A 60,295-nucleotide genomic window follows, 5' to 3' on the forward strand; every position below is an offset into this window, starting at 1 on the left:
AACTTTATAAGTGGTTGAACCCTGCTTTTGTAGTGATTATTTTACACCATCAGGGTACCAAATAACTGTCTGTTGAATTGAGTATAAAACGTAATAAGCAATGGTTCTATACTATAGTGTACAATTTCGGTAAAAGAATTGCATGGGAAAAGAAAACGAATGTATTAGAAATTGCCTATGTGGACACCCACTGAGCGGCTGCCGACAGTAAATGCATTGCTTTTTTTAATTGGACTTATGCTCTCGCCAATTCACCATCCATGGTGAGTGTATACGTAGGCAATATATGGTTCACATCGCACTCTAACTATTTATTACCGTCACGTCCGCTAGATTTGTTCAAATTTTATACCGGAGGGACTTTGATCAAACATTTTTGTATAAGTAGAAGACTTTGACTGAAAAAAAAAAAATGGAAGTATGGGGACTTAATAAGAAAAGTATAGTAAGTATAAGGATGGAAAGTGAAAAGTGAATTGAGTGAGAGCCTTTATAAAGTAAATTTGCAAGCCACCTTGTATTTAGCTTTTTGACGAGACATTCAGATTGGGCTAATGGGCCAAGGTCCAATAAGCTAAGTCTATTGGATTCCCGGCCTTCTGTTTTAGCTTTTCCAAGAAAAATTTCGATTGGGCCGATGGGCCAATTCCATAGTTGGCCCGTGACTTGTTTGTTTAAGTTTTGGTGAATCTGAGTTCAACTGAACGTATTGACTGAGTTTAATTTTAGGTTCTCTCTTAGACTTTTCCCTAGGTGAAGGTGTCGGCGAAGGAAGCTGCTGGCCCTAATAATCTCTCTTCTCTTCATAACTTTCTGGCAGAAATCAATCTCTTGCTTATGGTCAATCCACATGACTCACGATCTTTCCGGACGATAGTGATGGGGAAAGTGGAATTGTCCAATTCGTACGTCTTTTGGACCCACACACAACAAACGTGGATCAATAAGTTTTGACAGTTGCCTTTGTTGATTTCATTGGCTCTAAACCCTAAAGTCCAAACTCCAAGGTGGTAATATTTCTTTCTTCCTTTATATGGTTTGCCATGAGGATCACGGGCACGTATTTTCGACCCTTGACGTTTAGTTTCTTCTGAAGACAAAAGAATGATTAAAGACAATAAAAATGCTCTCCCACGACAAGTATGTAGGACCATTAAGGGCACGGATGATAATTATTCTGTTTCCGAGAGCTATTTCTGCCTAGAATTAGAAAAATTTATTTATATTTCCTGGACGAGTTTCCGAGTAGAGACACATGTTTGACGACACAAAATTTTTGGTCATTGAGCAGAAATTTATTTGATAACAATATAAATTTCTACGATTGCCGGCCGTCGGGCCTTAGTTGATGATTGGCGGATGGTGACTAGCGGATGGAGGACGGCGAACCGCCATCGGCAATAGGGATGCGCACAAGAGAGATGGAGTGAGTGATGATAAGAGTTCTTATTTCTGTCCTTGTTCTAGAAATAGAAAAATAGAAAATTTCTGTTTCTCATTTATGCTCCAAACATATTTTTAGCCAAAAATTTATCCCGGAACTAGAAAAATGAAACTCTTTTACCAGCGAATTTCTATTCAAAACCTAGTCTAGAGAAAGAGAAATTAAATGGCTATCATTTGCGCCCTAATTTGCCAAATGATTTGGACCATTAGAAACAAAAGATCTTCGTGCATTTTTCATGTTTGTAAAACGACATAGCGTTTCCTTTAGACATGATACTTTATTGCCTTCAAATTTTTTTATTAAGGCAGAACACCTATAGGTTTCCTTAAAAGCAACTAGTGTTTGGCACGAGTTAAACACTTGTTATAAAGCAACTTTAAAAAGTAGCAAACAACAACATGAACTGCTGGTCTAGAGTCTCCGGCAAAACGAACACCATCCCTGAACCACCGTGAGTAGAGGTCGCAGGATCCCTAGCGAGGCGGTGCTGGAGTGGCGTGATGGCCGGTGAGGCCTGCTTTAGGCCATGCGACTTCGACAAGCATGCCTGGTTCACGGGACTAAGGTAGGTGGCTCATGAAGGTCACACGAGCCTTGCTTGGGCTGTGTCGAGGTCATATAATCGCGGATGAGATGCGGGCAAGGCGGCTCCAAGTTGGGGGACCATGAGATAGACCCACCAAAGCGCGGTGGCTGCGTTAAGTTCTGAACATTTCAAGGCAAAATTTTAGATAGAAGGTTCTTGGATTTGGGTTGTCAAACACTAAATTTTTGGGTCAATGTCCATTTGAGCAATGCCTTCAAAAATGAGCCTTTTATCCCTTGAATTACTTGGAAGAAACCGAATCGAAACAAATTTGTGATCCACTAATAGATCTATAGATGTATTCACCCTTCGCTACATAAATTTTTCTATTGATTAGAGTTCATTGAAATGTATTTAGAGGCTATCTTTTTCAAAATAATCAAAGATTAGAAGTGAGCACGGTTCTAGGGAAGAATCTGAAACCCGAAACCGGACAGGTGCGGAACCTATCTATTTCTAGGTTCCAAGGTATGGAGGGTTGATTCCATGTTCTAAAAATTAGAGAACCTCTTCCGATGGGTAGGCTTCGGATTTTAGGTAGGTGGAATGTGAAACCCGAACCTGTAATGTAACCCGCAACAATTCTTATGTTTTTCAAGGTATATCTCTTCATGCAATCTTGCGATATTCCATAGCTTCCGATAAAGAGTGTGTAATCTAAAACCATTAGTTTAAGCTTCCATTTTTGGTGATATTTATGACCAAGACTTTTATTTCGTTAATGTTTCATGTTTATTCGTGTATCTAATTATGAATTGTGGTTAGTACATTGTAGTAGTAATTGGTAGTCATTAAAGATGATAATTCATTGCAATTGTTCAATTAAGAATATAAATGAAATTTGTATAGACCTTGAAACCGACTTTGGAACTTGTGCCATGGTAGGTTTCACGTTCCAAGATATGCATAGTAGATTTCGGGAGTCAAAAAATGAAGAACATGTTTCGACAAGTAGGTTTCGGGTTTCAAGTGAAACTTGTACGGAACCCGAAACCGCTCACCTCTATCAAAAACTAGTAATCTCTTAATATTGATAGTTCAATTCAAAAATAGAGTTGTAAATCACTTTATAATGCACTGTCTAACAATTTAGCTTTCATATATTAGGAATAAAAATAAATAATAAAATCATATTTGTCCAACAAACTGTAAAATAACATTCTATTTCAGGTCGGCAATTGGAAAATAGTTGTTCTTTCTTTTTGTCGGTAGAGCTAAAATATTCGCGATGGATAGAAAAGCCACGTTATTGTCACAATCCTCGTGTCCACTTCTCTATTGCTCTCCGTTATACACTTTTGGGTCTATTAAGTCTGCTTGTTTTTTCCCTCGATGTTCGGAATTTTTCGAGTACCGACGTGCTCATGTTTAGAACGAGACGAAAAACAATAGAAGCCGGAGATTTGAAATTGTAAAGGTGTTAACTTTATGTAGTGATCACAGTGAAGAAATTGAATGGAGATAATTGATTTGCTATTGAATTCTGAAAAGACCATCATTACAAAAAAAAAAAAAAAATTCATGTCCTTTGGGGATCAGCACAAATCTAATGAAGGCTTAGTTGACTCATTTCATTGAGAGAGATTAAATGTTATTTGTTGAGATAGACACCTGAGTTGTTGTGAAAAGTTCTATATTGTAAAGTCGGTATGACGTGGAGTACTTAATATATCGTAATTGTCCCATCACCCATTAGCTTAACTTTAAGTGAATGTTGGTTATTGTTTCTACTCCGCGTTCCCAACATTATCAACTTCATACCCCCGACTCAAATTGTTAACTTAAAAATCGGGCATAAGGACACTAGAAGTGTCAAAAGTTATATACGACGCTCATTTTAGTGCCAATTTTTCTTATCACTTAAGTACCTATTTTTTTTAAAAATGATCTTTCGGTGCCAACTCCAATCTGTTTGGCCAAAAATCCGATGTGCCCTTCTTCTTTTTTTCCTAATAACTAAAGCCGGCGTGGCTTGCTGGAGGGTCCAATAAGCATTTAAAGCACAAACAACTTCGTTGAATGTCTTTCTCCTAAAAAAAAAACCTAAAACACCCAAATGGAAGAGAAATGTTATCGGCTAAGTTCGTATATAAGAAATTGCAATTGAACGACGAACAATTAACCTGAAGCCAATGCGGATGAGTATGCAGAAAGTTGATCCGAGCCCAACGTATTGTCGTTGTGTCCTTAAGACAAAATTCGCCCCCTCAATTAGTACCCGAGGAAATTAGACGATTGTCTCCCGGGATAGAACGGATCTCGTTCCTCTGAAGTGGTACGTGTTCGGAGGATTCCACCGAACGCAATTTTGCAGAAATAATCGCAGCAAATGAATGTATTGAAAGAGAGCGAAGAAAAATGATGATGAAGTATGTTTTCGAAAAAGCGACGAGTTATATATATAGTCACAAACAATTGAAGAGTCACGAGTGAATCAAATAGATGAAGAGTCACGAAAATCACGAAACCGCACGGTTTCGCCTATGAAGGATTACGAACCGAAACACCTCCTTTCGAACAAACATATTCATTCAAAGAAAAAGTTCCCAAACAAACACATCCGTTCGGACGAAGGAAGTGTTTAGAAATTTCAATTTCAATAGTGTTTGTTCGAATTGTGTCCATTCGGTTTAAAGGGAGTAGAGCAAAATAAAAAATAAAGGAATGCGCAGACCCGGGCCGAGCCCGGCCCGAACCGAGCCGAGCGGGCAGGGCGGCGGCGCGCGCGCGTGTGGGCCGACCTAGCTTTGTGTAGGTCCTCTCCCTTCCACAAAAGTGGGGTGCCCCTTGGGGCCCAAACCCATTTGTGAGGTTCCAATATTTAAACCTATCTTCCATCTACTCTTTTTCCCATGTGGGACTATTCATCCTTCATTCTCATTCACTTATTATGGGATTTCTTGCAACCAAATCCCAACAATCCCCCACATGAATGAGATATTCAAATATCATGACTCTTTGTTTATGCATGAGATGCAATGAGCGATTATTTCATGAGAGAACGTTGCATCGGGATAAGTAGTCCGAGACTTTGAACTTTCCTTAGTGAAATCTATCGGACTTACTTGGTCAATCAGTAGACTTGATGTCTTTGAACTGTTGACATTTGGTGTAAACCTAGACAATAGAAATCACACAACTGTCCCTCAAACAAAATTGGTTCTCCTTGTTGTGTTCGTTTTGGCCATGAACACCGCCTAGTCTCATGAGTGTTTTAGAGAATTCGGCCTTTTCAATTCTCACAGAAGCGGCCCTCACTTCACACTCACATAGGTGATTTCTGAATGTACGATATATTGCACTCTCAATTCAGAATCATTAAAAGCTTTCGCTTAGCCTTCATATATTAGTACTGTCTTTATTCGGAAATGAGTAAAAATTTACGGTACTTTACACTCTCATCATAACTTGGTTGTCCCTTTGAACCTAGATCTTGGGATCTCCAATCAACAAGGTAAGGTTTCGGCTATGACGATTTATTTATCGGCCTTAACCCCATTCCGCTTGATGTTTTCACAACCATCTCTCTAGTTATACCTTTCGTTAATGGATCCGCAATATTATCTTTTGACTTCACATAGTCAATTGTGATAATTCCATTAGAAAGAAGTTATCTTACAGTATCATGTCTTCGACGTATATGTCGAGACTTACCGTTATACATGATATTCCTTGCCCTTCCTATTGCCGCTTGACTATCACAATGTATACACACGGCTGGCAATGGTTTGGGCCAATTAGGAATATTTTCTAGAAAATTCCGAAGCCACTCTACTTCTTCACCAACTTTATCCAAAGCAATAAATTCTGCTTCCATAGTAGATCTTGCTATACAAGTTTGTTTGGATGATTTCCAAGACACTGCTCCCCCACCAAGTGTGAATACATATCCACTTGTTGATTTTGTGTCTTTTGTGCCGGTTATCCAATTTGCATCACAGTATCCTTCAAGTACCGCTGGATACTTTGTGTAGTGCAAAGCATAGTTTTGAGTATGCTTCAAATAGCCCAATACACGTTTCATAGCTTTCCAATGATTTTCATTTGGACTAATTGTAAATCGACTTAGCTTGCTCACAAGACAAGCTATGTCCGGCCTAGTACTGTTCATGACATACATTAAACTGCCTAGTATACTAGCATACTAGCATACTCATTTTGAGTCTTGCTTTCACCAGTATTCTTTGAAAGAGGTAAATTAACATCTATCGGGGTCTTTCTTGGTACAATGTCTAGATTCTTGCACTTTTCAAGAATGTTTTCTATATAGTGAGGCTGTGAGAGTGCTAATCCTTCGGATGTTTTATGGATTTTAATTCCCAAAATAACATCTGCGGCTCCCATGTCTTTCATATCAAATTTACTTGTGAGCATGCGTTTGGTTGCCTTAACAACTTCACTGTTGCTGCCCATTATAAACATGTCGTCTACATAGAGACATAAAATGACAAAACTATTATGAGTGCTCTTGACATATACACATTTATCGCACTCATTAATTTTAAAACCATTTGACAACATTACTTGGTCAAATTTAACATGCCATTGTTTTGGTGCTTGTTTCAACCCATAGAGTGACTTGATAAGCCGACATACTTTCTTCTCTTGTCCTTGAACAACGAATTCTTCTGGTTGTTCTAGATATATTTCTTCTTCTAGATCCCCATTTAGAAAGGCTGTTTTGACATCCATTTGATGGATTTCAAGCCTGTACACAACTGCTATAGCAATTAACATCCGTATAAATGTAATTTTCGTGACAGGTGAATAAGTGTCAAAATAATCAAGGCCTTCTCGTTGCTTGTAGCCTTTTACCACAAGCCTAGCCTTGTACTTATCAATAGTACCATATGCTTTCATTTTCCTCTTGAAAATCCACTTGCTTTGTAATGGTTTATTACCAGGAGGAAGGTCAACCAATTCTCAAGTATGATTTGATAATATGGATTCGACTTCACTATTGATAGCTTCTTTCCAGAATGGGACTTCTAGCGATGTCACGACTTCTTTAAATGTCCGAAGCTCATTTTCTAAGAGATACGTTAAAAAATCAGGTCCAAAAGATGTGGAAGTCCTTTGTCTTTTACTACGTCTAGGTTCATCCTCTATTGGATCATTTCTAGATATAGTATCTCGAGACCTCTTATTATTATCAATTGGTTCATATACTATGTTATACGGAAATATATTTTCAAAGAACGAAGCGTCCCTTGATTCAATGATCGTAGTAACATGTATATCCGGGATCTCTGACTTATGAACAAGAAAACGATATGCATTGCTATTCTAAGCATATCCGATAAAAACACAGTCAATAATCTTTGGTCCTATCTTAACCTTTTTAGGCTTAGGAACCGCAACTTTAGCCAAACACCCCCACACTTTGAGATAATTCAAGTTAGGCATTCTACCTTTCCACTTCTCATAGGGAGTTTGTTGTGTCCTTTTGTGAGGTACTCTATTTAAAATAAAATTTGCTGTCAAAACAGCTTCCCCCCACAAATTCTGCGGTAAACCAGAACTATTCAACAATGCATTCATTGTTTCTTTTAAAGATCGATTTTTCCTTTCCGCCACACCGTTCGATTGCGGTGTATAAGGAGCGGTGAATTGGTGAATGATGCCAAACTCAGAGCATATTTCCTCAAAAGGAAATTCATATTCACCTCCTCTATCACTTCTTATCATTTTAATTTTCTTATTTAAGCTGAGTTTCAACTTCGGATTTATAAGTTCTAAAAGCATTAATCGCCTCATCTTTGCTACTAAGCAAATAAGCATAGCAATACCTTGAACAATCATCTATAAATGTGATAAAATACTTATTACCACCCCTTGACGGTATTGATTTCATATCACATATATCCGTGTGTATTAACTCTAAAGGTTCCGTGATTCTATTATCTACAGAATAAAAAGGAGGTTTAGAAAATTTAGATTCAACACATACTTGGCACTTTTCACTTGGACAGTCAAACTTCGGCAATAGTCTCATACTCATTAATTTCTTTATTGATTTATAATTAACATGTCATAGTCTAGCATGCCGGATATTAGAAGACTCAAGCACATAAGTAGAATCAACTTTATTCATATCATCCTTGGATACAACGGTCATTACATTCAGCTTGAACAAACCATCACTCGGATAACCCTTTCCTACATACATCTCATTTTTAGAGAGTACAAACTTATCAGATACAAAAACCAACTTGAAGCCATTCTTGCTAAGGAGAGATCCGGACACTAAATTTTTACGAACATCTAGCACATGCAAAACATTATTTAGTGTCACAATTTTTCCAAATGTCATTTTCAGAGCAATCTTTCCAACACCTTCAACCTTAGAGGTTGATGAATTACCCATATAGAGTTTTTCATCTCCCCCAACAGTGGTGTAGGACGAGAACATCGATCTGTTTGCACGGATATGACGAGTTGCTCCAGTATCAATCCACCACTCCTTGGGGTTTCCCACCATGTTGCATTCAGATATCATGGCGGTAAGATTGATATCATCAACGCCATTGGAAATCTGTTCCATCACATTCGCCTGAGTTTTCTGTCTTTTCTTGGCTCTGCAGTCTTTGGCTCGATGTCCAGACTTTCCACAGTTGAAGCACTTGCCAACGAACTTCTTCAGGCCTTGGGTGAATCCCTCTCCGGACTTGTTAGGCGGTTTTCTCTTCTTGTTGGTTTTTAATCCTTCTTCAACAACATTGGCCCTTGAAATCTCCAGATTCTTGCCAACTTTCTTCTCGGAGAGTCTATTGTCTTCCTCAATCCTCAATCGAATAATCAAGTCTTCAAGTGACAATTCCTTTCTCTTGTGTTTGAGATAATTTTTGAAATCTCTCCAAGACGGTGGCAGCTTTTCAATGAAAGCGGCCACTTGAAATGACTCACTTAGAGTCATTCCTTCAGCATGAATATCATGCATTATCACTTGAAGTTCCCGAACTTGACTTAGGAAGGTTTTATGATCTACCATCTTGAAGTCCAGAAATTTACCGACGATGAATTTCTTCAATCCAACATCTTCTGTTTTGTACTTCTTGTCAAGACTTTCCCATAATTTCTTAGCCGTTTTCAGCGGACTATAAACATTGTAGAGGGAATTGTTGAGACCATTAAGGATGTAGTTACGACACGGAAAGTCAGAATGCTTCAACGCATCTACTGCAGCAAACCTTTCCTTGTCTACCTCTCCTTCATCCAACTTAGGAGCATCCTCATTGAGGAACCTTGCCAAGTTCAATGTTGTGAGATAGAACAACATCTTTTGTTGTCATCTCTTAAAATCGGAACCATTGAACTTTTCCGGCTTTTCTCCATGATTCGGAATAGGAGTCACCGAAGTCGAAGTTGAAGCCATTTCTATCACAAAATCTATAAAACAGAATGTATATACTATGAAATAACTATATGAACGAAGTCACAGAATTTTGACTATGGAATATACAAAATTTCCGAGCGGTGTAATAAATATTTGATAGAAAACTCAAAGAACAATGCAGAAGAATACGCACAAAGTCCAGATCATTATACGAACAAGAACCGAACGGAATTGAAAACGGAATACATTTCAAAAGAAGAATAAACAATTTTGTCTTAAGATTGTTATCGGCTAAGTTCGTATATAAGAAATTGCAATTGAACGACGAACAATTAACCTGAAGCCAATGCAGATGAGTATGTAGAAAGTTGATCCGAGCCCAACGTATTGTTGTTGTGTCCTTAAGACAAAATTCGCCCCCTCAATTAGTACCCGAGGAAATTAGACGATTGTCTCCCGGGATAGAACGGATCTCGTTCCTCTGAAGTGGTACGTGTTCGGAGGATTCCACCGAACGCAATTTTGCAGAAATAATCGCAGCAAATGAATGTATTGAAAGAGAGCGAAGAAAAATGATGATGAAGTATGTTTTCGAAAAAACCGACAGTTATATATATAGTCACAAACAATTGAAGAGTCACGAGTGAATCAAATAGATGAAGAGTCATGAAAGTCACGAAACCGTACGGTTTTGCCTATGAAGGATTACGAACCGAAAATATTCGTTCAAAGAAAAAGTTCCCGAACAAACACATCTGTTCGGACGAAGGAAGTGTAGCAAAATAAAAAATAAAAATAAAAAAATAAAGGAACGCGCGGGCCCGAACCGAGCCGAGCGGGCGGGCGGCGGCGCACGCGTGTGGGTTGACCTAGCTTTGCGTAGGTCCTCTCCCTTCCACAAAAGTGGGGTGCCTCTTGGGGCCCAAACCCATTTGTGAGGTTCTAATATTTAAACCCATCTTCCATCTACTCTTTTTCCCATGTGGGACTATTCATCCTTCATTCTCATTCACTTAATATGGGATTTCTTGCAACCAAATCCCAACAAGAAACCCCAATTTCAAACCCTAATCGGCATTGAACCCAAATTCACACGTTATTTTGTTTTGCCCCCGGAATTAACAACTCAAAGTTGCAAATGGAGGACGGGAGCTTTAATGACTGCTCAAATTTGTTTCAATGAAGCACGGAAGAAGGTGAGTATTATTGTTATTGTTGTTTCCCCTACAAGCCCTAATTTTCTAGTACGAGCTCTGATTTCCCATCCAATTGAGCGGTAGAGAGAGAGAGAGAGAGAGAGAGAGAGAGAGAGAGAGAGAGAGCAACTCGAGCGAGCAACGGCAAGGAAGCAATGGCGAGCGGACGGCGAGTGAGCAAGCGATGCTGACCAAGCAACGATGAGGAAGTGATAGGGAGAGTGTGCAACGAGACCAATAGCCAACCTATTTACTTCATTTCGAACGATGTTGCTTTTGCCATGGATGGTGTGTGACGTCGTTTAAGCCCTACCTAGCCACGTTGGATTGAGTGACGTTTTTTTTTTGTTCTTCCACGTGTACTGGGTTTTAAATTTCAATGCCATGTCACTTAAAATTTTTATTACGAATGCCGTGTATTTTGTTTGTCGGAATTTTTCACTGGAGGCATTTAAGTTATCATTTTTTTTTCCTCAATTTGGCACTTAAATGAGCTGAAGGAAATGATCGACACTAAAGTGTGTGCCATGCACAATTTTTAGCACTTCTAGTGTCCTTCTACCTAAATGTCAAAACGACCTAAAGGTTTTTCTTTTCGGAACAACTATTTGAGTTCTTTAGCAGGATTAGTAAACATTTTTCGATGGTCCTATCAAGGCTGAAATTGGATAATTGTCCAACAAATCCTATATCTTTTATATAGCGGATAGAGTCGTTGACCGGAAATCACCGACATAGCCATTGACCATCTTGTAGCACCACCAATACCGACATGAATGATTTTTTTTTAATTTTTTTAAAATTTTTAAGTTTTTTATGTTTTTCGATGTTTTGTCTTTTATTAATTTGTACCATTATTCATCTTCTCGGAAGGACCTATGATGGACACTGGGACCTTGAGGACGGTCGGCGCATCGGCAATGGGTGAGAATTGCTCATCGGCCATGGGTTCCCGGAGCCGTGCCTCGGCCACGGGTGGGTTCTCGAAATGTTCATTTTAAGAAATAGATCATGCTACATGTAATATTAGCATTTATTTTTCACCATGTCAAATGCGGTAGGACTCGCAAAAAAGAGAGAAGAAAAAGAAATGTTACAATGGATGCTTTAGTTGCAAAAACGTTACAGTGGACATTTCAGTTAAAAGAGGCTGAAACGCAAGCAGAAAAAAAAAAAAAGCCAAAAGAGAAGACAAAAGATAGAGGCAAGAAGGGAAAAAAGAAAAGCGAGAAGCACTCGCCCGTAAAGGAAGAAAAGTGAAAAAGAGAGAGATAGAGAAAGAAAATCCTAAAATTGTTCACGATTTGAAACTGAATCAACACTACTTCGCAACGCTCGATAAGTAATCGACATCTCTCTTCATTTTTTCAAAGGAATTTTCGAATTAGGCATCAATTCGGATCTGTATCGATTCTGAGTCGATGCGTTCAATTAAGGGATTGTTGGGATGCCTATATATAGGAACAAAAGATTAAGGTTCTGTGAAGCTGTGGGAGTTGATGGAAATTGATTTGGGATTACGTTTTTGATCAGAGTGAATTTTTGAAATTCAGCGGGTGCCGTTGGACAATGTCGAATTTAGGATATTGGTGATGATCCTCGGCTGTCTTTTGGATATGCTTTGTGAGGGCACTTTGTAGCGTGTCAAAGGGGCTTTAAATTGTTTGTAAGTTAACTTGAAATGGAGTTCGGTGGAGGAAGTTAAAACGCAAACAGATTCAGCGCGCGATCTGTGCATATGGGCGAGTTTTTTCGTTGTTCTATGTCGTTTTAATGATGAATCAACGTATTTTAGTAGAGTCATTCGTTAGAATATTGTTTTACTTAGCTTTAAATATTGTATTTCAATTTAATTGATAGGAATTCAAGTACGTCAGTTCGAATAACCACCATAGGTTGGTTTTGGTTTTTTCCAAGTGAGAGGTGATATCTCTTCTATGAATTTGTAAACTCATGTCTTAAAATGATAAATATTTGATCAATATTATTAATTATTAGAAGCATGTTTGTTGCATAAAATCTGGATTGAACATTTACTACAATTTGATATTTGTAAATGGTTTGAAAAATATTTTAGGAAAGGTATTGCGCAAATTTATATGTATGTATATGTTGATTTGTGAAACTGATTTACGGAATGGATTTTGAAATGGCTTGAGAAATGTGTTATAATGTATGACCTACTTTCTAGATTTGGAATTGTGGATTATTGAAAGATAATGTTTAATGCTCCATATGACTGTGAATCCGAGTAGGGGTTTCTGGATATGCATACTAGTGTTAGGATATCTTTTTAGGCTGAGCCACCTTCTGATAATAAGTGGAGACCTTGCCAAGGAGGGAGCTTGGTCGCCTTGTCACCAGATGTTGTCTTGTGACCATGGTTTGATATTTGAGTAATAAATTGATTGATAAACTGGATCGTCGATGTGTGATTTGACGAGATTGATTAGTGAACTCGACCATTGATGTTTGTTGTGGTATTATTAATTTAACGAACATTTTTTTATATCAATACAGTTGTGTTAAAACAATATAACTCTTTTTTATCTTGTACGTGTATTATAAATTGAAATTGAAATAAGTGAGTTTTGATATTGTTTTGTAGGAGCGCATAGTAAATCTTTTATCTTTTTAGAAGATTTATGCACAACTCACTAGACTGTGGTTTCTTATTCCTTTCATCTTTTATGTTTTTTAGGTTTCTCGATTGGTGGCTGATAGTACGAGGGCGCTATCGCAGGGACTTTTGGGGAAAGGTTTAAGGGAGTTGTATATTGTTGTTGAAAGTTGTTGGGTTGGTTGAGTTCTAAGTTGATGGCATGTAAAAAACTCTAATAATACACACACACACACACACACACACACACATATATATATATATATATAGAGAGAGAGAGAGAGAGAGAGAGAGAGAAATATGTTTTGATAATAATCTGTAGTTGTGTTTGAGGCTGCATTCTTCGATAGAAAGGACCATTGTGTCGATTCTATTTTTATTGGATATGGGGTGTGACACTACAAGTTCAGAATTTTGTCCTGAAAACCTATGATTCTCGAGTTGCTGGTGTGGCCAAATATCTAGGATGTCATGGGGAATCTGTGAAAGACTTCCTACGACATGACCTTCGGCACCCTTTGCATCCATAGTACTCGAACGGAGGAGTCCATGACTACTCAAAACAAAGCCCAGAAGAAGAATTCATGCAAATGATTGTTTTGGTGTACAACCAACGTCCAAATCCCCCACCTTTCAACATCACCTATAATTCAATATGAACCGGACTTCAATACATTGGGTATGTCTCGAGTTCGAATCTAAACGGAGATTTTCGTGTCTCTTGAATATATTATATATTTGAGCACCTTGAGTTTCCTAGCTGATGTTAGACTAGCTCTAATGGAAAGATGAGCTCGTTAGTCATTGGAGAGGATTTTCAGAGAGTTATTGGTAAGTCTCGTAAATAGCTCCATAGGAAGTTTGTGGGAGTCAATATGGGAGCTTGTTGCCATGTTGGTTAGGGATTCGAAAAACACGAGAGAATTTTAGTATGCCTACGATCTCCATTTGCCACTCAATGTATAGTGGAATTTTCTACTGCTCTTCTCGAGGTTGTAGGTCATGTCGATCGAACAAGCCACATTCATCTGATGTTCATTGTGTACAATAGATTAGTTACGCCATAGGATGTCATTGCATATGTATTTAAGTGCGTAAGACGTGAGAACTCAAAGCATACAATGTCATTGCTTTTTTCACCAAACAATTTCCTAAAGCCAACAAGAACAATGTTGAATTTCGGGAGCACCTACAGTTATTCACCTTCCGCCATCGACACAACGGAGATTAACTAAGCAAGTTCCTCCCAGTTACACATAACGCAAATTGGGCACCTAATTCTTTTCTCTCGAAAAAGACAAAGAACTCATTAAAATGGCATTATTGATTGGGATTTACTCTCCATCATCTTGGGGATTTGAGAGATTCAACTTGGGACTTGCCACGGGGACCCTTGGTCCTTATGTAGAGCCGGTACTCGTCGAAGGTCATGGCCGGGTAGAGGGCAGGGCGGTCCTCAGTCACCAATTCCGGGGCGGGTGCGATCGGGATGTCGCTCTTGGGGTTGTAGAAGAAGGCCAGTGAAACCCTCTCTTTTGCGGAATTCACTATAACTCTATGTTCCACGCTCCTGTAGATTGCATTGCTCAAGACCTAATGATTAAACACAATAAGTCAAATTAATTAATGACAAAGTTATGAATAAGGGAAGACAGAAAGTATAGACATGCTCGATAGTAGTTCTAGACCCATTTAAGATCTTTGACTTCCTTTATTTTTTCTTATCATCATCAAGTGATATCTTGAGAGAGAGACCTGCATCTGATCACCAATGTTGACAATGAAGGCGTCAGGGACCGGGTCGACGGTGACCCAACTCTCGCCCCTACGGACTTGGAGGCCAGGGACATTCTCATCCGGGAGGAGGAGGGTCAAGCCGCCTGGGTCCGAATGCGAAGAGAGGCCCAGTGTGAGGTCGGGTTGCGGGCATTTCGGGTAGAAATTGACCCTCAGGCATGCCCCGATCTCCTCCCCTCCGAAACATCTCTGTAAAAAGTCCTCCGGCAATCCCAAATTGAGGGACAACATCTTCATCAATCTTCCGCTCAACTCCACCACTTGCTTGCTGTATTCTGCAATTTGTTCCCTGCAAACCAAAATTTTTTCCCAATTACTCAAGGATCTACGTGATCTCACACTTTTTGAGATGCCAAATCTCAATCATATTTACAGTCGAACTATTGCTCTTGAATGGACTTATGATTCTTACTCTCATTAATTCGTAATCTACCAAAAGGTACATAAACTTGTACATATGTTGCTTCTTAGTTGATCCGGTCGGCTTTGTTCCTATCGCTCTATTAAATGTGTTAACTTATGGATTGTTGTTGGCTGAGTGGACAGTTTATGGATAACCCTTTACATAGCCGAGACTGATGACTATACTTTATCTTCAAAGTAGAGCAGAGCCCTAAACAGATATATATATATAAATAATGTTCTGACTGTCCTCTCTCCCCCATGTCTCTCCTTGTTGGCTCCTAAAAAGCACATTTCCTTTCGCAACCAAAAACAAAGTGAAAGTTTAATTTGGACTCAAATAAAAAAAAAAAAAGTGGAATTACAGATAAACTTGTATGGCACAAAAAAAAAGGGAGAAAAATGAAGTTGTGGGTAGCTCTTGAAAGTCTAGAGAGAGAGAGAGAGAGAGAGAGGACATTCAATGATACAAGAAGAGAAGGAGACAGGATATGGCCTCAATAATTGTGGGCAAAATTCGATGTGTTTCTGAGCCAATTCGAATCAGAATCTTTGCCAATTTGGGACCAGTTCTTTCCTTATTTAGACCAGCGAGATCCTTCAAGATAAGATCGTTCTCCTCTTTTTTGGCCCTCTTTGGTGTATTTTTTTTTTTCAAGGCCTTCCATTGAGAAAAGTCATTGATGATAAATAATATCTTCGGATGAAGACAAACCGCGCCAATTGCAACGCAAAGTTCGATGCGAAAATTGTCAAAGATGAGTAATGTTTCTGAGTGAATGAACCACACCAATCAAATTGCAAATATGAAGAGAACCGTGTGTATTTTAAAAAAGCCGACATGTATTTGACTCTTCCTATTACATCCTCATTAGCTTATATTAAGATACAAAAATGAGATATACCCTTTACCTCAATTTTTGTCTTCGACACTCCTATTAAGAAAATTGAGCAACTCGGATTTTAAAAAAGAAGGAAAGAAAGAAAGATAAAGGACAATAGGTCAATTTCAATAGTGACTAACGATATATCGTTAGTCAATTTTCCCCCTCCCTTTTTTCTTTCTTTGTCTAAACATTGCAAAATGAATCCTTTGACTGGCCATCCTGCCGCAGTAACGTATGCGACTCTTCAACTAAAGACTTAACTCATCTTCCCTTCCCCCTCTTTTTTTTTGGGTTATCTTTTTTCTATTTAGTCTAACTTGTGAAGATGATTGTGTACATGCATTAAATTTTTCGCAATCTCTATGGAAAAACAAAAAAAAAATCTCTTATCTCTACATAACCCCGATTAAAAATATCTGAAATCTTCACCAATCTCGAGCGAATTATTTGGTCATTTATTTGTTTTTGTCTTAATTCGATCTCAAACAACACGTGCACAATGAAAGTCCCACCATACATAACCCCGACCCCACCCCCTACTGCCACGACTACGCCACGACAAGTCCGTCCACTACGGGGGAACCCACTTGGCTCTTTCTCTCCAATAAAAGGAACTATACAAGTCAATCCATCACGTTTTTAATGCCCATCCGAAACAAAACCAAGACCCCCGGATAAGAAATCAATAAATTAAATCCGACAACTTCGATTATTGTTAGGGGACGGTGAGTGTCACTACTGTTGCTACTATTACCTGCACGATGAAGGAAGCGCCGGCCACTTCTCGTGGCTCCTCAGGCACTGGGGCATGTAATGGAGGAAGTAGTAGTCGCTCCAGTCGAGGACCGCCCCTTTCTCGATGCCGAGCCGGCTCCCGTACCCCTCATAGGTGCATGGGGAGTTGGCGTACTGCTGCTTCGACTCCAGCGGCAGGTGGAAGAACTCCCGCCAGCTCTCCCGCATCGCCCTCATCAGCTTCGGGTCAACCCCGTGGTTCACCACCTGGAAGAACCCCCAGTCGCGGCACGCCTCGTTGATCTGCCTCAAGGTTGGGTTGCCAGGGCCGCCCAGGACGTTGGCCCCAATGAAGAGGCCCTCAAGGTCGATGATGGGGATGTTGGCATCCTTGACCGAGGGTGAGCAGACGATCGAGGCCCGGTCGGATGGTGGCTTCACGTAGCGGTCGGGGATTGCCTTAATGCCGCTCTCAGATAGGGATTGGACCCGAACCACTGGCTCAGGCCAGCTTTGTAGGCTCATCCCTTCGTGATTCTTGTGGGAAAGATTGAAGGATGGTATGGGGCTATCTCAATGGAGGGTACTATAGAAGTGGGTTCGTCTTTAAGCAATTGAGTGCAATTGAGTGCAAGAGGTTGAAGTAGACTTGAGACGGAAATGTAACAATTGTGGTGATTTTTCTAGAGAGAGAGAGAGAGAGAGAGAGCAGTGAAGTAGGATTACATGGATATTGCAAGTGGAAGATGTGGGAGTGAGAGAGCTTGATAACGAATATATAAAGAAACGAGACAGAGAGGAGAATGAGTGTTTCGGCGCCGTGATGAAATTGAGTTGCTCTACTTTATCTACCAACATGAACAATATAACAACAAAAAAGAACTTGAGGTATTTTTCATTATCTGCCGTATCTTTTCTCAATTCCTTATGGGTGACCGCTCCAAAAATGACGACCATTCAATACCCACAAAAGAAAGTGAAAAAGAGTGGAGTTTTTGGAACATGAGGCACTGTTATTGTACGTTTGGAAGATGTGCTATTGAAGTAGAAATCCATTTGATAAATTAACTTTTGGAGCAGAAATTCGTTAGGTTACGGAACTTTATTTTTCTATTTCTGAAGCAATTATTTTTTGCTCTTGAAGTAATTTTGAAGCCATTTGAAGAAGATAAAAAAAAGTTTACTTCTCTTTAGAAGTAGAAAAATCAACTTCTGCTCGAAAGCAAATGCAAAAAAATTAACTTATGACTAAAAGTTGATTTTTAGAGCAGAAGTGTTACCTCATGCGATGGTATTCAAAGTGAAGTGGGCGAAAATGAAAAAAAAAATTAATTAAAGCTTTTGACTACACAAAGAAACGAAAGCCAAGTGGTTCAGATCTCATCCCACGTGTCCCTTGAGGGACATAAAATAAGTTTTGTGGAATAATTTCTCAGTCGAATATTACACCTTTGATGATGTATGTCTCATCCTTTTTCTAGGTGTTAGATTAGGTGCGGACCATGGCTTTCCAGAGTTTCTCTATGTGATTCACATGTTCATTTGATGATTGGTCAAGTGATGATGCAACATTGGAGATGTTACCCAATGAGCTTTAACGCGCATTATCAGTCACCAAGCTAGGGAGAAGAACTAAATATACGTGATGCCTGCTGGAATTAGAAACCCCAACATATCACGTGGAGTTTGGAATATACATATGGTTCTCTAGGGTTTAACAGGAGGAAATTTATTTAGGTTGCGTTTATCTCGCCAAAAATGAATGATTCGGAAAACGTTTTCCTGAAAATGATTGTCTGTTTCGCTTAAAATAATTAGTGAATGAAAGATGTTTTCATTACCGACAATAATTTATGTTTAAATATTTTTGTAGATGATAAAAATATTTTCCGTTCGTTTATTTTTGTGAGTGATACAAGTCATCAATTTTAGAAAAATTAATTTTCAAATCATTCATTTTTAGTGAAACAAATGGAGCATAAATCAAGTTAAAAGCTTTCGTGTTCGATTAAGCTAGGAATCATCTGGTCAGAAGGGTTCTGATGTTTCATTGCAACGCATACAAAACATGGAGTCAAAAAGGCTAGCTGGACCCATGTGATGGTAAATAAAGCATGCATTTTAAATGTGATGTGGGAAATTTTCATTCTCTTTCTCATCTTTTTATCATTACATATAAGTTTGTTTAGGTCAGTTTTAGGTAATTATGGATTAGAGTTCGACCCATTGGCATCCGTACAATTATGATATTTTTTTTGGTGCCATTATCAAGGTTTGCCTCAACCGACTAGTTCTTGTGTCGTGTTGGAGAACCGACTGGTGGGGCTCCCTTGTTCTTCTGCTGTCGTGAAAACAGAAATTACAATTCCAGGGGGGAAAAAAATGGAGAACTTTTAAAGTGAACTTTTACAATTCCAAGGGTAGTAAATCAGAGTCACGAATCGAATAATTAGGATGGTGTAGATAATTTAGCCTATAACTAAATGAGTTACCCATTTGAGCTAATCTGATTCGGACGTGTGAAGATGTTAGTAGAATAGAATCACGTATCAAATAATTAGCATGGTATGGATTACTTGGCCTATAACTAAATAAGTTATACTTTTGAACTAATCTGATTTGGGCTTCCCTTGAAATTTTGTTGGCGCATTGAAACAAGCAATATTAGAGTCGATGACTGATCGATGGCTTCTAACTATTAGGGGTGAGTATGATTCCAGGGTACAATTGAGAGTGAAAATCGGACCGATGGGAACTAGTCCAGTTCAAGATTCTAAAATATGCATGGTAGATTCTAGGTTCCAAAAATTAGGGACTTGATTCCGATGCTAGGTTCTAGGTGGATGAAACCTAGAATATGAAATCTGGAATAAATCTTTGTGTTTTTCTTGTTCTGTGTCTTCACGCAATCCTGCGGTATTCCATAGTGTTCGATTATGAGTGCGTAATCTAGGACCACTGGTCCGAGCTTCCATTTTCGACGATATCCTTAATTAGATTTTTACTTTGTTAATTATTCATATTTTTTGTGCCTAAATATGTATTGTGGTCGATAAATTGTAGAAATAAATGATAGTCATTAGAAGTAATAGTCCACTGCAATCATTCAAGTAAGAATATAAGTGAAACATGGGTAGACCCTAGAGCCGGCTACGAAACCCGTGGCATGGTAGGTTTCAAGTTTTAGGGTATGCGAGGTAGGTTTCAAATTCCAAAAATTATCGATCCGGTTTCGACGGGTAGGTTCCAAGTGGAGCTTGGACTAATGGAAGGAACTTGTATATTAGTCTTGTAAATTTTTGTGGGATTACTATTAACTGTTTTTTTAATATTCAAATATGCTAACATTTCTCTTTAGAAAAAATTACCAAAAAAATATTAAAATTATTGCAATTGTGTCAATTCGGTGCTAAACTTTTTTTTTTTTGTAAATACCTTTTGCATTTGTGTTAATTCGGTCTATTTGGCCAGCAGATGGTGATGTGGTGTCATCGAAGGCGACGTGAATAAATTTATGTAATATTTTAATATTTTTCTTTTTATTTTATTTTATTTTATTTTTTTCTTTCTTTGTATTCTTTATTTTCCCTTGTGGCCGGTGAGCTGTGACTTGCTAGGGTTGCCAAAGCTCTTTGGCCGTAAGTGAAGGCGGCCTCGCTTCTTGCAAAAGAAGCCATGGCTGCTTTTGCTCGTGGTCATGTCTCACGATGGTATCTAAAGCCTTACCGATTGTGGGCCAAGGCGGCCACGGCCTCACTAGCTAGGAGCGAGGCCACCTTTGCTCGTGACTAAGATGGCCTTGCTTAGTGGCCTGCAAGCCTCGGCTACGGCTCGCCGGCAAGCTTCGGCTACGGCTCGCCGTCCGTAGGGGGAAAAAAACAGAGAAAGAAAAGGAAAATAAATAAATAACAAAGAATATGATTAGCTATTGTCCTTGTCAACATTTGCTGGGCAAATGGACTGAATTGGGACAAATGCAAAAGGTTTATTGTTGAATTGGCAAAAAACAAGGTTTAGAACTAAATTGGCACAATTGCAATAGATTTATGAGTTTTTTTTCGAACTTTTTCTTTCTCTTTACACAGGCGAGACTTTGGCTTGAGAGTAACATGGGGAAATATTGGGGTGAGACGACTTTCTACTGTGAGACTATGTTAATTTTTGTGGAATTAAAACCAACTATTTTAAGCTATTCAATGAAGGCTCCAACTAGTTCGAATATTTGATGTTTTGTATTCTCGATAGCGACTCCTAGTACATCGGTTGATCGGATGCTTGTGTATTCCGGTTGAGTTTGCTATACACGGGACTTTGTATAGAGGGAGAGTTAGCTTAATGAAAAGATTAGACATGAGGGGACAGATTTATTAAGGTAAGCGCTTGAGGATGTTAGTGAAAGGGCCGGGTTTTTCTCCATCAAAAGCCGGAGGGAATTTCTTCTAACCATGTCTTGATTGGTGTAGAAACATGCATATCGTACCAATTTTCTAATTTTAGTTTATATTGCACGTGAGTTATGTCCATAACTTATAACCGACGAATCGAAGACACAATTGGAGGAAAATAGTCTAAATAGTGTCTCACATTGTGTTTTTTTTTTTTTTTGGTCGAAGAGAGTCTCACGTTGGCTAGGCGATATACGGTACACAACAACCAGCATACATATCTTCCTTTCTGGCTCTATGTAGTATATTTAGTTGGCTCATAATCTGAGTTTATGAGCCAAATGGGAGTCTAATTAAGTTGTTAATGGGCTTCGAGAGGTAGGATCTATCTTGGACTTTTGGCCTTGTGATGCGCATTCCAGCAAGAACATTTTTTTTGTAGTGGAATTTGTCTCTTCTCTATCTACGAAGTTGGAAATACATGGATTGAGCTTGGGAAGCTATGAATCCGACAACGCAAAGCATATGGCTACATGCTTATGATGTGAACCTAACCCTAAAAAATTCATACCTATGACCCCTTTTCATGTGTTTTTACTTTGATATTTCTCTCTACTCTGGATAGATTTTACTTCTTTGTTATTGCATCGACCGTATTACGCCGGGGGGATATCTCCAACTTGGACTAAATTATTTCCAAGTCTCTTCGACATTATCTAAAACGAGAAAGCAAAAGATCGGATCATTCCAATCCAACCTATCTTTTCATCAGATTATTTTATTTTTTTGGGTCAAACACACTAACTCTGGATTGGGTTTGCACTTGCGTAGATTCATCATTTGGACGTGTCTTGCGATGACAGATGGCAGTGGGAACCTTATCCTCTTGCTAGGATTTGGGATCATCGTCATCTTACATGGCTGCTCACCATTGCATTGGGGGCCAACACTTAACGTTTCCAAACTTCGAGCTGGGATTGTTCAGACAGTAGCAAACCCCCTAAAAACGTAGCAAGTTCGTTTTTGCTTGAGACAAGACCATGTGGGGGTCAAAAGTGGAGCAAGTTATTTTCAAGCCTAGGGTTATCGTTTCATAGTCGAGACCATTTGGATAAATGGCTTGCCGGGGACAATATTTCTGTTTAAACTAATAGATTTATGCTATAAAAGAGTCGATGGACATAACATAGAGACATGATATCTATTGGGATGTGATTCATACTCTCCATCAATAAGAAAGAATGGATCTCACTCTTCGGTGACCGGGGGGGTGTGGATTGGACACCATAAGAATTTTATAGTTGAAACTCGAATTTTATTAATAGTTTGGTTTAGACCCATGAATAGCTGTTGTTATAATTCTTTTTTGCTTGTAATTTAGTTATGTAATATAGAGGTGAGAGGTCTTAATTATATTGGAATCATCTACTAGATGTAGCTCTAGTTTAAGGGTAAATCTGAATAAACCTTGTGTCTCAATTTCTCTTTCTCACTATTATTCTCTATTTATTTGTGTTTGTGTGCCGAATTCTAATATTTGGTATTAGAGCTAGGTTTGAGGATAGGGTTTCTTGGTGAAGAGAGATCCGAGAAATCGAATCTTGGGAAAATGTCGGTTGGTCGATCACGGATTGAAGTAAAGAAGTTCGGAAGAAAGGGTTTCGAGTTATGAAAATTAAAGATTGGGGCCGTGCTCATGGAATGAGGTTTGTGGCACGTGATGGAAGATGATAAACTTTAGGTGAATCCCAAGGGGAAGTCGAAGGAGAATGAGACAATAGAGTCCATAACCATTGAATCGAATGAGTAGATCAGCAACGATCGGAAGGCGCGAAGTCTGATTTGGCTATGTCTTGCTGATAACGTCCTGGTGAATGTGACATCTAAGAAGATGATGAATGATCTATGGACAAAGCTGGGAAACCTTTATCAGAGCAAGTCACTTGTGACAGGTTATTATGCGAAAGTGATTGTATAACCTTTAGATGAGTGAATGTGATTTTTTCTCTGCACACTTAAAAAGAGTTTAACACTATTTGTGGGCAACTTGCATCTATTGATGTTAATCTGGATGAGGAAGTGTACTTTGATGTGTTCAATGTCAAATTCATAGGAACATATAATTGTTTCATTAGCACTGGTGTTAGTGCATTGTCCTTTGGTAATGTTGTATTTGCTTTATTATTTGAGAAGATGAGGAGAGCATGTTTTGATGATGCAATGAATGAGACTCTTTTTCGTAAGAGGAAGGAACAATGAACGGTCCATATCAAGATTTGGTGGCAAGAATAAGTCTAGAGGAAGATGTAAAAGCCAAGATTGATCCAAAGTGTTGGAAGTACGGAAAGGCTAACCACATAAAGAAAGATTGTATAAGAAAAAATGTTGGTCCAGTGAAGCAAGATGATGCACCATCCGTTAGTATAAAGAATGATGATGGTAGTAGCACGGAAGACATGTATCTCATTTACTATTCATCTCGGGTTGATCGCAGTGCATGGATAATTAATCTTGGACCGTCTTTCCACATGACGCTTCATAGAGATTGGTTTTGTTGTTATGAGCCATATTAGAGAGGTAGAGTGCGAATGGGAGATGAGACAACGCTTGATATTATCGGTTGTAGAAAGGTAGAGCTAAAGATGAAAGATGTGACAGTCAAGAATCTTCCTAATGTGATGCATTTTCATAGTCTTACAAGAAATGTTATTTCTATGGGAACTATGATAAATGTTGACATTGCTTTCATTGCGACAAGTATTCATGCAAGCTAACCCAAGGATCTATGGTGATTGCTCATGAGAAACATTGTGGAAAACTGTGGAAGTTATTGGGAAGCATGATGATCGGTGGCGAGAGTTACAAATCGGACCAAGTGGAAGAAGATCTTTCGATATTGTGGCATCGGAGATTGGGTCTTATCGGTGAGTAACCCTTACCTCAAATAAGATAATAGATGAAATTCTGAGCTATTCTATGGGTTTCAAATTTTGTGAACATTGTTTACATGTCAAATGGAATCGGGTATCTTTTGAATCTATAGGAAGGAGAGCAAAAGGAATTTTGGATCTAATCCACAGTGACGTCTTTGGACCTACACCTGTAACATTGTTTGAAAAATCAAGGTATTATGTATCAATTGCTGATGATTTTTTCAAATATGTGTGGAGATGATGTGCTGGAAAAATTTCACGAGTTCAAAACTTTGGTGAAAAACCAATTTGATAGAAAAATCAAAGTTTTGCGGACCGACAATTGGATGGTAATTCTGTTTCGCAAAATTTGATCAATTATATGTAGCCGGTGGCATTGCAAGGCAAAATACAACGCCATATTCACCTCGCCAGAATGGGGTGTTAGAGAGGCTTAATCGGTATCTCATGAAGATGTGAAGGAATATGCTAAGTGATGCAAACTTGGCAATTGAATTTTGGGTGGAAGCAATGGCTACCATGTACCATTTGAAGAAGAACTCTCCCACACCAACTTTGAAGGATTAGACATCATTTGAGGCACTGTTTGGAAAAAAAGCCAAATATATCACATATTAGAGTATTTGATTGTGAAGTGAGAAACGAGGAATAAGCTTGAGAGCAAGTCAGAGAAGTGTATCTCCATTAAGTACAAGGATGGTGCAAAGGGTATAATATGCGGAATCCTAATACTAAGCCTATCATTTATAGCGGGGATGTGATGTTCGGAGGATCTACGACGAATCGGATTGTTCCATAAGCTCTTGAAAAATCACATATGGTTGAGTTAGATGTTGGTTTGAAGAGGAGACGGAAGTTATACAAGATGTAATGAAAGATTCGGATTCTAAAGCTGATGAGCCCGATATGGGGGATGACATAGTAGATTTCGAACTTGAGTTTGAAGTTGAAGCACCAACCGAACCTATTTTAAGAAGGTCTGAGAAGACACCCTAAGAGGTATACCATATTTGCCGATAATGAAAATTGTGCTCTTAATGTTACAAGCGATGAGCCAAGTATTGAAAAGAAAGGAAGAAGCGCGGAGGATACCAAATAGTGAGAGAAAATCATGAAAGATGAGGTGGACTCACTGGATAAAAATGGATCATTGAGTTTAGTAAAATTAACCGCCAATTGGAAGCCAATTGGTTGCTAGTGGGTGTTTAAGAGTTTTTCTGCATATGGAGAGATAAACCACGGAAAACTCATTTGGTTGCGAAGGGACACTCACGGATAGAGAGAGCAGATTATGGCAAGACTTTTTCTCTTGTTGCTAAGTTGAATTCCAAAAGACTTGTCTTATTTGTAACAATTGCATACAATCTAGAGGTAGAGCAGCTCGATATGAAAAAAACATTCCTGGTGACTTAGAGAAGGATAATTAAATAAAACAAGTAGATGGGCTTGTGATTAGAGAAAAAGAAGAATTTCTTGGCAAACCGAACAAGTTTTTTTATGGCATGAAACAATCTCTAAGAATGTGATACTAGAAGTTCGACGCATATACCTTGAAACTTGGCCTTGTTAGTGGTGATGCTAATCATTGTATCTATGTGAAGAGGTTAGATGATTATTTTGTTATATTAATCTTATATGTTGATGATATGCTGCAAGTAGGGAATAGTTTGAGAATGATCATCACTGTGAAAGGAATGTCGACAAAACAGTTTGAGATGAAATACGTAGGCACAACAAACTTGATCTTGGGCATGTAGATAAAAAAAGGAGCATGAGAATAAGAAGTTATGGCTAAGTCAAAAGAAATGTACTAAAAATGCATTGAAGAAGTTAAATATGGTAGACTGTAAATCGGGGATGACCCACATGTCATAAGTTCCAAGTTATCGGCTCTCTAGTGTCCCAAGACCAAAGAAGAAGCTGAAGAGATGGCAACAGTCCCATATGCAAGCATAGTGGGGAAGTTGATATATGCCATGGTGTATACTCGTCCAAATATTGCTCAATCAATGGAAGTATTGAGTAGATATATGTCGAATCTAGGGAAAGAATATTGGATGCCAGAAAAACTTGTGTTTCATTATCTTCGCAGTGAGTGCATAAAAGTTGAGACATATGTGAATGGTGCAATTTTTATTACCAAGGTAGTGAGTGCAGAAAAATTTGAATGGCGTACGATCGTGATGGGTCTAAAGGAGCATGTGAAGTATTCACCAAGTGGGAGAATATTATGGTGTGATTTTTACCGCCAATCGACGGGAAAGTACGGGGATCCCATTTTGGCGGGGGTTGTGAGGGGGCTGCAACGTCCTAGCTGGCACTAGGCTAGGGTTCGTGTCCCTTGCCGGCCCTAAGTCCAAAAACAAAACAAAAAATAGAGAAAAGAAAAAAAAAAGACAGAAATTATAATAAAAAATCAAAGTATTATTAACAAAATTCCACGTTAGCATCGGTTGGCCAAAACTGGGCAAGTGGAATGAATTGAAAAGGTTTAGGAATGAATTGCCACAATTGCAATAGGTTTAGAACTTTTTTGGTAATTCTCCCTAAATTTTCTTATCCGTGTTTACGAGTGTGCAAAGGAACTGGAAATCGCCCGGAGTCGGATTGGATCAAACCGACCAAGAACCCATGGGTCCCAAGGGAATCGGTCTAGTTCCTGGTTCCACGTATGGAACCGCACACCCGGATCGAACCGGTAATTTATAAAATTTTTAAGAAAAATTAAAGCCCTAAAATCTCTAACCTCGCTACGTCTCCTCTCATTTCAGTTTCTCTCATCTCAATTCTTCCATCAACCCATGGTCGTACCTCCGGCCGTTCCTCACAGAGATGACTCACGGCCTCACCTTCCTCTCTTGCTCTCTGTCGCCTCCATTTGCTATCATTAGGAAACCCTAATTGCTGTAATTTGTCCCTTTTTATTTCTCCAATCTACTCACTATTCGAAGTACTAGAAACAAAGTGAAGTTTTATTTGCACGTGTTTGAATTTTTTTTTTTATACAAACAACAGTGCAATTAAAGAACATGACATTCTTTCGCTAGAAAGAAAAAAAAAAAGAAGCTTGGTGGGATAGATTCATGGCTTGCTTGAAAACAAACCACCGATCGCGTGAAACTCGGTGGGACCCATTTCATGGACCCACCCAGGAGCTAGACCGGACCGGTGGTCCGGTTCTTGGATGGCTCCATAATACCAATGGGAGGTTCTTGATTCCTATTTTTTGAAATCGGTCCTTAATGGGCAGTTATCGATTTTAGGATAGGAAATCGCTCACCCTAGAACCCATCACCGTGTCCGCGTCCATATGGTAACCATACATAATATAGAGGACGTGACCCTTACGATTATTCCAAGTAAAGGACGTCGAGATTTAAATGCGAGAATTTGCAACTTCAAAACCAAATCCTTACCCGTTTAACCAACCATTTAGTTATTACAAAATAGACTTGCTCCAACTCATATCATTGGCACAATAGGTTGTCTATGTTTATATTTTCGAGTGGGGTCTCATGTTTTGCATCAAATTATGGTTAATTTGGAACTCTCAAGGTTATTAAAAGTAAAAAAGTTCAAAAGTAGAAAACAAAATGGCGGTGTTAGTTCTCTATATGTTATGGCTCGTTCTAATTTGACGAAATTTGGGCGGCATGAATCGGCCCTTCACATGAGTTCACCATTAATGACCAAAGAATACAAAAAAGGGGAAAAATAGAGAATGAAATAAGCAAAGGAATGAGGATCACGTGCGTGCGGTAGAATGATTAGTCTATTTTCCACGAACTTTCCAAGTCAAACTTTCCATCATTCTCACAACGGTGATCCTTAGGCCTTGGGGGTGGCATTCCTACATTGGATTTGACTCTCTTTTCTTCTTGTCACCTATCACCCACATGTACATACGAGTTGCTAGTAATATGAAATTGCGAAATATCACATTTTCTCGAATTCTTCATTGAGAGGTAAAGGGAAGAACATAAACTCTCGTCGGACATTCGGACACAGCACATTGGCTGCACTATGCCTCCTCCGTAACCCATAAAAATTCAATGACAAAGAATCTCATCTACCTAGGTACTATAGGTCGAAATTAGATTTTCCAATTGTAAATATTAATGTGCACAACACTTCTCTAACAAGATAAACTATCGCGATGGAGAAGAAAAATGGATATACAAAGGGATCGATCTCTTTTATAGTAGCTTATATGTGAGCGTTAGTTGTTTTCAATGTCTTCTTCTATGTCAATGGTGTCGGTACCAATACCCAAACCTTGATCAATATCAAAGTAAAGTTTGTGCAACACATGCATTTGTCAAGGTCACCGGTCACATGGGCTGCCCCATGACTTCTTCCTAAACCATAAAAAGTCAATGACAAAGAATTTTATTTACCTAGGTAGTATAGGTTAAAATTAGATTTTCAAATTGTGAGCATCGACAACCAATAGCATACGGCAGTAATCTAGGATAAAGTCATCAATATCGACATGAGGTGTAAGCGGCCGGTAGAGATATTTTCGCTTATTTGAACTTTTTGTGGATAGGTGTTGTTGTAACTTTTTATAACTGCAGATAAGATTAAGAAGTTATTCCTTTGTGTGAATTTAGTAACCACCTAGAGATGAGAAGTGGTGATGTGGAGATATGGAAGGGAAAGCTCCAACGATGTGAAGAATGACTAAAACTGTTGAAGAAGCGCTTATAGGCATTCATGTTGTAAACACTATAAATACTAATGCTTGTGTATCGTAGAAGACCCCGCACAACACAAAAAAAAAAAAAAATGTCATCTTCCAGTATCTTTGCTATAGTTATGGTTGTAGTTTCTAGATATTTCGCCCTCAATTAAATTCCAACATTATTAAATTTCAACATTGTTGTATATTGTTAGTTTCATTTAAAGTGAAATTATTGGTTTCCTTGTGTGCCTATGATTTTCTTGTCTAAAGTCACTACGAAACCTATCTCTTATCATGAAAAAAAAAATCAAAGAACAACTTTCGATAAAAGTGTACTTATTGTGAACGTAAATTTTGGCAAAACAGTTTGATAAAACCGATCCAAAGTTGCGTCAGGCTGGGGTCTCTGACCTCCTCTCTAATGGTGCTAGGCTGGGTCTTCGGCCACAAAACCGGGTATCACCATGACCTTACTTTTTAATTGATTGTTTTGCATGATATGAGTTCACATCCTGAGTTCTTTAATTGCTTGAACCTTTTCAACATTTAAAATGGGTCTTGACATGTTTGAAGAATTCGGGGTTGATCATCGACTTTCAAGATAGCTCTCTTGGATGACTTGCATGAGTGCATCTTCAACTTTTGAAAAGATGTTGAATAATTAGATTGTTTTTCACTTATTACTCACTCAACAAGATAGCGAGTAAGGCTAACGGATCATTCTCAAAGGATTCGACTCCAAATCAAGACCCCCGATTCTACTAAGTCTGTTTCGTCAATGTTGTGCCTAAATTTAGATGGCATAAACCTTTGTTCAATAATAACTTACTCATTAGAACTCATCACTAAATAATTTCTATAGAATCCTCATGTTTCAGCAAATAGAGTCAATCTTAGCCATACCTTGCATCTACTTATCCAACTTTAAATCATGAGTTCACTAAGTAGTAGATAGGTATGACAAAATCCTTGAATTTCTTATCCTATCCTATTCGGACCTATCATGAATAGAAATCTGGATGGCTAAACGCAGCCTTAAAGTTCTCTAATGGTGGGGTTAGTCTTCCATGCGTAAATTGATCGAGAGTTCTTGCCGCTTTCTTAATTGTTGGGAAATTACACCCATCAAGGATAAAGAATATATACTTGCCTTTATTGCAATAATTAAGGGAAAATTTTATTTCCTATTGAAGACATGGAGATATATATACCAATAGTCATAACTTATGTCGTTCTATGATTCATACTTAGGAACTCTCTCAAAAACTCTCTCTGGAAAACTCTCTCAAAGAACGATTGATCGGTAGATCCGGATTGTTTTCTCACCTGCAATTTGAGGCTTTTAATATGTGAAAACTGAGGTATGTTTGTTAATCGTGATATGCTTCTCAAATCGGTGATACAAGTTGATTTTAGGGCATTTTGATCTAGTGCAATCCGTTCGTACATGTACATATATGTTGAATCAATTTTTGTTCAGCTATAACATGCACGTTGAGTTTATGGGTATGTAGATCTATAACTTTCCCGCTGTGTTTATAGATCTGGATTAGTATTTAGACGTTTTACCCTTCATTGGTATCATAGCGGTGTTGTTCTTGCTTCTAGACCATGTGTTGTTCAAGAATCGCGATTAGCGCAAAATACCCGTTTTTCATACGTTCTGTTCTAGGGTAATATTTTTTGTTACGTACAATAAAACTCATTTTTGAATACACCAAACGAGCGGACTTGTCTAGACGAGAATGAAATGAAAGCCATAACATGGGATGGGAGGACCAAATTGATTGACCATGTCATCAATTTCAATGAGAAGTTGCAAGATGTCATTTGGGCAGGTGATTGTTTGAAAGATTTTGACACGATTATTGCTTTTAGTGATAGTCTACAAGAAAGTCAAATGAAATTTCTTCATGCACTCTAGGAGAGGAATGGTCGTCTAGATTATAATGAGCTTCTCGAAACTTTTATAAGGGAGGATATGAAGATTAAGGCATCAAGGACGTCGACACTTTTTGTGAACACCACCTAGCGCATGAAGGCGCCTTGGCGCGAGTCAAAGGAATTTGCTTCGGCTGTTACCCTATGGGGTATTTCAAACCAAAAGCTTCCAGAACATTTTTACAAAACTTTGTTAGTCCATAAGAAAAGGATTATCCGTTGAAGCGTTCTTTCTATTTTTGTTGCCTGGTTTGGGACCTTTTTTTTCCGATTTGATGATTGTTTACTCCAACATTGTTTTTTATTTCTTACTTGAACTTGTTTATGGATTTCTTGGTAATGAATAATAAATGACAGTTTTTATTGATTATATGACTTTCGTCAAAGTTGTTCATCTTTTATCCATATATGTTCAAGTGGGGAGTTCGATTAGTTTGTATAACTATTAAATGAACTCGATTTATAAAATGAATAAGTTAATGGTAATTTCAATTAGGGCTCTTTGGACGATGATTGGGAACGTAGTGAACTTTCAATCTTAAGGCCCTTTTGTGAAACTATTCGTTAACATAGTTAGTTAGTATAAATCTTTATGCAATAAATGTTAGGCATTAAAAGATTCATGCAAATAGTGTCTAAAGAACTTTGGGTTCTTGTAGGATGACTTCAGTAATAAAGAGTATCGTAGCTGAGTTGAACAAGAGAGAGAAACTTAATGGTGAAAATTATGAGATATGGAGCATGAAAATCCAATGTGTTGGAGGAGCAGAAAGAACTAGAAACCCCGAACCAAGTTATGGATGAACCTGAAGAGGGTACCACCGAACAACATCGGAGAGATAGAGATGCTTTTACTGTTTGGAAAAGAAAGAACTCTCTTGCTCGCATTACGTTGCTGAGCAGCATGTAGAATGACATAATGAGAGAGTTCATGCGGTTTGACAACGCTAAAGATATGTAGAAAGCATTGAAGCCTAGGGTTGGTCAAATTTCGAGGACCAAACTAAGACAACTCACTATAAGGTTTGACTCATATAAGATGGCTCATGGAAAGAATATGAAGCAACATCTGAAGTGGATGTCGAATATGATAAGTGAATTATCTTATGCTGGATACATATTGATCGACGAGCAGCGGGTGCAAGCGGTTATATGCTATTTGCCTCATAGTTGGGAGAATATAAAAATCCACTTAACTCATAATGATAACATCAAAACCTTTGAGGATGCGATGCGACATCTTAAGCTAGATGAGGACCGCCTCCTAACAGCTAAACCACAAGTAGATATATATTATGCTACTTCTAGCTCACATGGAGCCGTGGGCTCCAAGCGTAAGCATCCGGGTTGTTTTAAGAAGTGGAAGGGCAAAGGAGCAGAGGCTTCGGGGGAGAAACCAAAGACCAACCAACCGAAGAAAGGAAAGCGTCCTTTCAAGAAGAACATTTCAAGGGTGAAGTGTTTTGATTGTGGCAACAAAGGGCACTTCGCTCGCAACTTTGCTGGGCTAAAGAAGGTAGAAACCTTGTATACACTTGCGAGTGTTTCTTATGTTTCTAGCTTGGTCTTTTTTAACTAAATCTCATCTTTTGTGGACTGTAGACTTAGGCGCCATGGACCATGTAGCAAAGGACCGAGGAGCCTTCGTGGAATTTCGACGAGTTCTACATGGAGCAAAATGGATATATGTGGAAAACAACTCCAGAGCATATGTGAAAAGCATTGGCACCTGCCAATTGAGCATGCACGGTGATCATACCTTATTCCCGCATGACGTATTTTATGCTCCGGAAATTCATTGGAATTTAGTTTCAGTATTGGTGTTGGTCAAGCATGATTTTAATTTGAATTTCCATAATAATGGTATTGATTTGTTTTTTGGAACAAGTCGGTATGGTTATGGTTATTTTCTGGATGGTTTTATCATTCTGGATGTTAATGAGAGTGGTGCTAATATCAGTTATTCCCTATTTACATCTTTCGATTCAATGATAATGATGTGAATATGTGGCATACTAGACTCGATCATATCGGCCAACAATGAATGAATAAATTAGCCGAATGGGGCTCATTATGTAATATTGAAAAAGTCTATTTGCCTATTTGTGAGCATTGCCTAGCGGGAAAAACGACACGAAAACTATTTGGAAAAGGGACTAGAGCTGAGTTTCCATTGCAATTAATCGATTTTGACATCTATATGATCCAATGAATGTGAGAGCAAGGCATATGACTGTTTATTTCATCACTTTTATAGGTGATTATACTCGATTTGGATATGTCTATTTGATTTCTCACAAATCTGAAGCATTACGTTGCTTAAAGAAGTTTGTGACCTTAGTGGAAAATCAACTGGATAAGAAAATAAAAGCATTGAGATCCGATTGAGGTCGAGAATATCGATTTGATCAATTCAAAAATTTGTGTAATGAAAAAGGAATAGAAAGACAGTTATCTATTTCGTATACTCCTCAACAAAAAGGTATTGCGGAGAGAAGAAATAGAACCCTATTGAAAGTAGTTAGGTCTATGATAGTGCGGGCTAATCCGCCAATCACCTTTTAGGGTGATGCTTTGGCAACAACTGTCTATATACTTAATCGAGTCCCTTTTAAGTCGGTTACCTCCACTCCATACGAATTATGGACGGGTCCAAAACCCGATTTGAGTTTCCTGAAACCTTGGGATTGTACAGCCTATACTCACGAATCATCCCACAAGTATGGAAAATTGGGTTCTTGAGGCAAGAAGTGCATCTTCATAAGATACTTGAAAAACTTAAAATGATATGTTTTTATTGGTGAGTAAGAAAGTATGAGTATAACTGAATTCGAATCATGAGATGTTACATTCTTAGAGAATGAGTTTCCTAAAGAGGGCGAAATAGGTGAAGAAAATTCCATATTTGAGACATTAGATAATGACAATGATGCAGGTGGGAGCAATGTGAGAAGTGAGAAATTTGTTTTGAGTCGGTCTCAATTGCAACCACTTGATGAGATAATGCCATCATTATCTAATCCGAGTAGGAGCGTAATGGAGAATGAAGGACCTAAGGTATAATCTTCTCCACGGCAAACAAGTCGCAAAAGTATTCCCTGTCGATGCTTTGAGATTGAAGGAGAAGCTTTCATGGTAGCTCCACAAGTTGAGAATGAGCCAAGGAATATAAATGAGGCTCCGTCTTGCTCTGACAAGGAAAAGTGAATACATGCAATGGAAGAAGAAATGGAGTCAATGAGATCAAATCAAGTTTGTGAACTGGTTGTTCTTCCGAAAGGACGTGAAGCTGGTGGGAACAAATGGGTTCTCAAAATAAAGCGAAATGTTGATTGCTCAATTGAAAAATATAAGGCTCGCCTCATGGAAAAAGGGTATAATCAACATGAATGAATTGATTATAAGGAAACTTTTTCTCATGTAGTAAGATTTATCTCAATTCACCTTATTCTGGCAATAGTAGCAAGTATGAATCCTGAATTATATCAAATGATGTAAAGACTGCTTTTCTCAAAAGAGAATTAGAAGAAGAATTATATGTGCAATAACCCATTGGGTTTGTTATAGAAGGCCAAGAACAAAAGGTATGTCGACTTCTAAGATCAATATATGGCCTTAAGCAGTCTTTGAGACAATGGTACATACGTTTTCATAATGCTATAGTAACATATGATTTTACAATGATTGATGAGGATCGTTATGTATATATCAAAAGATCTAAAGATCATTTTGTGATCATAACATTATATGTTGATGATATCCTCATTGCCGGAAACAATATGGAGTTCGTTCAAACAGTCAAGAATTGGTAATCATCCAATTTTGAAATGAAAGATATGGGTGAAGTTGCGTATATTGTTGGAGTTAAGATTTCAAGTGAATGCTCAAAAAGAATGTTGTCTCTCTCACAAGAGACGTGCGTAAATAAAATCCTTAAACGTTTCTATATGCAAGATCGTAAACCCATTGACAATTCTATTACCAAAGGTGAAAGTTTGAGCCGCAGATTGTGTCCTAAGACTCTACAAGAACAGGAATATATGGAAAATGTTCCATATGCCGGTGTTGTTGGGAGCTTAATGTACACTATGATGTGTATAAGGCTTGACATTTATCATGTTGTTGGAATGATGAGTAGATACCAATCCAATCCAGGTCAAACATATTAGATCGCCGTCAAGAGAATCCTGAAGTATTTAAAGGGTACTGCAGATTATTTGCTGACTTACCAAAGAAGAGATCCGTACCTTGAGGGCTATCTCGACGCTAATTGGGGAGGGGATTTAGATGAAAGGAAATCTACCTCTGGGTTTGTATACTTACCGTGCAGTAGCACAATATCGTGGAATAGCAAGAAATAAACATGTATAGCATTATCGACCATGGAAGCCGAGTTCATGGCCTTGTCGACAACGGTACAAGAGGGAGTTTAACTTAAGAGATTTTTGGATCATCTATATGTTGCTAAGGATGCTGCTAATCCTTTATTAGTTAATTGTGATAGTCAAGCAGCAATAGCTTACAGTAAGGATCCCAAAATTTATTGCAAAATCGAAAATATAAATACCAAGTATAATTTTGTGAAAGACATAGTTACACGAAAGATTGTGAACGTCTGGTATATATCTACGCATAGTATGATAACAGATCCAATGACCAAGCCGATTCCTAGAGATGTTTTTTTCGGTCATATAAAGTCTTTGGGATAGTGTAGAAATTGATGTACTGGATATTTGTATTTTTTCCTAAAGTTCACGATCAAATGATATTTGTTATCGTTATTGATGCTTATGAGTTTATTTAACATTTATACATATTAATGCTTAGTGCATTATATCGAAAAAGTATGTTGAACCGATAAGAGATTAGCCCACTTACACGAATAATCGCATATATTTACTGTGTGATAAAAATATATGAGACGATTTCAAGCTTATTTTATATAGGTGATAATTGAGAGCTCAAGCTTGAGATTTTAATGTCGCCTTAACAAGAATGTTAAGATGAGGTCATAATAAGTTATGCCCGAAAGTAAAGTAACTTATGTATTTCACTTTATCTGTTTTTGATGCCGGATACGAGTTCTGATGGATTCTTTGAAGAGAGTAGATTTGTGAATTCAAGTTCGACATTTGGAATGTCCGAACTATCATCTGTACGGTATGAAATATAAAGACATACGCTCCATGGGAAATGAGAGAATACCGTAATACGTACTTTATATTACGTATGCATGAGATAACCAAAAAGAGTTGGCCGTAGTGCTGATCTCAACTCTACAGCCGTGTCTTGTTCTTGAGGATATGAGTTCCTCAGCTTAGTGCCCTCATGATTTGACCTATTCTTGAAATTTTGATTCAGTATTTGCTATCCTAGAGAGTTGCCAATGATCATAGATGATCCGATCTAGCGAGACATTTATGGAAAAGCAAATTGAATTGAAATGGAGAGATTTTAAGGAAAGAGGAAAATCAATTTGTAGTTGATGTCACATTATGATTTTGTATTCACAAGTGAACCAATCATGATTATATGAGTGTTATCGTAATTGTGAATACAATATATATTGAATTTTTTGAAGAGATCATAAGAGATATATGTGACTGATTGATCTAGGATACAACATATTAGATATACTCTAAATTATATTGCCCAATATGAGTTGTTATATATTTCTAACATATGTATGGCAACGAGCTTTTAGAGTATGCAGGTTGCACGGATTATTTGCCCATATGAACTTTGCAGTGCGAAGAGAAATAGAGATGTTTAGCCCTTTGTGGACGAGTGGGGGATGTTGGGAAATTGCGCCCACCAAGGATAAAGAATATATACCTGCCTTTATTGCGATAATTAAGGGCAGATTTTATTTCCTATTGACTACATGGAGAGAGAGAGAGAGAGAGAGAGAGAGAGAGAGAGAGACTTCAATATTTAGAACATACGGCGTTCTACGATTCACACTTAGGAACTCTCTCAAAAACTCTATCTGGAAAAATCTCTCGAGGAACGATCGATCGGTGGATCCAGATCGTTTTCTCACATGCGATTTGAGGCTTTTAATCTGTGGAAACCGAGGTATGTTCGTTAATCGTAATGATTGGATGTATATCTAGGGAAGACTGGCCTGATGTGCCGGCTCATCGGGTTCCGCACCAACTCCTCCTTAGCTAGGAAGCTCTCAGCATATGACACATGCATGCACGAATATCTAGATGGAGATTGGCAAAATGATTGGATGTATATCGATTTTTATCTCGACAGCACTTGCGAATTACTTGGACCGAGTCATATCCTAGATCGAGTCGTCCAATTTGTTGGGTTGTGCCAAAAATGATAAGCTTTTAAGCCTTTGAAATATGAGGAAATTCTATCAACATGCAAGACTATCGGGCATGCCGCCGCACGCCAGAAAAGCAAAGGTAAAGCTTCGCAATTGGAGCAGTAGCAACACAACTCATTCTTTATCCTGACTTTTCATCTCTCTATTATAAAACCATGGAAGAAAACCCTTCACGACCAACTTTGAAAAAGAAGAGCTATAATTTAGAATTTTCGATTGACTTGCTTCTTCACGTGTGAACGTGTCATCTAGGAAGAGTAGCTATTGCATTAATTTACTCTCTCTCGGCAAATGATTTCGAGAGATTCTTAATCCCAAAATCAAAGATAGTGACCGTACTACTTGAGGCGTAAGATTTCAATCGATTGGCCATAAGATTTCAATCGATTGGCCATGCGATCCCATCTCACTTCATTTCTAGTGCGTGGCAAGAAGGGGGGAGAAGTACCAAAAAACTTTTAAAATTCTATCCATGTCGGTCTCAGCCATGCTACGTAGAACTCCCGGCATCAACGTCAGCAATTTTCGGCTTAAATTGACTGGATTGACTCAATTAGTATCAATGTGAAAATTTTTAGAACTAAATTAATCCAATTAACAGTTCTATGACTGAATTGGCAAAAATGTATTAGGAACTGGTGTAAATGCAATAGGTTTAGTGCCTAGCAAGAAGGGATAGAGCCCAAGACACTGTCATTTCGGATCTAATCGCTTTTCTCCAGCAAATAGCTAGATCGGTCATTCTATGGCTAAACTAGACTTATCAAAATGGGTCAAAAATCAATTTCTTAACCATATTTGATAGGATGTGTTGTTATAGGGGTTAGTTATATTCAATAAATGAGTCATAAGTGGATTTAAACACAATTTGAGAATTGAATGGGTTATAAATGGATTTACAACTTACTTAGACCCAATCTACATCAACGACTCTCTCTTCACTCGATCTCACGCTCATTCACTCTGTACTCTTCCCTCGGTTTGGATATGAGTTTTCCTAGATTGGATTAAATATGAAAGTATTTTAGAAATATGGGTGGGTCTTAAAAGGGTCTATTTAGGTTGGATTGTTTATAACCCAAGCCAAATGATACCCTATTCACCCGTTTGACGAGAGAAGTGTAAAAAAAGTCCTAAACCTATTGCATTGGTGCCAATTCAGTCCTAAATCTTTTTTTGGAGCCAATTCAATCCTAAACCTTTTATTTTATTTTTATTTTTTTTTTGGTAAGGAATCCTAAACCTTTTATTGGTGTCAATTTAGCCCTAAACATTTTTTTTTTTACTTTTTTCTCCGTTTAACGGTCTCGACTCAACCAATGGAATGAGGACAGCACGATGGAACTGTCCACACAAACTTTAAATCCCCACATGGCCTACCTATCGTGCCATGTTTTCTTTTCCCATTCGTTAAAATCAATGCATGGCATCATATGAAATGTGCCCCCCCATGTGTTTCTTCCCCTTAAAGGACTAAACGATAAGCTTGCGTGTCCATGGCTCTGTTTCGGGCGGAACAGCAGATTTGAGTGAGTGGAAGGTGACAAAGGAAAATTCGGAATGTGCGTGCGAAAGCGAAACGGATGCGACACGAACTTCTGGCCGACATCAACTGGGACTGGAGACCCCAACTTTTTTAGGGTTTCTTTATGTGTTTTCCTTCACGTGGCAAACATGGGCTGTGGCTGTTGTAAGATAACCCATCACGCATACACACACACGACCAAGTGCAATAGGACGTTATGTTCCTCTGTTCAACCATTTGGAATTGTAATAAAGGGTGGCCACATACCAAAACTAGCCCAAATCATCCTGATTTCGATAAAGGGGAAATGACTTTTTACCGAATGTCGTTGAATGATTGATCCAAGGCATCTCGAAGGCAGCGCATAGCTCCAAAGATTCCCAGCTTTTTCATGAGGTTTCATTTCGATTGTTTAGTTTTTGGGTGAGGTCCACCTTAGCAAAATCAACTCTTACTGGCCCAAAAAGAATGCTTGGCAAAATGTGAGCATGTATACCAAGGCTATCGTGTTGGGCACGAGGATTATTTGACTGAATAGTATATGATAAGACAGTTAATAATGATGAATTCGATACTCATTTCTTGAGAAATGATCCGTCATGAAGTTGCATAAAGACATGTACTATCTCAATTAGGTTTTGATGTGTTTGCATAGGAGAAATTCGGTATTAGAAAGATGAAAGTGAAAGAAGAAATTGAAACTCTAAATTGGATAAGAAGAGATCGTGTGGTGTGATCACCATTAGAGAGAGAGAGAGAGAGAGAGAGAGAGAGAGAGAGAGAGAGAGAGAGAGAGAGAGATATGGCGATGTTGGTCCCCCAAGAGGCCGACCCCGTCGTGGTGGTCACCGGAGAAAAGCAAATCACCGTGGCAAACACCTTGGTAGGGTCGTCGTTCAGGGCAACTATCACTCCTCTCTTCTCTTTCTTTGATCTCAGTCGCGTTTTTCATTTATTCTTATTTCTAAAAAAAAAATCTCGAGATGATTCTAAAATTAAATGAATCCTCAATGAGCGTCTTTTCAATTCCTGAAATCTGTATACCTTGAAGAGCAAAATATTTTTCACTTTTGTATGATCTAAATTTCTGGTTTCTTCATTCTTCTTTAATTTTCTATTAATTGTTTGGCAGTACCCCGTTTTATTTGCATTATTCATTTATATTAAATTTCAATAGAATTATAAATTAAATAAGTAGTTTAACTATCATGATTTAATTTCATAACGACATACACTATCTAAGACAGATACTCTATTTGGTAGATTTCGTAGTTTAACTAATTAAATATTTAAATATTATTTTTGGAAAATATTTATGCATTGCTAGACGAGCTAGCCATATAAAAAGAATACAATGGAAAAATTAATGCAGGATTTAAAAATTTTAATGGGCAAAAGGAAACAAAATAAATTGTCAGGGAAAATTATTAGAAAGTGGAAACTTCAGAAGCGTAGTGTCGTTTTTTTCCTATGGATTATATTCCCGACTGAAATATGGTCGGTCTGTAGGTTTTTGCAAATCTTAACCTTCTTAAAGGGCATGAAGATTTCGACCAAAAAAAAAAAAAGTGGGGGATGGAGATCTTCATATTGGTTACCATTTGAATCCCAAGAGTAATCTCAAACATTTATTTATGTCGTCACAAATTTCATAACAACAAACATTCTAAGGACCACGGGTTGAAAATTGAAATGAGGAAAAATTACCAAAAAAACCCTAAATCTATTGTATTTTTACTAATTTAGTCCTAATTTTCACTTTTTGCCAATTTTATCGGAAATTAGATACATAACCCTGGCCATCTTATTTGGCACGGTTGGCATTAACGTGGATATTTTTTTTAATTTTTAACATATTTTCTTTTTTACTTTCCTTTTCCTTTATGTTCTTTTCTTCTCTTTTCCTTATTTCCTTTTTAATTACTATTACCGGAGAGGATGGTCAGGCCCTTGCCCAGATCTGGGCAAGGTGAGTCACCTGCGGCTTGCAAGTGCTAGGCAACCGTAAAGAAGGAAAATAGAAGAAAATGAAAAAAAAAAAAAAGTATTACGATATTATTGGAAAATTTTCACGTCAGTATCGATCCTATCACATAAGATGGGCAATGTCCACGTTAGTAATTTTCGGCTAAAATTTATCAAATGGGCTCAATTGGCAAAACGAAAAAATGTTTAGAAGTCAATTAGCACAATTGAAAAAATTATGATTAAATTGGTACAAGTAAAATAAATTTAGGACTTTTTCGTTAATTTTCTCATTGAATTGATTATGATAGGCAAAAAGTTGTATCATTATGATAGGTAGAAAGTTGTATCTCGTGACCACTTGGAAAATGAGAGGACTGGTGGGTACGATTGAATTGCTTAACTTCAATGTTACAATCATGACCCAAATAGAAAGGGTTAATACCACGAAAAAAGATAAACTGGTACAACTATGACAAATTTATTCCAAACTAACATTTTGACCATCAAAAATCCTAAATTGGTACACTTGTAATAAATTCACTCTCCGTTAGTTTTCATTAGATTTTACCGTCAAATTGCTGAGTTGGATGACACGTGATAGTTGACGAGGTATACTAGTTTGGAGTTTTTACCCTTCGTTTATTACGGGTATACCAATTTAGAGTTTTTTGTGGTAATAATCTAATTTAACGGAAACTAACGTGGGTAAATTTGTCACAATTTGGGTTTTTGGTGGTTAAACAGTTGGTTTGGAATAAATTTATCACGAGTGTATCGGTTTGGGCTTTCTTGTGATAAAAAAAATTAGCTTTGAGTAAGTTTATTACAAGTGTACTAATTTTAGATTTTTCGTGGTAATAACTGTAATAGAAATCTAACCATGAACAACATATATATGTGTGTGTGTGTGTGTGTGTGTCGAAATGATCGGAATATACGATGTATCGATAATATGCCCACAATAGCTAAAAGATATCTATAACACCATTGCTGATGTAAGAACAATTATCTATCAACGTAAAATATTTCAAACTGCTACACATATGATCCCCAAGCTATTTTTTATCTCAAAAAATTTCAAAATTGTGCACCTGTAATAAATTTGCCCTCCATTAGGTTTCGTTAAATTTGACCGTCAGATTGCTGAGTTAAATGACACGTGGCAGGTGACGGGTGTACTGATTTGAAATTTTTGCCCTTCATTTATTACAAGTATACTAGTTTGGGATTTTTTGTGGTATTAACCCAATTTAACAGAAACTAACAAAGGAAAAATTTGTCACATGTGTAGTAATTTGGGGATTTTTGTATGGTTAAAAATTATTTTGATGTAAATTTATTATAATTGTACCAGTTTGGGATTTTCTATGTCAAAAAATTAATTAAGGTAAATTTATTATGGATGTATAAGTTTTGAGTTTCTCGTGATGTTAACCATATCTATCGTTGCATTACTTGCATTCTAAAAGTATACTTTACATAGGTTAACAACATATACTTGTACATAAAGTATGAACTAGATTTAAAAAAAAAAACAAAGGTTTTTATTTCTCCTTCTTAGGGTTCTCTCCTCTCCCTCTCATCTTCACACAACCATCTTCTTCAACTTCCATGAAGGGGAGGGTTCGAACTAGATCTCTTTCTCTCTTCCCTTTTTTTTCGCTGCATTACTTGCATTCTAAAATTATGCTTTACATAGGTTAACAACATATACTAGTACATAAAGTACAAACTAGATTTCAAAAAAAAAGACAAAGGTTTTTATTTCTCCTTCTTAGGGTTCTCTCCTCTCCCTCTCATCTTCACACAACCATCTTCTTCAACTTCCATGAAGGGGAGGGTTCGAACTAGATCTCTTTCTCTTCTCCTTTTTTTTCTTTGGCTGATTTGGTTTTCTAATTTCTTTTTTTCATTTCCTCTCATTTTGGGGAGATTTTCTCCCGATCTAGTCTAGAAATCTAAAAGCTTCTCTCTCCCGTTTCGGGGAGGTTTCTATCTTGATCTAGTCTAAATTTGGGGATTTTTGCATGTATGATATCGAGGTTTTGCTTTACTTGGATTTCGTTGGTGTACAAGTCCGGTTTCAAAGAAGATCGGAAGACTTTCATGAAAGTTTCCCTCTCACAAGTGTCGGAACTAGCGAGGGCCGGCGACCCCCACCGACAAAATCCCCACCATCGCCGACCCTTCCCAACTGTTGTAGGGCAACGGCGAGGGCTGCAAAACCCTCGCTATGCTGGTTCTCTATTTTTTTTATTTTTAATTTTAGGTTATTTTTAAGTTAATTTAAATAAAAATTATATTAAATCAAATTCAAACTAAAACAATGTCGTTTTAACCATGTTATCACCACCTAGGAGAGAGCAATATTTAAAAAAAACTCACATAAGCATTTTCTGTTAGCTAAGTTGGACGAAGTTAATTTTAGAACTCGATTGCACCAACTTGATAAGTTTTAAGACTTAATTGCACTTTTTTGTAAATTTTAGGACCCAATTGCACTTTGATGACAAATTTTAGGACTTCTAGTGAACATAGTTTGTTCTAAAAAGAGACTTGAGAGCGATTGACTCCAGAGGAAAAGGTCAAGCTATTCTCCTTTGATTCAGTCACATATAAAATAAAGGAAAATTTTCAAATAAAGGGCCCAAGTGCGCTCATTTTCTCAAATAAAGACCTGAATTGATCATTGTTTCAATTAAGGACCCGAAGTGCCCCTTTTTGTCTCAAATAAGGGTCAAAAGTGGCCATGTCTGTTTCAAATAAGGGCTTGACCTCGCCTGCTATCAAGGGCATTTTGTGAGAATATAATTTTAACATAATTTTAATTAAATAAAATTAAAGTTAAAAAAGTAAAAGTAATAAAAAAAAAATGGAAAGGAGATACGAGCAAGAGGAGGCTTCCCTCTACGGTGCCTTCCCGCTTGTGGTCGCTACCCCACTGCTGATGGGGCAACAAATATGGGCGACAAGGGTGTCGGCGCCTCGACGAGGGCCGGTGGCCTTGCCAACCAAAGGCAAGGGCTTGCTAGCCCTTGCTTAAGCCGGGAGAGGGCCCGATCCTCTCCCAGATAGGGGCACGGGTCACCACCCTTAGCTAAAGAGTTGGTGACCCTCGCCTTGGTGTGGCCGAGGGCCGTGGCCCTCTCGTCTTATTGACAGGGTCAACGGCCATCGTCAAGGCTCCAGCAACCCCGATAGCTATCACTATCGCCCCACCGATGTTGGGGCGGGGCCACAAGATGGAGAGCAACTCCCTCCCACCTGTATCTCCTTTTTTTTTTCTTTTTTTACAGTGTTAGTTTAAAAAAAATTGAAAAAAAAAAGAAAAGGAAAATGGTGAAAATGCCCCTATCAACTGGTGAGTCATGCCCTTTTTTTAGACTAATATGGCCACTTCGGACCATTTTTTAAAATAATAAGGATACTTTAGGCCATTTATATGAAAAAATGAGGGCACTTGAGACCCTTGTTTGAAATTTTCCCTAAAGTAAAGAAAAAAAAAAGTATGCAACTACTTTTCACATGTGTATTGTATAGGTGGTTATTTCATAAAATGAAGAAAGAAAGCATGTGGGAGGATACCATAAAAAGAGAAAATTATCCAAAAAGTCCTAAACCTATTGATTTTTTGTCAATTTAGTCCTAAACCTTATAATAAAGAAAGAAAGCATGTGGGAGGATACCATAAAAAGGGAAAATTATCCAAAAAGTTCTAAACCTATTGAATTTTTGTCAATTCAGTCATAAACCTTATAATTTTTTCGGTTGTGTCCTAAACCTTTTCACCTTTGCCAATTGAGTCCTTCCGGCCAATTTTACTCGTAAACTGCTGATGTGGAAGTCATCGTCTTACGTAGTACTGTCAACGTTTAAGTGGATAAATTTTACTAATTTTTCTTTTAATTTTATCATTTTTTTATTATTTTTCTGTTATTATCCCCTTTTTTCTTTTCTTTGTTCTTTATTTCTTACAATGGCCAGCCCGGGCCCACAGGACAAGGGTTGTCGAGCACTCGCCGACCACTGCAAGGGCCGCGACTCTCTCATTGGCCTCGGGTGAGGGTCCGGCTACCCTCATCTGTCCTTGTCCGGACCATCGCAACCTTGCCTGCAGCCACACATTTGGGATTCAATTGGCAAAAGTGCAATAAGTTTGGAATTTTTCAGACAATTTTTCTCCCTAAAAAGTGAATCCAAGCACAGGGGACGTCCACCGTCCACACGTTCCACAGTGCAGAAAAGCAGAAAGCTTACAAGATGCTTCCATGGATTCACTTCTTCTTCTTTCCTCACGTTTTCCAGACAAAGCATTATGTTCTGGCATAAACACGTGCTTACTTAGTATACTTACTGTCAAACACTATCGTTGCTTTGCTGAAGTCAAGGGCCGAAAAGCAAATTCAGTGCGAATTCTACGTTCGCGTGGGGGACGAACTGTGCCCACTTCTTTTGGGTGCTTTTGACTGGTCGGATCAGTCGATGTCGTGGTTTAGTTAAACAGCTACTCAACGTCTGCGTAAATCTGGTTCATAACACAAGCCGTCATCAACGCCGAGTCGCTTACGCATTTTCAGCTCGAAATAATCCCGATCGCGCATGTGAAAATATCACAGACATATGCTTCTAAAGGAGCTCGTCTACTCGAGGCCAAACTTTTCGCGGACTGAGTTCGGAAGCAACAGAAAGGGAGCATGAAACGTGCATTGCCAAGGCAACCTTCGATATTTCAACATACTGATCCGCTTGAACGGGCTTCTAGGTCACATCACAAAACCCAAAAGAGCCTCGTTACCAATTTAATGACGGAATAGTAACCTTAGCATAAGTAGTCGGCAAAAGGGATTGAGAGAAGTAGACATGTTTTGGCTCATTTCCACGAAGGAGGAGTCGGAGACGCACTTCATCGGGCGTGCCGAGAACTGAGTAGTCGCGATCTGATCCAACTTAGGGTTCCTACATTAACCACTTTCTTTCTCGATGGGTAAGTTACAACAACTTCGTTTCGTTTGAGAATTGCAAAATGTTCCCCGAAGATGTTCATGGGAGGCTTCGGCCCAAAAGGAATTGTGTTGGCGGCAGGCCATCTTTCGAGGCAAAGCCCACCAGAGAAGCTGGTGAAGCAAAGATTCGTTTGCCTAGATAGATGCCGATGCACCGACGACGAACGCCAATGTTCCGACAACAGCCGAACGAGCGAGCCATGAGGCAATGCCCTTCAAGTAGGTTCATCTTGCTTTTTCAGACTAGGAGTCTAGATATAAAGGGTAAATATCATTATGGGGAGGTATGCATCACGTTCGACATTTTGAAGAAGATGAGCACTTCAAATAATTTGAGATATGCCCAAATTCCGCTCTGTGCTAGACCACTATCAGTCGGTATGGATAGTCTGGATCCACCTTTTCTGGTCTCAAGGTGAACGTCACCTTCAACACATAATAGCTACATATGGACGGTTAGTTTTTAATCAATCAATAATCGAACGCCCATCTCTCCATGATCGGTGTTCTAAGTGCCAACCAACTCAGTATCCGCATGCGCCATCGAAGAGACGATGTTGAGACTGAGGTTGACTGGGAGAAGAAGATGAGAACCACTCAATTTGGCAATCTCTAGTCCCACTCGATGATGGAAGAGCACAACTACTAGTCTAGGAGCATAAAAAAAGGGTCAAACCAAGTGCCTCTTTTCCGATCTTTACAACGTTTTGGCAAAAAAACTATAACATTCCCATGAGTGGAGCACTTGGAATGGAGTGGACTACAGATACTCGCACATATTCTCTCGCGAATAAAATACACTACGACACTAGAGTTTCACCATCGTGTTCATCAACCAGAAACGAATAACAGACAGCTGACGTGGTTAGGAAGGACAGGATCATACAGGCCCAGACCTTGGCAACAATGGCTACAAGGCACCACACGCTCCGCACAACAAACACCTGCACAAGCACCTTAGGTGCACTCAGCCCTGCATGATACTTGTCTGCAAAAGGGCTCATCCAATCAACGCCTTGGAAAATAATCACAAAAGGATCCAAGTCTACGACGTATAGGAAATGATCCAAATCTGCTCTTGTACGGGTAGAAGTCAATGTTGGCCTTTTGTGTTGATTCACTCAGCTCCCAAGTTTAGAGAACCATCCTTCAACAACTTCAAACTTAGGCTGTTGAATCTCCCTCTTGAATAGTGACGAGAAGCTTTTCTCCAGTCTGTTCCTGTTCTCATCATTGCAGCGAATTCTTCATAGCTAATTCTCCCATCCTGCAGTAACAGAAGATCATATTAGTGCTAAGTGTTCAAGACTAGAACCTGTCCATATGCAGTAGGTCCCAAGTCTCTTGACCTTGTCCTTGTCCACTTCCTGGAAGATTTCATTAGCTATGTCACTACAATCATCTGCCCCATCTTCCATTAGCGATTCGCGTAGCTCGTCAGGTTCAATGAAAGAATTGCCATCTTTGTCAAAGTAGGAGAAGGCTTTCCGCAGATGCTCATCATTTGCCATCCTCTGAAGATGGAGTGAAACAGCAAGAAACTCTCCATAGTCCAGAGACCCTTTGCCATTAGCATCCACCTGTTTCCAACAAGCTCGCTCATTCAATACGTAATGAGACATATGATGTACTACGTATGATGTACTAAGGAATAATAATTGAGACAAGTATATAACTCCTTGTAAGGAAACTGACAGGGATTGCATGACCGAACATTTTTCTTTTTCAGTCAGAGATGACCAAACATTGAAGCAGGAGTTAAAAACTAATCAACATATAAAATGAGTACAATTCAAGTAAATAAGCAGGTTAAGAAATGATCATTTTTAACTTGCCTTATGGTGGAAAAGGGTAAAAGGAAGAAGCTTAAGTTGCCAGCTTGAGTTCCCTTAATGTTCTCCATGGCATAATTTCTTATCAAAAGGTCAAAACACAACAAAAGTCTTTTAGCCAAGCCATGTAGGATTTCCAAGTGCAAATTTGGAATAGTAGCTTTTCACATGTCAAAGTACCCTGGAAACCATAAAAGCTGAAGGAAAGAGAAGAAACTAAGAGCAGCAGTGTTTCAGCACTACACTTTCTTATGTAGTACAGAACAGAAAGACCAAGGATCAGTGGGGACGATTAGAAAGTCTAAAGCCTGCCTGTTAGCTTGCAGATGAATCTCTATCAGCTTGGAAAAGGGATTTTGATGGTTGCTGTTCAAGCATTGGTTGTGAGTTTTACAAAGAGAAACCACTTATCATTACATTTAGCTACTTTTGTAAGACAGATGCACTCAAACTGTCACCTAAGGCTAAATGACCAGAAAGCTACTGCCTGAAGAAATCGTACATGTAGAGAAAATCAGGTCCACAAAAACAGTGAATTCGCTAAGCTTCCAAAAATATGCTGGGAGGGCTGTACTGAATGAATTCCCAATATCCCTTGAATTTCTTTTAAACCATTTTATTTAAGTAAATAGCTTTTGGTGATATCGGCACTGAGACTAGAAAGTTTTTCATGAAAGTGGAAGTGTTTCAGTCCTATTGGTGAAACTTGGCAAGAAGGGAAAGTTCGGCCCACACTTCTTGCTCACTGTCTTCTCATCATGTCCACAATGGAACCAGAGACGAACCTCAGTCATATCTTTATTGGTGATAGACTAAGAGTGCTTTACCTATAATGAATTAAATCTGTTATACTTTTACCATCCGCCGTTTATGTTGAGTAACATATAATTCTCACCTCCAGCAGTCATAATGGCCGGACTTAAACAATGAGAGCCATCATACACCAGAAGAAGCCAGACTAAGTTCCTAGTAACTAAGCAACACATTCAAAACCAGACAGACATGAGAGCCTAACAATCAGTGTTTTAACTGGTTCAACCCCGATATGACAGAAAGATGACATCTGGAGATTAGTTTACTGGTATATGTACTTTTAACCTTCAAAAGCAAATGTTGCCTCATAAAGTTGGCTAGGACATGCGCCAGTGTCTGGAATTGTACTAGTTCGAGCCCCTCAGTACTCTCAGTTTTCACTTTTTCCACAAGGACCAACTCACTCTTATGCTATACATGTATATCTACAAATATTTTGACAGAATTGAAGGATGTCAACATAAGTGGCCAGCTTCAACCCTGCCATGTTCTCCAGTATCTTTTTAGAAATGGTAAATCCAATCAAACTTGGTCGACTACTTTGTTGGATTGAACAGTTTATCAACCAAATAGAAGAAACAAGAAACCAAACTGGCCAGTTCAACCAGTTGAACTGGCTGGTCCAGTCTGGATTCTGAAACATTGGTTCCGAGGTCACCATGCTTCCATAAACAAGAGAAACTAGCTTGTAGCATCATCAAATATGATGAAACAAAACAACTACTAAAATGTAGTCCAATCAGGTGGTATTACAACCAAAGGAGAGATCAAGTACACTCACAGCTTCGATGAGCATCTGAACTTCAGGTTCACCAAGATGAGAACCAAAATTTTTCAGCCCAGCTTTTAATTCCTCAATTGAAACGATACCATCATCATCAGTGTCCATCTTCTTGAACATGTCTTTTATGTCTTCAACTTCTTCAGCAGATAGGAAATCAGCAATCACCTATAACGAAGGCCCATCCATCTTAATCGCAAAAGAACACAAGAATGAAGGAAGAATATCTCAAATGGGAACAACCAACTAACCCTCAGAGCCTTTCTTTTGAATCTGTTCATCATGGAAAACTGTTTTAACCTTGATTTGACAACATCTCCTAGTGGGACATTAGGAGCCTTCTTAGCATTTTGGAGCCAAGGATGATCTGCCAGCAAGACAGCGTGTACATAACAACTATCAAACTCTGAGGTAGTAAATTACTACGCCATAGTTACGCATTATGGTATGTCAAGAGTACAATGACTTTGTACTATTTCTTTCCTGCACAGCTCAGCTTTTAACAGTGAGATCAATACCAACATGGACTTTCCTCACAATATTGCATTAGGAAGACATCTTCTTAACCAGATGGTGCGATGAAATATCAAATAATGAAGGACTATTGGCAACTTTGACAAAAAATAAAAGGGACAATGTGTCGAAGCATGGTGCTGGATTTGATGTTGGACTTTGAATTAACAAGGTCAACCCTAACCAAGACCTACAACTACATGGACAACCTGCACACAGAGTTGTGTAATATATAACCGCCAGAAACAAAAGACAGCCGACTCAAAACTTGCCTAAATAAATCTGCAACCTTGATACCATATCATCCACTAGAAACTCCTACTTACATTAATCTACTATTCCTGCCCCATACGCTTCCTAACAAAGTAATGTAGTAGTAGTGTGAAATTCACAGGAACAAGCTTAACCTAATGCTATGTAAGTTCTAGCGAGCAGTAAAATCCAAGGAACGAAACCTACTGCAATTTTTGTTTCCGCAGATACTCATCACCCTATGCAGAGGCCTCAGATGAGAAACTCTAAGAAAGTTAGGCAAGTGTTGGCAGGGGGTCCTGAAGGTAGAGAAACCTTAAACATCTCTGTTTGGCAGTTTTCCATCGAAAATTGTACAAGATTCAAGCACTCAATAACAAGTTGAAAGGGGCACCCTACAGAAAGACAAGCAAAGCCCCAAAGGAGAGACAGAGAGAGATAGAGAGGAAAATCAAGTACTAGAATATGTTTAGTGGAATACCAAGTACTTGAGTAGCAGTTAATCGAAGCTTCGGATCTGGTTCCAACATTTGCCTGACTAAACTCTTAGCACCATCTGAGACACATGGCCAAGGATCCCTTTTAAAATCTATTAATCCACGTAAGATGGCCTGCGCAACACCTTGCTCAGACTCTGCATCACAAGCGCACTTTTAGTAACCAGACAGCACTTAAATGAGGATTGAGAGCATTACAAGTATAATCAAGGAGAGGAAAGGAGTATGCAGAATCTTGAGAATAAATAACCGAAGCACAAAAGCGCTTAGGTGCCAAAAATCAAAAGCTAGAAAACACACTTGCCACCTGCCTGTGCTCTATTAAACCCAACATAAAAACAGATGGAAATCACTGAGTAATATTACCGGCCCAAAATGGGGGAACCCCACATAACAGAATATAGAGAATGACACCAGCACTCCATATGTCTATCTCTGGCCCATAACTCCTCTTGAGCACCTCTGGAGCCATGTAATAAGGACTGCCAACGATCTCTGAGAACTTCTCACCTGAAATATTAAGAATTAGGAACGTCTAGAACAAGTCTATTTTGAATAAAAACAATCAACGGAAGGATGCCACGAAAATCTACACAAGTTCAAATTGAAGGATGTGCATACACATGAAGGATTTCTGTTTCGAATCTCTAGAACAAGTCTATTTCGAATAAAACAATCAATGGAAGGATGTGCATACACATGAAGCATTTCTCAAGAGAGCATGGCCAAGGAAAAATACAGTTATTGTTCTTTGGACTCATTAAAATATCAAGGTTCTACAGTTCAGACATCCTACACCAGGCAAATAGGACACCAACATGAGATACTTCAAGCATGATTCATAGTGGAAAGCTCTGGACAAAATCTAGTTTGGTACAGCTCAAGTATGACACTAAACTTGAGGTACTTTAAGAGTCATATCTCATAAAAAGTAGTTCAATTAGGAAAGTTGAAGGACATGCCGGTATTTAAGTTTGATGAATAGCACGGCTCAAGCGAAGCGGACATTTCCATTTCTTTTACTGCTATGGTTCGATATGCAGAGGAAAAAAAATTGGAGAGAAAAACATAAAAAATTTTGAATTTCCCTCCTTTTTTTACATGCAAACACTTCAAAATTTTCTTTACTTTCCACCCACTTTTATCCCTCCACTTTCTCTCATTTCGCAAACATAGCCTCAGAGAGATAGCACAGAGACCTCCCGCTCAGTCCGTAACAAATCAGTGGAATGGGTAGAATGAACAGAGGAAAAATTTTAAGCCCGGCATCCAATTAGATTCATTTCTCATCTCTACAAGTTTGATAGACATACAGAAACCAGATAAAAAAATTTCTATTCAAAAAGGTTTGAACTTAATCCTATTAAAATGGTATCATGAGTGAAGTCAAGTTCATTAGGATCTGATAAAATCTTTCTTATTGATGAAATCCTTTATTATACACCAAAATAAGAAAAAATTATCATCTATATTGCTGAAAACCAGAGTAACAATGCACGAAACTGCACTTCCTTTTCCCCAGGCCCAGCCAAAGAAGTTATAATTGAGTTTTACGGTTCAGATTGATCAGAGATACTCCAGCATTTAAAGTCCGGGCAAGAAGCAATTCTTTTCCTTCCTATTGCCATTTTCTTTCCTGGGCAGGCTATTAACAGGTTTCATATCTCAAGAAACCACATGTTTGGAGACTGCTCTCTCCTCCAAATATTCAACATCCACCAATTAGCACCAAGTATTTTCATTCTATTGGTACAAAGATTCCTCATATGCAAAGTGATAACGTAATTAAATACTAAACCATACCTTCATCTAACAGCTTAAGCTTTTAGAACAGGTGGTGATGGTCTCACAAAATCTAGCATGGTATCGGAGCGGGAGATCTCGAGTTCAAATCTTTCCAAACCCCTTTTGCCTCCCCAATTAAAATATGTCCATGCTTAGTACTAGACAAAAGACCGGACTAAGCATGAGGGAGAGTGATAGAGTAATTAAATATTAAACCACGCCTTTATCTAAGAGCTAAGCTTTTAAAACAGTTGACAATGGTCTCACAAAATCTAACACAAAGCAAACACCAAAGCCAGTCAAAAGGTGAGTTGTGAGATAAGACACTTTAGGTCCTTGGTACACGTACACCATTCTATCTTATTTCTTTTGATCTCGGCTGCGTGACTAAAGCCAATTAAAAGACATTAATCAAAGCCAGTTTGACTCCATATAAACAAACCACCAAAAACAAATTAGTCAGTTCAACATAAGCAAGATGATCATTATATGTTGTGAAAGACTAATAAGTAGATATGCAATCGACCAGAAAGCCGCCACCAGATCCTAGCAGAATGCTAGACATTGATCCTTGCATCCTCTATGCAAAACCACTCTAAATTAGTTGACATGATAATCCAGTTATCATGTCAATGTCATCGCTCCTATTGCACTTAGAATCTCCTTTTTCAGTACCAAGCACCTTAGGCTACCATGGAACAATTAACGATGTCGGCACAAACCTAAATGGATCCACCTAGAAAGAATCAGTTTTAAAATGTCATCAAGAAAGGGTCATCTAAGTAGGGATGTATAACCAAATAAGAGATACGACTCAATAGGTTCATGGCTGGGTGGATTCCAGAATGAGTAACAAAGAGCATAGGGTAGGTTCAAAACTCTAAATAATATAGGCGTCATAGGTATAGGTATGTGTGGATATGCATTCAATCACCATTTATAGCATCAACTACCAAATGTCTAAAGGAACATCCAACATTATGCTATCTGAATTACTACACAAGTAGAATTAGAGATATGAACGTTATGAAGGTGGAATTGGGCAAAAATCATATGAGTGATTTTCATCTTGCTGTAGTTTTACCTCTACTGTTAACATGTTTATTCTTTTGACAGAATTTGCTTTATTGGTTTTATGTTCTCGTCATCAACACAAAACACATACTTGATCCTGTGATTAACTTCTGTTTAAGAGGTTGATAGACAGTAGATGCATAAAAACTTCACTTATTGGTAAAAGAATCCTAAGGAAAAAAGATACCACTCATTCTTGTGGAAATGACAAGTTCCAAAGTGGTTCCAAGAGGCCAATGATGGTTTTATAGGTCCCTCGAAGGTTGTGGGGCAAGGGAAATGCCTATTCACCCTGAAACCTCCACACCAAGAACATGTCAGAATTTCCATTCTTTTTGTGCCAAAGACATTCCTTATGACATTCCTGTACAATACAACTTCGCTCTAACATACTAAATCAAGAGCATCTCTGTAGTTTTCCATCCCGTTTCAAAGACATGTGGTACTTCGGATTGTAACATAGCTATTTGTCAGAAAATTTGCAAGCGTCATAAACACATCAAAAAAAGCACAATAGCAGATCATTTGGCAAGTGGTGATGAGGCTATCAGAGCAAAAATTCACGGAGCTTGATTTCCTAGAATGCGGGAAGAATCTTCTGAGTACGAATTTTTCATCTGATGAAATCAGGGAAGAAGCGTTTTTTTGAACTGCCAAGTCCAGCTCGAAAAATTGACAGAGATGCTGTATATTATAGTACATTACTCGCGTAGATCTCCCAATGGCCCATGAACAAAGTCTGCTACTTTCAATTAAAAATTCCCCTACAACCGGGGTGCATTAAAGAGCAAATCGAAGTATCTTACCTGGCTTGAAGAATATGGACAATCCGAAATCAATAGCCTTCAGAGGCGAATTCTCCTTCTTATTAGCGAACAAGAAATTCTCCGGCTTCAAGTCCCTGTGTATCACCCCGTGCTTATGACAAAGCTGGACCACCTCCACGATCGTCCGCGTGACCGCGGCGGCAGCTCTCTCCGTGTAATGGCCCCTCGCCACGATCCGATCGAACAGCTCGCCCCCCTCGCACAGCTCCATCACCAAATGCACCGCATTGTCGTCCTCGCACGCCTCCTTCAAGCTCACGATGCTCGCGTTCCTGGGCAGGTGCTTCATGATCGCCACCTCCCGCCGCACGTCCTCGACGTCCACGGCGGTCCTCAGCTTCCGCTTCGAGATGCTCTTGCAGGCGAGCAGCTCCCGCGAGCCCCGGTCGATGCACAGGTAGGTGACCCCGAACTCGCCCCGCCCGAGCTCGCGGTCGATCAGGTACCTCTCCTCGATGTTCTCCTTGGGTACGCCGGCGAGGACGGTGACGGGGGCCTTCTTCCCGGCGCCGGGGTCGCGCTTGCCGTGGTCGTGGTGGCCGGTGAAGTTCGATTTCACGTCCTCCCTGGCGACGGCGGCCGGAGATCTGCAGCAATTCCCCATCCCCGACCGTAATGCGGCTCGAAGATCAGATCCGAGCCCCCGGAAGAAGCCACGACGCGACCGACCAGAGCAAAGCAGAGGGGGCAGTACGCGAGCTAGGGTTTCACATCCTACGAGGGAAAATGCGAAACCCCCACCCGAGCGCAGAAGACGAGGGAGCCTAGACGAGAGCTACGGGAGCTAGAGGGGGGGGGGATCCCAGAGCAACAGCTAGAGAGAGAAAGCTAGAGAGAGAGTGTCAAATTGAAGTGAGTGAGGTGAGAGAGGAGGAGTACGGAAAAGGTTACAGAGTTCAGATGCCTCTGGTGATAGAGAGAGAAAGAGCGTACTTTGGGAGATAACTCTCTTCGATCCAAAAATAATAATAATAATAATAATTGATAAAAATAGTAATAATTTATTTTATTTTATTTAACGTAAATATTCTCTGACCCTGCGACTTTTGTCGTCTCTCGCCGGAGAGGTTCAAAGGTAGAGAGGACGGAGGGGTAGACTCGTCTTTTCCGGACTCGCCGCTACCGGAAATCATTCTCTGGATATAACGTATTAAAATAGAAAAAATTTCAAATAACAACTCGAATTTTCTTATTTTTTCCTTAAATAAAGGTTTGAAATGATCATATTAATCTAAAAAAAAAAATGTGCTGACTCACTAATTGATTAGGGTCAACCGGCGGTAGGGCGACGTCCATGTGTTTCTTCTTTTTCTGTTTTAATTTAATTTAACTAAAAATCAGGTTAAAATTATGTTTTGACGAAGATGCCCTTCATCGGTCGGAATATTTAGCCTGCGAGATCGGACTTTTATTTGAAACAGTCATGGCCACTTCAGGTCATTTATTTGAAACAATGACCACTTCATGTCATTATTTAAAAAAAAAAATAACGACACTTCGTGCCTTTATTTAGAATTTTCTCAAAATCTTTTAAATAAATGCTTATTGGGCAACCCCGAGTAAAAAAAAGAAATTACGAGTATCGATACACAATTTAATAACCGAGGTCGAATTAGATATTTCTTATTACATAGTTACATGTTCCTAACATTTAAGGATGCCATAATGGGCCCACACTACTAATTTGATAAGAAGGGGTGAGGGGTCCATATGTTATGCCCCCTTGTCAAACACATGATTTTACAAAAAATTCACACGACACTCTAAAGTAACCAAAAACATATATGAAATTTCAGCACCAAAATCACAAAGTTCAGTCAAGTCTCCCCACCAAATTTGCAAAGATCTTATTATGTTAGGTCCTAGGGGAGCGCAAGCAGCTAGATTACGAACATGATTACCGAGTTGTGTAGTTCCCCTCTATCTTGTTTAATTTTGTTATTATTATTATTTTCACGATGATCATCGGTAATGCTTGTTCAATTTGGGAATTCATGAGATATCGATACCACCTTGGGTCCGACCAAATTCACGAGTTCGGTACTCCAAGAGATGTCGACACCCTTTCGGGTCCGGCCAAATACACGAGTTTTGCCTCGTGTTTATTCTTTATTATGAGTATACCCTTAAGCTCGACATGATGAACATGTAACTGCATTCGCTTTTACTTGGCCACACACGAGAGTGAAGAGGAAGGAAGGAAGGAGAGATTCGAGTATTTTGTGGGGGGTTTCGATTTCAATTGTGGGAGGGGGCATGTGTTGGGGACCAAATGAAGACAGAAAAAAGAAAAGAAAAGTTGGAATTGTGATTAATTAGCCGACAAACCCAAAACTCGAAGAAGGGACAGAATGATTGATCGTGATTAATTAGCGTCTAATTGTCTCCCACTCAGCTTCCCCCTCATTCCTTGAGCTTCGCCTCCACGCTTCTCACCATCACCAAAGGGGGAATTCGCTGGGCCTTGTTCCTAACTTTTTCATTCGCCTTTCTCTTCCCCTTTTCTTTAAGTACACTATTAGGCGGATTTATATAATTAGGTGGGAAAGAAAACAAAAACCGAAAGGCATATGAACTGAAAGTTGAATGTAGGTGTTTGAGGGTGCATGTTTTCGAATTCTTAACGCTGTTGTTACGTGCAAAATTAGATGGGAAGGCCTCGATACGATATTAACGAAAAGATAGAATCGAGACTCATGATATCGCATGCGCCGAAACAAGCCGCATCGCATATGGCATCCTTCTCCGATCAAGGTTGCCCCAGAGGACAAAAAGTAAAAGAGCTATTAAAAAATGGGCTTAATCTCCAAAAAAATCCTCAACTTTATATCGAATTCTAATTTTATCCCAAATTTTTTTATTGTTTAAATAATACCCGTAACTTTAGATCCAATCCAATTCCGCCCCGAAATTTTGTTTGTCACAAAAAAATACCCAACTTAGTTCAATCTCAAATCTATCCCAAATTTTTTTTTTTTGTATAAAAAAATAGCCAATTTTAAAATCTATATATAAATATGCTCATGTTAGCCCTTCTTCCAAAAATAATCATTAGTCGTAACTAATTCCTCTAATTTTCATATCAAAGAAGGGTTTCGTTTTGGTAAAAAATTTCCACGCCACCTTGCTGATATGGGGTTATTATTGATTTGAAAAAGTCACGTCAAACAACTAATGACGATTTTTTAACGAAGGATTATCGGGAGGGTAGATTTGAGACTAGAATTGAAGTTCGGACTTTATCTTTCAACAAATAAAAATCCAACGCATATTTGGGATTGAACCTAAAGTTGGGGGTTTGATTTTAGAGAGGAAAAAAAAAATCGAGATAGAATTGAAATTGTACCTAAAATTTTAGATTCTTTAGTGAATTGGGCCAAAAATGAATCGATCATTTTAATCGTGCTTACCATGTGAGGTTAGTCTATGTTAGAAAGGATCAAATCATTAATAAAATTATGTGATGATTGTACTATAAGGCCATTTCATCAACATTTTCACCAGACAGATTTTCTCCAATGTCCAACATGTGATGTGCTCTGCTCATCTTTTGTTTGACAGCTTCCCTCTATCCACTTATATCACAATCCACCTATTTTTCACAAGAAGTGCTTTCTAAGAAAGTAGAAGCAGCATGCAGGAGTTAATGTCGGGACCAAAATTGTAAGAAGCTCCTCCATCTACTTATGCAGGCATGTCCATTCTTAGTCATGCTACTAAGTAATAAGTAGAAAAATTACCGTGATTGACTTGACCCAATTTGTTAATTTGAAAACCCTAGAAAGAAAAAAAAGATGAAAATCTATCGTGTATAAGGAGAAAGTTACCTCCGGTTTCTTAAAATCGTCCATTGCTTAAGCTTCTCACTAGCATCAACTAGCGTTACGCACGTGTTCATGACATTGTAAGAGCGTGGTAAACTAAAATTATGCTCTATATATGCGTTGACACCAAAATATGATCAAATTTTTGATGTTATCAGCAAGAGTCAGACGTAGCCGATCATAGTAGATTTTGGTCAATAATGAACAGAGTTATGGACAACTTGAAGGGAATCGGTAACTCGCCAATGAAGCCATTAGCAATATAACGTGAAGTTACCGATGAGAGTCGTAAAGTTTCTCGTGAAGTTACGGATATCGACAATAAGCAACCGGCAAGAGGATAATTGTTGGTCGGTTTTATCATATCCGTTTGTGAAGTAACTTCAGGTAATCACCGAAATGGAGCTATTCGAAGATAACCGTTAGTTGGTTATGTATTATCCATCCGTGCGTAACTTCCAGTAACCATCAAAAGGGAGTTATTTATTCTTTCCAATGTGGTAACCGCTATCTGTAACCGTCGTTTGTAAGAATTACAAATACTCAAAGTGCACTTCTTGTATAGCTCTTCTTAATCATTGGCAAAACTCAACGTACTTTACTTTTATCTTTACTTTCCATAATTTTTTTTTTTTTGCAACACTACAAAAAAACACGCCTTTTGCGACTAATTTTACGACGAAAATTTTGCCAAAATTCATCGCTAATGTGTGTTGCAACGAATTTTGCGACGACATAAACTTTCTTCGCTAATACGGCATCACAAAATTTGCGACGGAAATTTGCATATTCGTCGCAAATTTCTGACGAATTTTGCGACGAACCTCGGGTTATCGCAAATTTGCAACAGAAGTCGGGTTCGTCGCAAATTTGCGACGAAGAGTAATTCGTCGCAAATTTGTGACGAATTTTGCGATGAAAATTGTGTTTGTCGCAATTTTGCGACGGCGACCCTATTCGTCGCAACTTTGCGACGAAGGATAATTCGTCGCAAATTTGCAACGAATTTTGAGACGAAAATTGGTTGTCGCAAATTTGCGACGAACACAATTTTCGTCGCAAATTTGTGACGAAGGGTAATTCGTCGCAAATTTGCAACGAATTTTGAGACAAAAATTGGTGGTCGCAAATTTGCGACGAACACAATTTTCGTCGCAAATTTGTGACGAATGGTAATTCGTCGCAAATTTGCAACGAATTTTGAGACGAAAATGGGTTGTCGCAAATTTGCGACGAATAGCGTCTTCGTCGTAAATTTGCAACAAATTTTGAGGCGAAAATCGATTGTCGCAAATTTGCGACGAAGACGCTGTTCGTCGCAAATTTGCGATGAATGGTAATTCGTCGCAAATTTGCAACGAATTTTGAGACGAAAATGGGTTGTCGCAAATTTGCGACGAAATTTGCTATCATCGCAAAATTCCTGGCAAAACACATTAGCGACCAATTGTGGCGAAATTTTCGTCGCAAAATTCCAAATTTGCGACGTACTTCGCTTTCCGTCGCTTATTAGTGACCGATATACGATTTTTTATTTATTCTTTAGCGATGAATTTAGCAACGAAATTTTTTAATTTTTTATTTCCGAATTTAAATCTAATTAAAAGAAAAATTAATTCTAAAATTTATAGTTACCATTAATTAAGCAAGTAATAAGATGTAAATATTATAATAATATAATATAAGATACATTGATCTGTTTCAATTACAAGAAACCGGGAGATCTCCTAGTGCTCTAATCATACAAGTGCATTGTGATAACTCAAAAGGAGTCTTGACGAGGCAAAAAGCAAAATGTAGGGGCATCGGGGTCTTTGATCCCCAAAAAGTCTCCTTCGCTCAACATCGCTCGGATCCTCGATCATAATCGTCGATTTGACCTACAAAGAACCGGAAAATTTCAACAAGTATGCATATCAATCCGAACATAAAGTCGTTGCTAAAGCAAACCAAAGGCATTCACATCAATCATAAGTCCGTTAATAGAGCACATGAGAAACAGGATATTCTCGGAACACTTGAGAAAAAGGAAACATAAATAGATTAGTTTCATAGATCTACCCGAGTTGGATGTCTAATTAATGCGGGGAAACAAGGTGTGCAATAATGGCGCAGAATAAAGAAAAAAACTTCAGCCGATGCTCGGGGTAATCTTCAAAAAATTTGGTAATCATCTGCAAGAAAAAAAAATTAAGTAATCAAACAAACAAATAACCAAGGTAAAATTTTCAATCTAAGCTAAATCGCGCTCGAGTTTGAAATGCAGAAATGAAAGTCCACAACATTAGGTACAATTCCATCAAGCACAT

At 38.5% G+C, this 60,295-nt stretch overlaps 2 protein-coding genes across 2 annotated transcripts; both read right to left on the reverse strand.

Moving 5' to 3' along the window:
* Positions 1–14,247: 14,247 nt before the first annotated feature.
* Positions 14,248–17,763, reverse strand: LOC115745781 (jasmonate-induced oxygenase 1-like). Its single transcript, XM_030681374.2, has 3 exons — positions 17,026–17,763; positions 14,941–15,271; positions 14,248–14,778 (listed from the first exon to the last, which is right to left on the reverse strand). Exons 1-3 carry the CDS (start codon positions 17,529–17,531, stop codon positions 14,530–14,532), a joined length of 1,086 nt encoding a protein of 361 aa, XP_030537234.1. The 5' UTR covers positions 17,532–17,763; the 3' UTR covers positions 14,248–14,529.
* Positions 17,764–46,458: 28,695 nt separating this feature from the next.
* LOC115745725 (calcium-dependent protein kinase 13) lies at positions 46,459–55,085 on the reverse strand. The gene is made up of 7 exons (XM_030681291.2): positions 54,142–55,085; positions 50,843–50,986; positions 50,461–50,613; positions 49,466–49,581; positions 49,215–49,382; positions 47,138–47,368; positions 46,459–47,055 (listed from the first exon to the last, which is right to left on the reverse strand). Exons 1-7 carry the CDS (start codon positions 54,764–54,766, stop codon positions 46,906–46,908), a joined length of 1,587 nt encoding a protein of 528 aa, XP_030537151.1. The 5' UTR covers positions 54,767–55,085; the 3' UTR covers positions 46,459–46,905.
* Positions 55,086–60,295: the final 5,210 nt, after the last annotated feature.

Source organism: Rhodamnia argentea, chromosome 10 (assembly GCF_020921035.1).
Source record: "Rhodamnia argentea isolate NSW1041297 chromosome 10, ASM2092103v1, whole genome shotgun sequence".
In the NCBI taxonomy this organism is placed as follows: Eukaryota; Viridiplantae; Streptophyta; class Magnoliopsida; order Myrtales; family Myrtaceae; genus Rhodamnia; species Rhodamnia argentea.

Coding starts and splice junctions, on each gene's coding strand:
- LOC115745725 (XM_030681291.2), bottom strand. CDS start 54,766: ATGGGGAATTGCTGCAGATCTCCGGCCGCCGTCGCCAGGGAGGACGTG. Junction 50,987..54,141: donor GTCCATATTCTTCAAGCCAG/GTAAGATACTTC, acceptor TTAATATTTCAG/GTGAGAAGTTCTCAGAGATC. Junction 49,383..49,465: donor TCAAAAGAAAGGCTCTGAGG/GTTAGTTGGTTG, acceptor CCTTCGTTATAG/GTGATTGCTGATTTCCTATC.
- LOC115745781 (XM_030681374.2), bottom strand. CDS start 17,531: ATGAGCCTACAAAGCTGGCCTGAGCCAGTGGTTCGGGTCCAATCCCTA. Junction 15,272..17,025: donor GCGCTTCCTTCATCGTGCAG/GTAATAGTAGCA, acceptor TTTGGTTTGCAG/GGAACAAATTGCAGAATACA. Junction 14,779..14,940: donor ACATTGGTGATCAGATGCAG/GTCTCTCTCTCA, acceptor TTTAATCATTAG/GTCTTGAGCAATGCAATCTA.